Genomic DNA, 55,753 nt, shown 5'->3' with positions numbered 1-55,753 from the left:
TATTTTATGAAAGAAAGACTAAATTTCGAACTCTTTACTATTTTTCCCTACCATCTCTCACTAATGTTATATTTCTTTTTATTTTTAAAAATGTTACCATTTTAACCATACAGCATACATTTTAACCATTTTTCAGCATACAGTGGTATTAAGTACACTCACATTGTTGTGTAGCCATCACCACCAACCACCTCCAGAACTTTCTCATCTTCCCCAACTGAAACTTTGTACCCACTAAACATTAACTCCCCATTTCCCCTCCCTTCAACCCTGGTAACCATCATTCTACTTTCTATCTCTGTGAATTAGATTATTCCAAGTACTGCACATAAGTGGAATCATACAATATTCTTTTGTGTCTGGCCTATTTCACTTGGTGTGATGTCTGCAAGGTTCATCATGTTATAGTGTATGTCAGAATCTCTTTCCTTTTTAAGACTGAATGATATTCCATGGTATGCATATAGCACATTTTGTTCATCCATTCTTCTGTTGATGGACAATTTCGTTTGTAAGTATGAATTTGGAAGTCAGCAATGAATTGTAATGGTAAACATACCCTTCTGTCTTGTATCTACAGCATGATATTAGAGAGAGCTGGGAGGACAACTTCTAAACACTTGTTGGAGGAATCAATAAATGACATGAATTATTTTCTCCAGCCGAGTTTGCTTGAGCCATTTACACTCAGTTTGCTTTGATAGGGCAGTGATTCTCAGCGTGGGAATGGAAGAACATTCCCACTAGGAGATACATCAGGACTATCTGGAGTTAAATTATCCCCCCATCCTTGGTTGAAACATATTGGGATGGGAAAATATTTTTTGAGAATCAGTAGGCTAGTGTTAGTAAGGAATCTCATAAGCAGATGGCCCCAGCATTCATTCCCCCTTTCCCTAGGAACATTTGAAGATCCACTTTTTTTTTTCTCATTGTCCAACTACTTGTTTATGGTGGAGCTTTATCTTCAGCTCGACGTGAGGACAGCATGTGACCCAAACTTAGATCAAGGAGCAGATCATTTCCACCAGATTGTGGTGATTGTTTCTGGTGTGGACATATGGCTCAAGCCAGTCATGTCAGAGTAAATCTTAGGGCTACCAGAAAAGGCTCTGGCTTTTTACACTGAACTTGAACCTGGAAAAATGGAAAACGAGCTGTAGCAACAATATTGCCCATGAGAGTTCCTCCTGGAGCTGAAAAAGAACCACCGGAGGAGCTTGAGAATGAATGCAACCCGAGGAAGTCGGACCTCAGAGGGGGAAAGACCGCTCTCCATGATACTGCCTGAGAAATGAATTCAGCAGTGCTTGAAGCCAGACTAAGTCTTAATCATTTTAGTATGTGATCAGGAAGTAATCTAGCTGAAAGAGTTTTCATTAATAGGCTCAGAGACTGAGATACGCTAACTGGCATTTAAGCTGGTTGCCCAGGAACCTCTAGGTCAGATCCTGGGGTGCTGTACTCAAAGCTTTCTCAGCTTGGTGCTGCCCTGGGAGTGAACCCAGGTGTAGTTGCTTGATTGCTGTTACTTGGTGGGATAAATCACTGGGATAGTCCTGGGGCCAAAAATCACATAGGTGCCAATGTGACTTCCACATTACACTGCAGTCTTTCCCCTGATTTACCTACCACTCCCTTATGAGTGAATATGGTACACAAAAGCATATGTGCAGCATAACAGATTGTATGTATTCTTTGCAGTGTATGCAAATATACACATGCATATATATGTAAATATATGCAAGTTTATTTTTATATGCATAGGGTGGTTTTGAATGGAAACACCAAAACTAGCAACAAGACTTCCTTAAGGGAGGGAAATCGAGCATCTAGGAGATGAGGTAGGAGGGAGATGGTTCACTCTATGCCTTCGTATGTTTTGATTATTCTATCATTTAAACAGTAACTTAAATCATTAAAAAACTGTTTAAAAACGGAAGAAAGACTTTCCCTAGATCTTTTCCATCCTCTCCCAGCCAGCACCTATCTTGCTTTATCATTACACCTATTTGCTTTTGTCATTTTGCTTCTTTAAAGTGCAACATGACAGCCGAGGATCCTGGAAAGACCCGCAGGCACAGATCACCCACAGCACAGTGGGGCCCGCGGCAAAAGAGCTCAGACACCGCTAAGCCGCCTAGAGCCATTCTCTGAAATGACTGAGCAGTCTCTCCGGGAGGCCGGAGATTTCACAGCCGGCTGTGACACTGAAAGGCCCCCTTCCGGCCGGCTCGGGGCTGGGAGTCCTGAGCTGATGGCTGCGCCGGAGGAGCCCCTGGGCGAGCCCGCGCAGGCGCACACCCAGCACGCGCAGGCTGCCGCCGCCCGCATTTGGACGGAACAGAGAGCCGCAGGTGACAGGGAGCACCAGGAAGGCAGAGGTCTAAGTGAGCTGCTGGAAAAACAGACCCTAAAGAAGCAGAAGGCGAAGGAAAAACATCCAAATAGCATCTCCAGCAGGAGGAAGGGAGCTGGAGCATGGTGCAACCATCAGCTGTAAGGACGTGCTGTGCAGAGAGGCAATTAGAAGACGCAGGTTAAACTTAAGAGGTTAAAATGTGAGAGCCAGACGTGAGCAGGAGCAGGAAGAGGGACTTTAGCCAAATGTTTGCTTATGTTCTACACATCCTGTGTAAGCTGTTTTCTCGGGATGTGGGAGTGAGGGTACAGATAACAGACCGGCCAAAACCGGCTGGTTCCAACACGGAAGAGACGTTGACCCAAACTTTAGCCCAAAATGCATTGTACACTCATTATCGGAGTAAAATCACACTGTCCAGTGCCATGACAGTTCGGATGACAGCCAAATACAGCCCAAAACTCCCCGACCCCATGTGCGGGTGGAGCAAGCCCAGCCCCCAAAAGCCCCCACCTGTTCCCCTTTGAGACCTGATTTCACTAGTGGATATTCCCTTCCCTTTGCATAAGAAGGCTCTTGTTTCCTCAGCAAGACTCCGCCTGGGTCTGCCTGGGCCCGGCTCTCAGTACCGGTAGGTACTCTTGTCTTTAAACTCTTACTCTCCAAAAAACCTCAATGCTCAACGGCTTTTTGGGTCCATTCTTGAATTCTTTTTCATGATGAGACCAAGAACCCGTCTCCGGTGACACCACCAGGTCACTTACAAAGACAAGGAAGCAGGTGGGCACCAGACCCAAAGTCAGTTGCAGGACAAACGGAGCGAGGTCTTCAGAATTTTGAGAGGAAACAAGTTAGGGCTGGGATTCTAAAATACAGCAATCCAGTGAATGAGTAAAGAGGCAGAAAAAAGTTTGTTTTTTTTACACTGTCTCTTCAGAAACTTTGTGGAAGGTGGATGGCGAGTGGAAGGGAGGGCGGGGTGAAGACAGCCTCATTTTCATGTGAGAAACTAGAAACAATCACTCCTATTGGTGGAACACAAAGACAGGGATGCACTGATAAAGAGGGCAGCCCTGGGTGCAAAAAAGTAAAAATTACAAAAAGAAAACTAGAAATAACTTAGGTATGGGACATATTTACTTAAATGCTGCATAAGGAAGTCCTAAAACCACATCATGCTAGTGTGCACCGCCTTTATCAATACATGAATGGTAACCTTCGATTTTGCTTCATGACAACTTTCTAAAACATTGGCTGTTTCTGCTGCTTAGCCTCCACTCCTGCTGTTTCTGGGGGCCAGGCCCCCGACTCCCCTTTGGGAACACTCCTCTCTCAGTCCCTGCGCTTTAAGTGAGTCTAGCTTTACTTTCTCTCATGCTAGCCCTGCACCTCCACTACCCCCCACTCCCGACTGGGGGTGAACATGTGATCCAGGTCAATCCCTGCATTCAGTCCCCATGGCCACAGGGATGGGTTTAGGGTCCAAGGTTGTCCAACAAGACTCAGTCCTGGGATTTTTGTTGGAATGGCTGGAAAAAGCTCCTTTTCTTCCTGGATTGCTGGTTGTGAAAGCAATGTGAGCAGGCCCTCTGCAGCCGGTCCTGGAGAGGGTCTCTCCAAGAGTGAAGCTAACAAAGAAACAGTTTTGAGAGGTGGGGGGAGCGGGGAGAGAAGAGGAGGCAGAGGAGGAGAAAGGGAGAGGCTGGGCAGAGGGAGGGAGGGGAGAGGGCAGGAGGGAGAATCCACATAGCAGGCTAGAGATGTCTCTGCGCTTTTTGTTATGTGAGATGATACATTTTTTGCTTAAGCAGCTGTGAGCTGACCTTGTGTTACTCGGAACAGAAGGGGCCCTGAAGGACAGGCACAGTAACCAGAGACAAATTCTAAAAGTAACAACAATGTTGTCAAGCAGGCAGAATAGGCTAAGCTGACTGTAACTGCTGAATGGGTACCAAAAGTTAAAAAGCACACAGAAAGTTGCAAAAGCCTCTCAGGTTTCAGAAAGTTCTCCAAAGACATCTCTTCCTGATTCTGGACCTGGCCGTCATTGCTTAATAGTGGGTAAGAGTTTAAAAAACAGCAGCCGTCATGCACAAACTGTAAAAACATGGGAAACCAATAACTGGGGTTAGTCATTTTCAACATTTTTCCAAATTTTTTATTGTGGACATTTTCTTTTTAGCTCAGTATTTCTTCTCTTCCCCTTTCTAACTCCTCTGCCAATCTCCTGCCAGCCTCCCTCCACACTGACCTCCCCATCCCAAGTGACTCACCAGCTCATGCACGTGTGTGCTTTTTCTTTGTACGCATTTATCTTTATCCTGGTGAAATTGATATACAATGAACTGCACATATTTAAAGGGTACAACCTGATAGGTTTCTAAGAAACTACCACCACAATCAAGAGAGTGACTATATCCATCACCTCCCCAAAGTGTCCTCATGTCCCTTGGTAATCTCTCCCTCCTGGCCCTCCTCACCCCCCCATCTCCAGACAACCACTGATATGCTTTTTGTCACTGTAGATTCACGTGCATTTTCCAGAGTTTTAGGTAAGTGGAATCATACAAGCTGTCCTCATTTTTTTTGTTTGCTTGATGGCTTTCACTCAGCATGATGATCTTGAGACCCATCAGTGTAGCCGTGTGTATCAGTAGTTCATTTCTTCAGACTATTGCGTAATAGTCCATCGTGTGGGTATTGCCACAGTTTGTTTATCCATTCATCTGTTGATGGACATTTGGGTTGTTCCCAATTTTTGGCTATTACAGATAAAGTTTCTATGAAGAGTCAGGCACAAGTCTTTTATGGGCAGATGATTTCTTTCCTCTTGGGAAATGCCTAAGAGTAGAATGGCTGAAGCTTATTGTGGGTGTATGTTTATTTTAAGAAAGTGACCAACTGTTTTTTAAGATGATAGCACCATTTTATATCCCAACCAGCTCCTCCACATCCTCCTCAACACTTGGTGTGTTCAGTCCATTTAATTTTAGCCATTCTAACCGTCCTTTTTGATGGCTGCACAGTATTGCCACCATATCCCTGCTGATGAGCTTCTCTCTCACTTCCTGTATTTTTGCCTCTAGAAACAATACTGCACTGCCTGGAGCTCTTCTGCTCTAAGATGGAGTCTTTGGGTCAGGAATGCTCATTGAAGGGCATAAATATTTTAAAATGCAATAAGTAGCATTGGAGAGCTTCCCAGAAAGGCTGTATGTTACATTTCACCAGCAGTGCGTTAGAAGCTTCCTACGTCCTTCTCCCTAACCTCACCCCTAATTTTTGCCAATAGTAGATGTTATAACTTTTTGTTTTTGCAAGTTGCTATTTTAATTTTCACCTCCTTGACTATTTATGATATCAAGTATCTTTTCATATGGGTATTGGGTATTTATTGTTCATCTCTGAAACATCTACACGTAAGTTGCACATTTTCTTTGATTTTTTGAGCTCTTTTTATAACATAAATTTTAAAATTTCATCTTTTTCAAATTTATTTTTTTTGTCTTTAACTTTATTTATGGCATCTTTGCCATAATAAAATATTTAAAGCTATCTGTTCTTTGATAAATTCTGACTTCATGTCCTTGGTTAAGGAAGTATGCCCAACTCCTGGCTTTTACATACTGTTTCCTTTATTTTAAGATTTCTTTTTTTGTTTTGTTTTTACAAATAATAATCCTCTTTGGATTTTTATATTATGTCAGGTAAGACCTCAGCTTTACTGTCTTCTAGTTGGAAAACCATGTGGGTCAGCACTACTTACTAAATAAACTGTTATTTCCCTGCCTTTGCCATTTATTGAATCCCATTGTTAACTGAGATTCACTAGGAACTGTGTATATTGTTCTATTGATTCATTTGTTCTTATATCAACACTAGACTGATTTGATTATGCTCAGGCATATTTCATTCCATGGGAGCCTTGAGAAAGTATTATCTATTTCTACACACAAAAAGTTGGGGTTTCAATTGGAATGAAATTAAATATATATAAATTTTGGAAGAATTTATATCTTTATAGTAGTCTTTTCATACAATAACATAGTATGTTTTTCTGTTCAGATCCTGTTTCATATTTTTCAACATGATTGCATTTTGTACAGTTAAATATATCATATGTGTACGGTGTAAAGAAGCCCAATAAAGCAAATACCCAGGTCAAGAATAACAGCATTGCTCTTCAAAGCCTCCCCTCCTCCCCCCTAAGAGTCTTCCTGTCACCTCACTTTTCTTCCTTTCTCCCCAGGTGCTGTCACTATTCCTGTCTTGTTACAATCATCCATCTGCTTTTCTTTATACTTCTATATACACATGTCTGGTGCTCTAAATAATACATATTTTTAGTTTTGTCCACTATTAACCTTGACAGAAATGGAATTAGATGTATTCTGGGAATTGCTTCTTTTGCTCAACATAATGTATGTGAGATTTATCCTTGATTTTGCAGATAACTATTTTTTGTTCATTTTTACTGCTATGTATTACTCCACAGTATGGGTCTTCTATAATTTGTTTATCTAATCCACTGTTGATGGATATTTGGTTGTTTCTAGCTTTTTACTGTTATAAGCTTTCCTATAAAAATATTCGCAGTCATTCATGTGAGAGACTCTCTGTGGCAGTGGTCTTCAGACTGCTTGGCTCATGTATTCACTGAAAGAATTTTTAAAACTTGGTGCCCTCTTGAGCATTTTAAACTGAACTTTCAAATTTTTTTATCACAAATGTTTGCAAAAAATGCAATTGCTAGTACATTGAAGATATTAACATTTTGAGATGCAATTGCTAATTCTTTAAAAATACCTAACAGAAATTAGATACTAGCCTTAAGCTATTTTAAATATGCATGAACAAGCTCTTTTCTAATAGTCAGTAATTTTACAGTGTTCCTTTTTCTTCTTGACTGTCCATTTACCTCTCCCACAGAAGTGAATCTTATTACAATGGATTTTTGTGCTGGAAAATCTCGATCACCCTAGCATATATTTCTGCCACAAAAATATATATCGAAAACTATTCTATGACCCTAAAGCTTTAAGCGTCTTTTCCATATTTAATTATTATTCAGGTTGTTATTAGTACATAATTGAGCAAAGGAACACAAACATATCACAGCATTTGAAAAAAAATTATTTAACATGATTTTTAAATTTTGGAAATGCATGTCTTAATGGATTAGAACTTTTCACTTATTTCATATATGAGTGCATGACTATTCTTTGTTAAAATGAGACAATGTTCAGGTCAATTTTATTCCTATTATTTTGTTTTAATCAGAGCAGGCACTAAGAAAACCTTGTTCACATAAATAAATAAATAGGAGTGGAACCAATTTTGTTATAGCAGTGCCACTCAGTTCTTTGAACTCCTTCCAAGCAAAATGTCGAAACCACATAGTGATCTGTCATTAACTTTTAATTATTTATTAATGATACATTTGCTTTCCCTTTTGTTGAAAACAAAATAATGTAAACTATTTGATTTGCTAAAAGATATTTTTAGCCAGTCATTAGAGATATTAGGTTTCACAATATCTGGGAAGTATACCAAACAGGCTTTACCAAGACCTATCAAATGAATATGCTATATCTCTTACCCTTTCACTTACAGACTGGAAGTTATCCCATTTAATCCAATATATCTAAGTGAAGTGTTGTGAACTTTGATAAACTTTTGTCAATATATTTTGAAAACTTAAGTTTCAAACAGAAGTTGAAAAAATAGTGTACCTACCTCAATGTATCAATCATTATGTGTCAGTTATTATTATTATATGTGACGATCTTGTTTCCTCTAAACCTCTATCCTTCCCTCTCCTGATTATTTGAAAGACAATCCTAGATATCATCATTTCATCTGTAAACATCCCAGCGTATAACTCTAAAGCAGTAGGACTCTCCCTTTCATTAATATCATATCTAAAAAATTAATATGTAATATTAAATAACTAGTGTTCACAGTTTCCCAGTTGTCATGCTTTTTAATATTTTATTTGAATATGGATCCACATAGGGTCCATACATTGCAACTTACAAGTGGTGTGCACTCTTCCTTCAAGGAGGCATATGATGTCTAGTTGTATCTCTTTTAGTGATATCTAGTAATCATTGATGAGCATTGGATTCATTAATTTATTAAGGGTTGCAAAATTATGATACTTTAATTTTTATCTTTCCTTCTGTGTGTATTAGCTAGAATATTTCTATAAAAAGAAACCATCAGCCATTGGGAGCTCTGTCAGGTTGTCTTATGTCCTTCTGATATGCCCTCCCCTTGTTTTGTTTCTTTGTTTGTTTTGTTTTGCTTTTTACACTTCCTTACGTTTTGTTACTATAAGATGCTCCAAATTCATCCTGTGTTTTTCTTCTCCCAGCCCTGGAATCAGCCACTTCTCTAAAGAGTCCTGGTTACTTTTTATTGGAGAATGGCATTTAGAAATCAAGATCTGTGTACTGGGTGTTCTCACTGCATTGGGGTACCACTACTTGGAGTCCTTCTCAGCAGACAGCTAGGAAATCCATGTATGTATTACTGAACTCCCCCCACATATATATTTGTTTCTCTATGAAAAAATAACAACCATGGATTCATATTAATATTTCTGACTAGAGCCTAGAACCAGGGTTTATTCCAACATTCTCCCTTTATTTGTATTGCTTTCTCAAGCAGTGAGAAATTTGGTTTTCATTAGCTACAATATATTTGCTGATGGTTGAACCTCAGTATACCATAGTTTCAAAATTGCTGTTTCCCACCTTAATGTGAAATTATTCAGGGTTTCACCATTTTATAAACATTTTTATAAAAATTGTTTGGTTGATATCTTTTATCAGATTGTAGAAGTTCCTTTCTATTCTTAGTTTCAGAGAGTTTTATAAAGTTCTTGAATTTTCAAATGGTTTTCTTTCTCTATTGAGATGCATACATGGTTTTCCTTCATTGGTCTTTAGGCATGGTGGAATATATTGATGAATTTTTTTTATTATTAAGTTATCATACACTCTTATGAAGTTTTCACATGAGCAACATTGTGGTTACATTCACCCATATTATCAAGTCCCCCCTACACCCCATTGCAGTCATTGTCCATCAGTGTAGTAAGATGCTATAGAGTCACTACTTGTCTTCTCTGTGAGGCACCGTCTTCCCCATGACCCCACACACACCACGTGTGCCAATCATAATGCCCCTCAATCCGTCCCCACCTGTCTTCCATCATTCCACCCCTTTGGTAACCACTAGTCTCTTCTTGGAGTCTGTGAGTCTGCTGCTATTTTGTTCCTTCAGTTTTGCTTTGTTGTTATACTCCACAGATGAGTGAAATCATTTGGTACTTGTCTTTCTCCACCTGGCTTATTTCACTGAGCATAATACCCTTTAGCTCCATGCATGTTGTTGCAAATGGTGAGATATGTTTTCTTCTTATGACTGAATAATATTCCATTGTGTATATGTACCACCTCTTCTTAATCCATTCATCTACTGATGGACACTTAGGTTGTTTCCATATCTTGGCTATTGTAAATAGTGCTGTGATAAACATAGGGGTGCATATGTCTTTTTGAATTTGGGATTTGTTTTCTTTGGGTAAATTCCTAGGAGTGGGATTCCTGGGTCAAATGGTATTTCTATTTTCAGTTTTTTGAGGAATCTCCATACTGCTTTCCACAATGGTTGAACTAATTTACATTCCCAACAGCAGTGTAGGAGGGTTCCCCTTTCTCCACATCCTTGCCAGCATTTGTTGTTCCTAGTCTTTTCGATGCTGGCCATATCATAACTGCTCTGAGGTGATATCTCATTGTGGTTTTAATTTGCATTTCCCTGATGATTAGTGATGTGGAGCATCTTTTCATGTACCTGTTGGCCATCTGAATTTCTTCTTTGGAGAATTGTCTGTTCATAGCCTCTGCCCATTTTTTAATAGGGTTATTTGCTTTTTGGGTGTTGAGGCATGTGAGTTCTTTATATATTTTGGGTGTTAACCCCTTGTCAGATATGTCATTTACAAATATATTCTCCCATACTGTAGGATGCCTTTTTGTTCCGCTGATGGTGTCCTTTGCTGTACAGAAGCTTTTTAGCATGATGTAGTCCAATTTGTTCATTTTTTATTTTGTTTTCCTTGCCTGAGGAGATGCGTTCAGGAAAAAGCTGCTCATGTTTATATTCAAGAGATTTTTGCCTATGTTTTTTTCTAAGAGTTTTATGGTTTCATGACTTACATTCAGGTATTTGATATATTTTGAGTTTACTTTTCTGTATGGAGTTAGACAATAATCCAGTTTCATTCTCTTGCATGTAGCTGTCCAGTTTTGCCAACACCAGTTGTTGAAGAGGCTGTCATTTCCCCATTGTATGTCCATGGGTCCTTTATTGTATATTAATTGACCATATATGCTTGGGTTTATATCTGGGCTCTCTATTCTGTTCCATTGATCTATGGGTCTGCTCTTGTGCCAGTAGTAAATTGTCTTGATTACTGTGGCTTTGTAGTAGAGCTTGAAGTCAGGGAGCGTAATCACCCCAGCTTTGTTCTTCCGTCTCAGGATTGCTTTGGGTATTTGGGGTCTTTTGTGGTTCATTCTGAATTTTAGAACTATTTGCTCTAGTTCATTGAAGAATGCTTTTGGTATTTTGATAGGGATTGCATTGAATCTGTAGATTGCTTTAGGCAGGATGGCCATTTTGACAACATTAATTCTTCCTATCCATGAGCATGGGATATATTTCCATTTATTGCTACCTTCTTTAGTTTTTGTCAAGAGTGTCATGTAGTTTTCAGGGTATAGGTTTTTCATTTCCTTGGTTAGGTTTATTCCTAGGTATTTTATTCTTTATGATGCAATTGTGAATGGAATTGTTTTCCTGATTTCTCTTTCTGCTAGTTCATTGTTAGTATATAGGAATGCAACATATTTCTGTGTATTAATTGTGTATCCTGACACTTTGCTGAATTTAGTTATAAGTTCTAGTAGTTTTGGGGTGGATTCTTTAAGTTTTTTTATGTACAGTATCCTGTCATCTGCAAACAGTAACAGTTTAACCTCTTCCTTACCAATCTGGGTGCCTTTTATTTTTTTTGTGTTGTCTGATTGCTGTGGCTCAACCTCCAGTACTTGTTGAATAAAAGTGGGGAGTGGGCATCCTTATCTTCTTTCCTATCTTAAAGGAAAAGCTTTCAGCTTTTCACTGTTAAGTATGATGTTGGCTGTGGGTTTGTCATATATAGCCTTTATTATGTTGAGATACTTGCCCTCTATACCCATTTTGTTGAGTTTTTATCATGAATGGATGTTGAATTTTGTCAAATGCCTTTTCAGCATCTATGGAGATGATCATGTGATTTTTGTCCTTTTTATTGATGTAGTGGATGATGTTGATGGATTTTCAAATGTTGTACCATCCTTATATCCCTGGATAAATCCTACTTGATCATAATGGATGATCTTTTTAACATATTTTAAAATTCATTTTGCTAATATTTTGTTGAGCATTTTTTGCATCTATGTTCGTCAGGGATATTGGTCTGTAATTTTCTTTTTTTGTGGTGTCTTTTCCTGGTTTTGGTATTAGAGTGATAATGGCCTCATAGAATGAGTTTGGAAGTATTCCCTCCTCTTCTACTCTTTGGAAAACTTTAAGGAGGATGGGTATTAGGTCTTCACTAAATGTTTGATAAAATTCAGTGGTGAAGTCATCTTGTCCAGGGGTTTTATTCTTAGGTAGTTTTTTGATTACCAATTCAATTTTATTGCTGATAATTGGTCTTCAGATTTTCTGTTTCTTTCTGGCTCAGCCTTGGATGGTTGTATTTTTCTAGAAAGTTATCCATTTCTTCTAAGTTATCCAATTTGTTAGCATATAATTTTTCATAGTATTATCTAATAATTCTTTGTATATTTCTATGATCTCCACAGTGATTTTACCTTTCTCATTTCTGATTCTGTTTATGTGGGTAGACTCTCTTTTTTTTCTTGATAAGTCTGGCTAGGGGTTTATCTATTTTGTTTATTTTCTTGAAGAACCAGCTCTTGCTTTCATTGATTCCTTCTACTGTTTTTTTCTTCTCAATTTTATTTGTTTCTGCTCTAATCTTTATTATGTCCCTCCTTCTACTGACTTTGGGCCTCATTTGTTCTTCTATTCTAGTTTCATTAATTGTGAATTCAGACTGTTCTTTTAGGATTGTACTTCTTTCCTGAGGTAAGCCTGTATAGGAATATACTTCCCTCTTAGCACAGCCTTCGCTGTGTCCCACAGATTTTGCAGTGTTGAGTTATTGTTTTCATTTGTCTCCATATGTTGATCTCTTGTTTTTATTTGGTCATTGATCCATTGATTATTTAGGAACATGTTGTTAAGTATATGCATTTAAGTTTCCCCCATGTCTTTTCATGGCTTGATAGCTCACTGCTTTTTAGCACTGAATAATATTCCATTATCTGGATGCACCACAGTTTGTCCATTGACCTATTGAAAGACATCTTGGTTGCTTCCAAATTTTGGCAATTATGAATAAAAATGCTAAATACTTGTATGCTGATTTTTATGTGGACATAGGTAATGTATCTTTAAGTAAAAGGATGAGAAAGGAGAGCTTTCTAAGAATGACAGAAGTCATAAAGAAAACATTTGTTAAAATGTTCAGATTGTGCTAAAAACTTACCATAACTAACTTAAGAAACAGACAGCAGGGGGTAGTATTTGTAAGACAGTTGACAGCAGTTGACAGTTCTATTTTACTTAGCATATTGTGAATTTAAATGCGACAAGATTCTCAAACTCTTTCATTATTTCATTTTGTTTTATTTTGTTTTATTATCTGCATGATTCTGGTAGAAGAGGGAAATATCAGCAATCTCCTTTGGATTTGTCCAAGAAATCTTACAAGTATTTAGGCCTCTAGGAATTGCTTAGTTTCAGTTTACATTTCACTGATAGGAGACACATTATAAAATAAGACAGCCATAATTCTATAGTCTTTTAGAGATGAAGGGTTATTTTCACAGGACAGAGCTACAATTTTTGAGCACTGGATGTCTCACAGACTCATTTGTAGGAATAATATTTGTTGTTTTACTCTGCAGCTGTAGGAGAAAAGGAACAATTTTCCTTTTTTAATTGTTATTTTAATTTTAATTTAATTAATTTATTCTTTTGCAAGCAATTAGAAGCACTGACGAGTCATCACCAGAATTCCTCATTTTAATGCAGAAAGAAAAAGAGGAGGCCTGATTAGCATAAAACTCTGGATGTGGAAAAGAAAGGTGCAGGTACTATACATTACCTATAATATAGAAAAGGCAATCTTTCACTTTCTTGAATCAACAAGAAAAATACATATAATTTAACAGGAAAAAACCAACAAAGTGTATGAACAGTTTCGAGGAAAAGGCATCCGGTTGTCCCAGTAGAAGGCTGTCCCGTCCCGTCTCTGCGTTGTAGCTGGGGAAGTGCCTGAAGACAGAACCAAGATTCTTTTTTCAATGACAAACTTGCATTTCTCTCTAATGCACAAAAAGTCACTGATCAAGATCAATCTTCTCTCCGGTGTGGGCACATAAGTGGCAGCCTGGGCAGCTTAGAGCAGGTAAAATTGCATGATTACTTCAACCATGAAAAATTCCCAAGGCACGTGTGGACTGGCTGCATTTGTGCAGTGTCCCTGGCGTGTCTATCAAGCATTTAAAAATATGTGCTGAGAGAGCTGAATGACTTGAGTGCGGGCATGAAAGCACGCATGACAGACCACTGTAGAGCTGATGAATGTCTACCAAAATACTTATCTCCATCTGAGAGGACTTTACCTTCTTTTTTTTTTCTGGCAAAAATGAGATATAGAATGCATTTCTCACTAGTAAAAAAAAAAAACTAGAGTCTTCTATATGTTAAGAGAGCACCTTTCTGTCTCCTGTAGCAGGAGGGTGTGGGTCCACCACATTTAGTGTAATAGTTATCATTATTTGATAAGTTAAAACTGCAGTATTAATATGGGAGAATATTTTGTAAGTCAAGCATAGCTTTCATTGCAAAGTGTGTGTCTGTGTGTGTGTTATCTGCACTGAAATCAGCCCCCTCTCCAACCTGAGCAAAGGACCAAGAGTTGCCTGTATCTCACTTTCCTGAGTATAGTTGTTTTTCAAGAATTAATCTGAATTCAAAGGTGGAAGTAAGCCACAAACTCTGCCACATTCACCTGACACTGTCTCCCGAGAGGCACGTTAGTGTCCTGTGACGCAGGGGCCCTCGGCAGGGCCAGGGCACGGGGGAGAGTAGGAGCATCAGCCAGGGCGGTGTGAGGGGCCCAGGGCACCCCCACCAAGGGCTCGTCACTTTGCCCAAATCACACTGTGTCTGGGGCCAGATGTTTCTCTGGTTTCTGTGGAAATAAAAGTCCACCGGGGTGAAGGGACATACTGACCCTTGTTTCCACCTTAAGTCAGAGCATGGCTGACCTGAGAGCTGGGCTTCTGACAGAGAAACACGAAGGAGGCCAGAGCTCTAAGTCCTGTCAGACAAGACGCCTGCCTTGAGTTCCAGCCTCCACTGCCACCTAGAATTACTTATAGAGCCATCTCTATGCCGGAGAGGTAAACGGAGGAGCCAGTGCCCGGCGGCGAGTGGCTGGTGGGGATGCAGCTGTGCCCCACTGGTCACTGGCTCCTCTGGTCTCCATTCTCAGGGCAGAAGCCTTACGGGGATGTGGCGGGAGGGGGAAAGGGAGCTGTTATTAAGAACCAAACCAAACCAAACCAACTTCTTCTTCTGGTGGCTCTGAGGCTTTCTGGGTCACCCTCTGAGGCTGGCTTTGCGAGAAAACACACACATTGTTCTTTTCCTGTTCCTGGGGACACAGTCCCTCTCTCTCACCTCCCTCTCTCCCGGCAGATAGAATTTGTGGCCTGCTTTTCATCTGTCACCTCTCTAATGTTTTCTGAAGAGACTACAAGCCAATGAGAGAGGCTGCCTAGGAGAGGAGGGAGGATTGTTCTGAGACTGGCTGGAGAGCTTGCAAGATATTCCGGGACCTTCCAGGTAACAAGGCTTGATCTCTCTCTCTCCCTCTCCTCTCAGGACCTCAGGTCTTTCAGAACCAATCATATCACTCTGGACAATTGGTCTTTCTAAGCCTCAGTTTCTTTAATTTTAAATAATTAAGGTCAAGAATTACCTACTTCAAGACCCCAAATAAGTGCAAGCTGAAAATGTTATTGATTCTATACTGAACGTAAAGTTTTGAATAGAAGAGGCTCAGACCCTTTGGTGACACTAACGAGCTTATTTTTCGTGTCTGTGCAGAAGGGCTTTCACATATGCAAGAAGTGGCTGCCGCACCCAAATCTGGGTGCACATTTGGGGTTCCCTCCATGAGCTGGGCAAGGGAAGATGGCCTGAACTGTCTTCCCTCCACCTGCCCCCCAAACCCATGGGTGCCCTTTGAAGAACAGGCTGCAAACTCGCCTTTTGACTCTAATCTTTAATTTCCGATGCTTCTCTGGTCGAGTACAGCACTCAACCTGATGGAGACAGTTTCCATTTTAAAGAGAGGAGAAAGATTTCAGGAGTGGGACTCAAGTTGATCTGCTCAGGTAAAATATTTGCTTTTTTTCCCTAATAATGAAATATGATTTGCTGTTTAAAAACAATTGAACCTCCCTCATTAGAGCAAGAATGGAGTTCTGAGCAACAGAGTGTGCTTCCTGGGAGACAGCCCTGCCTCACACCCCTTAATAGATAAACAGATAAACAACTACACTTTGTTTATCTTCCCTAAGGCTCCCAATAAGTGTCAGCTGCCATTCTCAGCCTGCTGTCCATCTTCGACACACTCCAGCGGGGCCTCTGGCGGGGTATCATTATTATTTCTTGTGGCAAATGAGGGTGAGGTGAGAGGACCTGCCCAAGCCCCAGCCCGTTTCGGTTTCCTTTCCTACCTTTGGTCCTCCTGGTGGAGGTGTTGCCGTGGTGACGGTTGTGGCTTCCTGAGGGCCGCGGAGGGAGCCTCCTTTCTGCTGGCAGAGCTGAGATGCTCGCCAGGCCTGCAGGACTCTCATGAGTAGGGAGAGAAGTGTCTGGCAATAGAAGTTTTTAATCACATTTTAAATGGCATTAATGGAAAGATTGATGGTTGTAAAATGAGGGAGGTGGGTTGATGGCCAGCCCTGGACACGCTGTTGTGCAGGGGAAGCATGATGCTGGTAATATCTAGAGGGGACTGATGTGGCAACAGGACACAGTGACCCGCTGGGGGCAGCACCAGGGTGGGAGCAGCTGGGACACCAAGGCAGCCATTTGGCCCCAGGCGTGCCAGTTTGGGCTAGAGAGGTGGTCCTGTGACTGGACAGGGAAAAATCCGCAAAAAGCAATTGAGAAAGATGAGAAAAACTGAGCTGGTGCCTGGGAAAGAGCCCCTTCCCGCTTCTCTTCCTGCGCAGGTGGATCCTGAGAGAGCAGCAAGCTAAGCTTCTCATCTCGGAAGAAGTGGCCGTCCACCAGTCGGCCGGCCAGACCCGTCATGTGAGTAGCGCTGCTGGAGCAAACCCAAGGGACTGAGGAACAGCACAGAAGGCTGGTCCCTCCGCCGCCCCCTTCAGCACCCCCGCCGCCGCCCCTCAGTATTCAGTACTCACGTCACCCACCTGGTACCCGCCCGCTGCCCTCAGATGCTCAGGAGCCCCTCTTCTCTGGCCCCTCTCTGGGGCCACCCTTCAAGGTGATCCCAGGGTGGTGCGTGGCAGAACAGAGTGTCTTGGTTTCAAAGTCATCAGCATCAAAACAATCTGATATCTAAAAAGCTTCAGTTTCCCCATTTGCCACCCCCTGTGCACTTATATCTTTAATAAAAAAAGAAATCCTCCCTGTACAATCCACCAGTGAAAAGAACTAGCCAAAGACGAGATTATGCTCAGGTAGCTCCTTCTCTAAGCTTCAGTACAGAAGGAATGAGCCGGATCGATGTGTTAATTTTCTCCAGAAAAATAGAGCCAATAGGATGTATGTATGATGAAATTTATTTTAAGAAATTGGCCATGTGATTATGGGGGCTGGTAGGTCCAAAATCTGCAGGGCAGGCGCAGCAGGTTGGAAACTCAGGCAGGAGTTGATATTGAAGCCTTGAGGCAGAATGTGTTCTTCTCTGGGAAACCTCTTCAAGGCCTTCAGCTGACTGGACGAGGCCCACCACACCACGGCAGGCCACCTTTACTTAACCACATCTATAAAATACCTTTTTTGATTTAGTTAACTCACTGGTTACTATGGCCTAGCCAAGCTGACGCCTAAAACTAAGCATCACACTTGATCTGAAAGGCCCCCTCCTTCATGGATGGCAGGATGAGAGAGATGCGAAAGGCCAGTTCCCATCTGACAGACCCATGCTTGCTTGGATGACCAGCACTGTGATTCCTCAGCCTCCATAACTCTTATTTGGATTATACATATGATGGGACCGACTTTACAAACCAGGTTAGACTAGTTTCTGTGAGATCTGGTCAAAAATAGAGAGACTAAGGGTTGGTAAGCTGCTGCCTTTTCTCTCTTTTGGCTCTAAAATGCCATTAGAACGACTTACAAGGTATTTCTGGGAAAGTGTCTAATAAAAGCTGGGTTTTGACATTCAAATTAAAATGATTCTCATGTTATTTATTTATTTAACTATTTTCCCTGCCGATGCGACCACTGCGGTCGGTTTCGCGTGAGGACAAGCTCGATGACGTCCTCTAGGGAATGATCCCAGGGAGCCCTGAGAAAATACACTTACCCCCAAAAGCTATTTTCTTTAAGTTCTCCTGGCCTAGATCCCGAAATTCCTCAACTGGAGATTCATTCTCCTGCATTAACTCCGTGAACCTGTTCCATGGAAGCTCTGAGACTTCGCACACAGCGAGGTCCTGCCGCAGCTCTGGAAAGGGTTGTGGAGGTTCCTCTCAGCACTGAAGCTTGAGAAGCCATGCTTGGGTGGGGCCGGGGCCAGTCCCTTCCCTGGGCGCAGGAAGTAGAGGGTAGGGAAAAAGAGAAGGATCAAGAGAGAGACATACAGGGGACAGCGAGAGAAGGTGAGCGGCCAGGAGACAGATGAGATAGCTACTGGCCCGAGACTATTTGAGCCCAGAACATGGAAGCATGGATCTTAGGTGGCAAAATGGTTGGTCTGAGCCTAACAAAGCAGGCCTTCCCTTCATTTCGTGGGCCTCTAGTCCACCCCACTGCCCACCTGGACTCATGACACCTCCTTCTGCTGGCATGACCAACTTGTCCTGGTTTGCCTGGGACTCTCCCAGTTTCAACACTGAAGTTCCTTTGATCAGGGGATCCTCTCAGTCCTGGGAAAACTGGAATGACTGGTCACCCTCCTTACCACCCTCACCGCATAGACTTAGGGAAGAATTTCTCTTGTTGTGTTTACCAAAGGGGGATACTTTGCCAGACAGCTTGAGTTTGGGCACCAGGACTGAGACCCTAAAAGCAGACAAGGGCTCCAGAGAGACTGGATGCTCAGTAGGAAATGACCACCTTCTTTGTTTAGTCTTTTGGGTGGGCAGCGCATTTTGAGGGCCTCCAATCAACTAAACGCAGGTTGCAGGAGCTCATGCACGCGTGCTCCCCTGTCGGGGGGCTGTCTATATGCTCTTCAGGAGGAGGCTCAGTCTAGTGCTGAGAAGGGCTGAGGGTCAGCAGACCTGGAGGGGCTCAATTTCCTCATCTATAAAGTGTGGTGTTTGTGTTGGATACCACATCTACCTCCAGCATGAACAATTCCGGTGTGTTTTCCCCTCCAGAACAAGATGGAAGGGTTCCTGAAGGATGGACAAGGTGCCAGTGCCACAGGTAAGATCTAGTGGAGTTCTTGATGACACTCGGGGGGCATGAACTCAGCATTGGGGCAGTAAACTCCCACCTTCAGTGAAAGGGACAAGACTACAGTCACCCCAAGACAAAGAACATGCATTTTCCCCAGGAAATATATTAGCTGTTTGATGTCATTCTCTACTTAATTAGGGTATGTTTTTCTGGATAAAACCTTATCATCTTGTAAAACACAGTCCAGGCAGGGATGGAAAGAGTAGAAAGTATGGGTTAAATGGCTCAATGGTTGTGGGAAGCTCTGAACATCGAATAGCCTTCAGAGTGGGAACTGAATGGAGAGAAGATTCTGGAAAGAGTGGCAAAATTTGGCAGTCACAAAAAGAAAGACCCCCAAGGACTCTGGCGAGCTGGGGTAACTTACCCCACCAATCCCGAGGGAATTCCCTTCACTCTGTACATACGGTGTAAGGCATTTACTCGGAGCCCAGCCCTGCGATGGAACAGGGGGGCGCCTGACAGCCTGGTTGCCCGAGGATGCTCTTTCTTCTGGCTCTTTCCCTTTTGGTCTTGTTCCACCTCCTCAAAAGGTATTTATTACTCTCTTAGTTCAGGCTGCTAAACCCAAACACCTGAGGCTGGGTGGTAAACAAATACCGATTTCGCGCTGTCCTGGAGGTGGGAGGCCCAATGAAGGTGCTGGCCGATTCGGTGTCTGGTGGGAGACGGCGTCCAGGTCGCTGTGTCCCCCTCTCACTGCAGAGAGAGCTCTTGTCTCTTCCTCGTCTTACGAGGGCATTAATTCTGTCACGGGGGCTTCACTCTCATAACATCATCTCAAGCAAATCACCCCCAAAAGCCGCACCTCCGGGTGCTGTCATGTGGGGGGCAGGCTTTCAGCATATGAATTTTGGGGTAACAGCGTCCCATCCACAGCGATCATGCATTACCTTTCCGTGTGCTCCTACAGGTGGAGGAGAGCAGAGCGTCACCCCAGGGTCGTCCTCACTGAGGATGGTCCTGGTGGGCAGGACAGGCAGCGGGAAGAGCGCCACAGGGAACAGCATCCTCTGCCAGCCCGCGTTCGAGTCCAAGCTGGGGACCCAGTCCGTGACCAGCACGTGCCAGGGGGCAGCGGGCACGTGGAACGGGAGGGACATCCTGCTGGTGGACACACCCTCCATCTTTGAGGCGAAGGCCCAGCACCAAGAGATGTACAGGGACATCGGTCACTGCTACCTGCTCTTGGCCCCAGGGCCCCACGTGCTCCTGCTGGTGACCCAGCTGGGGCGCTTCACCGCCCAGGACACAGTGGCCGTGAGGAGGGTGAAGGAGGTCTTTGGGGCAGGGGCCATGAGACACACGATCGTCCTCTTCACCCACAAGGAGGACTTGGGGGCCGAGTCCCTGGACGACTACGTGGCCAACACGGACAACCTCAGCCTGAGGAGCCTGGTGCAGGAGTGCGGGCGGAGGTACTGCGCCTTCAACAACCGGGCCCGCGGGGAGGAGCAGCGGCAGCAGGTGGCCGAGCTGATGGCCGTGGTGGAGAGTCTGCAGAGGGAGCTGGAGGGCGCCTGCCTGGGCAACGAGCTCTTCTTTGATGCGCAGATGCTCCAGCGAGGAGGCGGGGCCGGCGCGTGTGAGGAAGACCTCAGGCCCTACCTGGCCAAGGTGCGGCGGCAGGTGGAGAAGCAGAAGCGAGACCTGAGGGAGGCCCGGAGGGGCTGGGTGGCCAGGGTGCCGTGCAGGGTCAGGAACTGGATGGCTCTGCACTATGACCTCTGTGTTTGTCTTGTCTGGTGCAGCTTCCTTTTCCTTCTTATCTTAGTGATCATCTGGTATCACCTTTAATCCTGTATGTTCTCCGTGTCACAGTGTTTTCTACAGCATCAGCTCATGGGTTCACTGTCCCATGTCCCACTTGTCACCACAAGACACCGATTCGCAAATCGGCATGGTCTGTAGAGGACAGGCTTTGTTGCCTCTGCGGCCCCTGGTCCCCTTCTCCCTTGTAGCTTCTGGTTTGGGCTCAGCCTCCACCTGTGCTGACGGAGCCCTGTGGCTCAGAGGAAGGGGACACGGGCTCAGCTCCAGGGGCGCCTGGCTGGTCTGCAGACGATCCCATCTCTTCTGGAGACTGGTTCTGGACTGGACCTGAGACCCAGTGCAGGCCGATGAGAAGTGAATGAAGTCTGCGTAGGTGCGCCAGAAGGTCTCTCCTTTCCCAGGAGAGAGCCACAGAGAGAGACGGGCTCTCTTCTTCCTCTGGGCACTGCTGGGTCTTGGGGCTCCAGCTGCCGTCTTGCTTCCAGCCTGAGGTTGAAGGCAGCGCTGCAGGCAGAGCAGAGACGGGACAAACGCGAGCCCCTGAATCAAGCAGACCGGAAGCCTGCCTCGCCCCTGGATTCCCAGGATGCCAGCCAATAAATCCCCTTATTATTTAAGCTGTTTGAGTTTGGCATCTTTTACCTGCATTTGAAAACCTTCAAACTAATGAAACGTTCCACTATATTCCTTTGTAAAAAATCCTTAAATCCCTCAGAATGTCCCTGTTCTCAAGCTTCCTGAGGAAGTGGCCTCAAGAATAAATGAACTGATCTCTCCTTTATTGTTCCTGGAATTAGGAAGCACCTCCCTCCACTATTAAAGCACCTGCTCCCTAACAGACATTCACTGACTCCTGGGCAGCATGAAAAATCCCTTTAGTTGGATTATTTTAAAGAGGGACAATGGGTGAGGGTGGAGGAAATATGGTGCCTGTAGGCAGACCTCCTCTGTGCTTCTGGGGCAGAAACAGGGCTCACATTCGAACACTTCCCAAGAAATACTTCGGTGGACATTCATGTGAGTAAACAAAACCCTTTCTCCTTCTCTACTGTAAAATATCCACATGCCGACTCTCCAGCTTTCTTCCCCCGGAAGTCAGTGAAGGTGGAGTGTCCCCTGGGCACCGGGCGGCTCTGCCTGTGGTGAAAGGGACCCCTGTGGGTGCGCTGCCTCCCCGCAGGGCGGCCAGGCGGGGATCTCTGTGCCCCAGAGGGAGCCTGTCCCCTGCAGCCCTGCTCTCGGGGCCTGGCTTGCCCCTAGGGTCTGCCTGGCCTGGGTGCCTTCCTTGGACCGAGCTTAAAGCCACCCACTGTCTACTGGGTGACCGGAGCAGTGTCCCAGGGGACGGCAAGGTGAGCACATCCCGCCCAAGGTCTTCGCCTTCCTCTGCTCAGCCCACTCTTCCTCCGAAGGCCTAGGACAGGGAAGGGAGCTGCACGTCCCAGGGTGGCTCAGGACAGAAAGCGGGCCCCTTGTTCTCTCTGACAGCCTTTGACCCCAGAGGGTGACGCGCAGGCCCCTCCCCCTCTCTCCCTGTGCCCCTCCCCCCGTGGGCTGGTTCTCGCAGGCTCCTTGACGGGGCCTCCCCCACAGTCCTGAAGCGACCTCCGGGAGAGGCCAGCCCGCGCCTGCCGGCTCTCCTCTTGGCTCACATCCTCCTTCCACAAAAGCTCTCTCACGCCTAATCTGCGTCCAACCTTCACGCCTCTACCAACCATGGCTTTTGCAGGGCAGGAACCTGGTATCATTTATTGATGCTCCGTACGTTATCTTACATTCCTATGTTGCCCAGAATAGAGCCTGACACTCGGTACCCACATGATGAAGGTCTGCGGAGCTGGACTCGTTTACGTCACAGCAGGGCGGTTGGACAACCCGGGGACACTGCTTTGAGGAGGTGGCCTTCGTCTGAAAACTCAAGAGTTTTCTAGGATTTCAAGGGTTTGAGAAGCTTATGTGTCACACCCCTCGCACCTGTTTGGAATGGTTCTGTGATTCAGTTGTAGAGATCAGCATGGCAGGTTTATTGCCAGTGAAGGCTTAGAGATGAACACTTGGGTGTCCAGGTTGAATTCCTAAGACTCATCCAGAATTAATCATTTACCCATGTGGTCACAGGCTGCCTGGGAGGACTGCAGGTTTCCTTTACAGGCCTCAGAGGAGTAGAGGAGGTGGGCAGCTACCCAAAAGAAGGAGTGCGTCAGGGAGGGCCACCCAGGGAACTCCCCACCTGATTTCCTGTTTCCACTAAGTCCATGAGCCACCCCCCAATGCCTGCCCCATTCTCTTTATTGCTATTGAAATGTGGAACACACCCTTTCTCCAAGTTCCCTGTAGATATTTCCCAGGATGATGAGGAACTGAGTTTGGGGTAAAGAGGTCGCATTACAATGCAGCGCAACTAACAACCATGGGAAATATACTCTAAGACCAGGGTCCACAAACTACAGCCCAGGGATCAAATCCAGTTTGCTGGTTGTTTGGTACAGACTGTGAACTAAGAAGGACATTCACATTTTTAAATGGTTGGAGAAATCAAAAGAATATTTCATTGCAACATATGAAAGTTACATGAAATGCAAATGTCAGTGCTCCTAACAGTGTGATGGGAATGGCAGCTTCGCACATCACTTACGTTGTCCTCAGCAGCTTTTGTGCTACAAGGTCACAGCTGAAAAGCTGCCGCCTAGACCAGATAATCTGCCAAGCCTTAATATCTGGCTTTGCAAAAACCTCAATCTAAGAAATGCCAGTTCCTTTACTTCCCAGCCTTGGGAATTTCTCACTGACTCTGCCCTAAGGCTCAGGCCTCCATTGTGCTGTGCGATCCCTTTTCTTTCCTTCCCCTCGAGTCCAGGCCCCTCCTGCACCTCTTCCTGGGCCTCTTCACACCCCCAGAATTTCCCCCAGGACATCCTCATTCCCTCCACTGGAGGCAGGAAGGGCACGGGTATCATCTTTTACAACCAACTCTGATGAAATCAGACCATGTTTCCGAAGGCAATAAGGATTCTTGCTGCTGGCTTTTAATACATGAGTGTCCCTGCAACAGGCAGGTGAACAAAGCGGGGCCCAGAGGTGGGACGGCCCCGCAGCGTCACAGACCGACCCTTTCCTTTCTGCAAGCCTCCAAATATGCCAGCACAGTGTCTGGTTAGTTTATTATCCACCCTCACAATTTATAACAAAACAGAAAGGAGAAATGTTTTTTCCTTTGGAGTTTATTTATCTAAAGAATTGAAAAAGAATGTCTTTAACCTGAAGATGGGTCTGACACAAGGAAGAGAAATTAAAATACCTTAAACACGGAGAGGGTGACTGAAAACAAAAGCTGATGGTGAAAATCATCTGAAAATGCTCATTGTTTGTGAGTAAAACTCAAGTTAATTAAAACAGCAAGTATAATCAAAATGCATACAGCAAGAGCAGCAGATATTCCAATATGAGAAGCCATCCAGTTCCTGACCCTGCACAGCACCCTGGCCACCCAGCCCCTCCGGGCCTCCCTCAGGTCTCGCTTCTGCTTCTCCACCTGCCGCCGCACCTTGGCCAGGTAGGGCCTGAGGTCTTCCTCACACGCGCCGGCCCCGCCTCCTCGCTGGAGCATCTGCGCATCAAAGAAGAGCTCGTTGCCCAGGCAGGCGCCCTCCAGCTCCCTCTGCAGACTCTCCACCACGGCCATCAGCTCGGCCACCTGCTGCCGCTGCTCCTCCCCGCGGGCCCGGTTGTTGAAGGCGCAGTACCTCCGCCCGCACTCCTGCACCAGGCTCCTCAGGCTGAGGTTGTCCGTGTTGGCCACGTAGTCGTCCAGGGACTCGGCCCCCAAGTCCTCCTTGTGGGTGAAGAGGACGATCGTGTGTCTCATGGCCCCTGCCCCAAAGACCTCCTTCACCCTCCTCACGGCCACTGTGTCCTGGGCGGTGAAGCGCCCCAGCTGGGTCACCAGCAGGAGCACGTGGGGCCCTGGGGCCAAGAGCAGGTAGCAGTGACCGATGTCCCTGTACATCTCTTGGTGCTGGGCCTTCGCCTCAAAGATGGAGGGTGTGTCCACCAGCAGGATGTCCCTCCCGTTCCACGTGCCCGCTGCCCCCTGGCACGTGCTGGTCACGGACTGGGTCCCCAGCTTGGACTCGAACGCGGGCTGGCAGAGGATGCTGTTCCCTGTGGCGCTCTTCCCGCTGCCTGTCCTGCCCACCAGGACCATCCTCAATGAGGATGATGCGGCAAACCAGTAATCTTCTACACTGCCTATAAAAAAGGAAATTTTTGTGTCTTAAGTTAGTGAATCCTAGGATTTTTAAGTCACGGACCCCCCTGATATCTCATGAAAGCAGTTGTTCATCCCTCCCAGAGAAACAGTCATGTCTAAATTCATGCAAAAGTTTGCCTACAACTCTAACATGTCCTTGGATCCCAGGAAGCCCACGCTGGGTGCCCACGCAGGCACCCAGAGGGAGAAGACCCAGAAGGAAGAAACAGTAAGGAGGCCGCCGCGAGCACTTTGTCTGGGGCACGGAAACACGACTTCCGAAAGCAAAATGGGCCTGTGCTTTTCCATGGTGCTTAGCCAGTTTCATGCAAAATAAATGTGAGGTCAGGAGGAGGCAGAGGATAAGAAGTCACAGGTGAGAAAATAGTATCCTCTTTTCACCCACAAATTCCCAGGCACACTTGTTCAGATGTGCTGGACACTCTCAGATGTCAGAGCTACCGGGGCTTCCTGCCAAAGACCAGCTGAATGTCCCTGGGTCTCTGCTGTTTGGGTGGGGAGCTGGACGCTTGAAATGGAGACGACAGAAGGTTGTGCTTAATGTCATGGGCCACATGTGGGAGAAGACCCTGAATGGGGGGCTGAAGGAGAGTGGGAGGCAAGACAGTGAGACCTACCAGGGTTGGAAACACCACCCATTCGGCTGATTGAACTGCAGACAACAGGAAGGAAAGTGGTGCTGGAGCGGGTGGCACTGAGCCCAGAGCTAAAGTCTGCGCGGGAGGATGAAGGTGGGGAGCCAAGGGTTTCTGGAGTTCTCCTGAGCCCGGATGGATTAAATTCATTTCAGGGTCCTGAACTCTATTATTTTATTCCTTCTATTCTGTGTTGGGTCTCCCTTTCCCTGAGTAGTCTGGGATGTTTTTACAGCAAGTGGGTTTACTAAATCTCTCCAGGGAATTTCTTCCTTCTTTGGGCTGAGGGCAGACAAGGGAAGAGAAGTCCTTTTCACAGCTCAGTTCCAAACCCTCCAACCTCCGACTTGAAGTTTCATTTCTACATTGCCCCCCATCATGTGCGGGGAGAGTGTCATATATGGGGGTTTTGGGGGTGAAGACAGAAGAAGGTAAGGAACAAATGGGAGCTGCCTTTTTCTTCTTCAGTTTAAAATAGCCAGCGTCTGTCACTGCGTTGAGGTGAGGGGGGTGGAGAGAGAGGAGGCAACCCCCCCAGGCCCGGAGCCCTTGAGCCCTCCGAGGCTTTCTTACCTTCAGCCATAGTTCCGTATCTGCTCTTCTGAAGCCCTTCCATTCTTTTCTGAAATACAAACAGGAAAGGAATATGAGCAAGTGTCCCTATGGGAGTTGGTGAGGCCTGAGAACATCTCCAATTCAGACACCTAAGAATAATTACCTTTAGAGGAGCCATTCCCATTGCTAATTTTCTAACTTGTTTTTACTTTCAAACATCAGTCAATAACTTTAAGCAAACCAGGCGAAGCTGGCTTGTTAATGCAAAGGCACGGTTACTTTTTTGCTCAGCTTACAGGTAAGAAGGCAATGTTTTAAAACAAATCAATTGATTCTCTCCCTCCATCTTGAAAAGACATGAAATAAAGAAAGGATTCTTCTATAGAACAAGGAGTGGAACGTTATTATTGTTGTTGTTATTATTACTTTGGAATCAAAGCAGGCAAACTTGCTAGAATAGAAAAAATTGCCTTGCTACGAAGGACACTAGCTTGTTTGAAGAACTGGAATCTCCAGTCCCCGAAACTCTTTGTGTCAGATGCTCTTCATGTGGCACAGTGGCCCTTCCGATGGGAGGGTGGCACTGGGGACGAGGGCTGCAAGGACTGCCATGGAGGAAGCAGTGGGAGAGGGGGGGCTGAGCACGGCCGCCCTCCTCCCACCCCACAAGCAGCTGGCGGCAAGAAGGTGGTGCCATGACCCACGGGGAATCGACACCCAGGACAAGTTCAGGATAGACTCACGTCCTGCTCAGCTTTAATCACACATTTTTCCTGGTGGGCCCTGAGGTCCTAGCCTTCCAACAATCGCCATTTCTGCATCCCAGTAGATTTAACCAGAAATTGGCACAAACGCTGGCAGAAGCGTTTCACTCAAATGAGGCAGAATAATGTGTCTTGCTTCTTGGCCTTAGAAAAGGCAAGCATGTGACAGGCAACTGTGATTAAGATGAACTCTGAGACTGTATTTTATTTATTCAGTTTTAAAGATTCTGCAGTCTGAAACAAGTTTTCTTTCTTTCTTTTTATTATTTTTTATTTTGGTATCATTAATGTACAATTACATGAGCAACATTATGGTTACTAGACTCCCCCTATTATCAAGTCCCCCCCACATACCCCATTACAGTCACTGTCCATTAGCATAGTAAGATGCTATAGAGTCACTACTTATCTTCTCTGTGCTGTACTGCCTTCCCTGTGCACCCCCCCCACATTATGTGTGCTAATTGTAATGCCCCCTTTTCCCCCTTATCCCTCCCTTCCCACCCCTCCTCCCCAGTCCCTTTCCCTTTGGTAACTGTTAGTCCATTCTTGGGTTCTGTGATTCTGCTGCTGTTTTGTTCCTTCAGTTTTTTCTTTGTTTTTATACTCCACACATGAGTGAAATCATGAAACAAGCTTTCTATGTGGAGAAGTACACGAAGTCATAAAACAACCACCATCTGCAATGAACCAACCCGAGTACTTTGGCCTGTGTATTGCTGCTCCTCTGTTTGACTGGGAAAGTCAGAACATTACACACAGAATTCCATTTCTTTCTTCAACTCCCCAGTCTCATTCTTCTACCCTCTGCCCTTGAGAGGCAAACCATATTCTCCGGTTTTTATGTGACATTCTCATTTGTGTGTTTACACTTCTACACACACATGTATTTACAGGTAGTGTATAGTACTATTTTTGTATTTGAACTTTTGTATAAGTGATGCTATTTACGCATTTTATTTAATGACAAACATTTAAGTTGTTTCAAAATATAAGCTTGCTACTACAAACAACAGTGCAAAGTAATCACCATGTATATCTCCTTGCGCTTGAGTGCAGCAAATTTCCTGGGATGCAGCTATCATCTGACTAGATACGGCCCAATTTGAAAGCAAGAGAGTTGTGCTAACTCACACTGGCACTGGCCTTATATGAGAATTCCAGGATCTTCACTTGTACCTGGAGATATTAGACTTTGTTTGTCACCCCTGTGAGCATAAATAATGATGCCTTAATTGGTTTAAACTTGCATTTCACTGATTACCATTGAATTCAAACACTTTTCATAGTCTACTTGCTATTCAGGTTGGTTCTGTTATATAGGAAGAACCTTTGCACACTTTCCTATTCATGCAGTGGATATTTTTGGCCATCCTGAAGGAAAACCATCCATTTTCGCATTATCAAGACATATTATAACAACCTCCTTGTTACCTTCCTGTTCCTTCCTCTATGCTTTTCCTTAAGTGCAGGGGAGTGTTTTCCCCACCACCATCTCCTATATGCTGTCTTTGCCTCTCTCTTTTGCCTAAACTGCTCAAATTTTCTGACATCTTTTCCACTTCAGATGACATTTTCTGAGGCTCAGAGACCTCAGAAAATATGTTGGAATCCATCTACTGATGGGTAAAGACGGTGACAATGAGGTCATCATCATCATAACCTTCTCTGCAGCCATTTGTAACTTTCAAAGTTCTTTCATGGCCATCGTTTTGTTTTCCTAAATTCCCTGTGATGTGATCAATACAGGTATTGAAATTTTTATTAAAGTATTAGGAAACTGACCATCAAATGATCTATTCAGTGTCCCACAACTGTCATGGAACTAAGACCAAAAAATGGCTCCTTTTGCCTGTGTATTCTCCCTCCTCATTCCAAAAGAGGAAAAGATTGTTCCAAATTAAGTCCACAAGCCTCCAGGAATACCACATACAATGTTGCCATTCCCATGCTCTGGACATAAGGGGATGTTGACAGGCTGGAAGCCTGCCCTAAAATCACATAGAGGAATGTACTGCAAAATCTCAAGTGCATGTCTAAAAAATAAGATTATTCAAAGATAAAATTGAGGGGGCAGGAGTTGCTCTGAATTGAGGTATTTCAGTTTAAAACAATCTGGTGGTTTTACTTGACTCTATTATCAGTGACCCAAACCGGGCAGTGCACCTGTCACAAAAAGCCAACAAACTAGTTACATTAGCGGAGATGCAGCGCAGCAGTTCTCCTGAACCATCTTCTGAGTGGGTCAGGCTGCAGGGGAGACATGTGTCTCCCCTAAGAAAAGGCTTTTAGGCAGATATCAAGAAATAACAAAGTATCTGGAGGCAAGTCAGACAGGGTATTGATGGAGATGCTAAAATGGGTCACAGACAAAATATTAACAGGACCAAGTAAATCCTAGAAAAAGACTGGGGAAGCACTGTAGACCTGAAGGGCTGTGGTGCATGCCAACCATGGGGCAGGTGAAAGTGAGCATTAGGAACAGAGGCAGATTTCTTCTCCAAAAGGAAAATTCTACTAGGCTGCTCCAAAACGGGACCAGGCATCATGAGAGAGTGGCAGGCAGAGTGCAAGCAGAGATGATAACAGCATCTGACAGAGATAGTAGGAGGATCTAGATTAGAAAAAGAGTTGAAGCAAACGAACATAATATACATTCCGGTTTTAAAATTATATGAGCCTGATTTTACCTTATTTTATCAAACCAGAGAAAGCAGGCTCTCTAATACTGTTTTAGGAAAGATAAAAACGTCACTGTCAGCCTTTTTGTAAGTGTCTCCTTCACTCATCTGCCCCAGTCCCTGTATTTCCCGTATCAGAGTCACTTGATTTGTAGTTTAGTCATTGCTATTTTGTGACCCCATTCTCACATGAGGTTTAGCAGACACAGAGACTGTCCCCATACACCCTGAACGGGAGTCTGTTTGCCACAGGGGAGAGTCCAACACTGTGTCATGGGAAAGGTGTGGGGTATTTGGGGGAGTATGGGGTGGTTTCCAGAAGATGAAGCTCATGAGACCCTCTCCACTGAGGGGTCTGGTGTGGAACACGTGGCTCACTGTGGGTGAGAAAGTAATGATTCCACATTAGACGGATGGAATCTAAAGAAGCATCTCCTACTGGCAGACCTTTCTGCGAAGAGGCACACGTCAGGGCCTGAGGGGCTGGGGTATGAGAAGTGAGGAGGGTAATGCCCTCTCACTCCCCTTCCTGGGCGAGGGCGCCTCTGGAGTTTCAGTTTTCTCATCTGTGATATGGGATGAGACAGTCCGGCTTTAAGAAACCTTTTGAAGCTCATTAGGGGCGGGCAATTAGACGGGACCCAGTGCAGCTCTGGGATGTGGCGCGCGTGAACGCAGCGCGAGTCGCCCCCAAGCCTGTTTCCCACCCGCGGAGACCTGCTGGCGCCCGTAGGGCTCACCAGCCCCGCCGTCCTCCCCGACGGGCGAGCCCGGGAGCGCGGGACGCTGGGTGCGAGCACAGCCGCCGGCAGCAGCCGGGGCCGGGTCGCTGGCTCTCAGACCCCCGAAGGCGCTGGGACCCGCGCGGGCCCCCCTTACCGGTGACGGAGGAGCCGCGGCTGAGGCCGGAGCTTCCAGAGCCGGCGTCAGGGAAGAATGCAAAGGGGATCGCGGACCGCGGGCGCTGCTCCCTCGGGTGGGCGGCCCGGCGGCTGCGGCGGCCGCCCCGAGACCCGTGAGCGCGCGCAGCTGCTGCCGCAGGGGACGTTTCCTCTTGGAGCCCGCCGGGCGCCCAGGCCCCCGCCCAGTTCCTTTTTTGACTTAACTAAAAGAGACGATGTTTGGAGGAAGAGGTTCCGAAGGCGGTGACGGGCCCCTGTCGAGAAATGCCGTCTGGGCACAGTGAGGCTCCTGGGGGGCGCCAGCCCCCTCCCGCAGCTCACGTGGCAGGAGCACCTGCTCACCCCCGACTCCCCAGACCCCTCCTCAGAGCCCTCCTTCTAGGATGCGCCTGCTTACCAGGGGCAGAGGGCACTGCTGGTCCATGCGGGCCTGGCAGAACAACTCCACGGAAGTGCCTGTGAAGGGCTCCCCAGACCGCGTGTGCTGGCTGCCCCTTCTCTGCGATCCGATGGACCCGCCCTGTGGGAACTCTCGGGGACTAGGTGTCCACTGATTGCACACTGAAGGCTTGAGTACTGAACCGAAAGCAATCAAGCTGCAAAGTGAGATGAACACAATATAGGCTTAGGCATGGGCCAGCCTTGTCCCAGAGAATCCCCCATATTCCTTTCAGTTGACATTTGAAGTTAGGCTTGGAGTCACATAATAATTATTGTGTGAGATTTGTTGGGAAAAATAATTTAAAACAATCTCATGCCAATCCAGAAAACCCCTCCACCAAAACAGGAGAGAAGGAAAACAGTTTTATCATTGAGCAGGCATGAAACTGGAAGGTGCACATCATAGGCAACCTTAATAACTATTGTTAACACATAGCTCATCCTAAACTAGCCTGGTAACTGGGTGACCACCTGTGTTAGCTAACTGCCTTTATCCAAAGGAAAAGTAGACTTCTCACACCTGTTCTTCAGAAAATGGGAAGCACAGCCCTGGGCAACGATAAAAGGTGAATGCAAAACTGGCTCTTCTGCAATAAGGGAGAAGGAGTTGATTTGTATAAGAGGTGCTGGAAACAGTTCAGTGATAACATAAGAAGTCATAAGAAGCCACAACTTTCTATGGCTTTTCTAGGACACCCACATTCTCTGCTCCCATTAGCCTCAGGGGAAGACTATCATTTGAAAGTTTAAACCAGTATTGTGGAAGCAGAGGGCAAGAAGGACACAGTAAGAGCTAGAAGGATTTCAGAGTTCATCTAGGATGGTTCTTTTTCTTCTTTCTCCCCTCATTTTACAGATAAGGAGACAGAGGCCCAGAGTGGAGAAATGGTATTCAGAAAATCAGTTAATTTTAGTATATGATGTAGCCTACGCATCAAGATTTTTTTTCCCAAATAGATGTCTATTTTCTATCATCATGGCTTTAAAAGAATATCCTATCTGTACTGAATTATTTTGTAAATTTTCCAAGAATTTATTGATATTTGCATAGGTCTATTTCTGGACTCCTTATTCTGTTCCATCACCTTTCTTATTCAGAAGAGTTGCAGTTCTGATGACTATACAGTAAATCATGCAATCAGGGAGGGTGGATCTTCCAACTTTTTCTTATTCAAAATAGTTTTGGTTCTGTGTTCTCATATAACTTTTAGAAGCAGCTTGTAAACATCTACAGGAAATCCCTTTCACATTCTGATTGAGATTGCATTGCTTTATAGATTAAATTGGGGAGAATTGACATCTTAATAATATTGAATTTTCTTATCCATGAATATAGTTTACCTCTCCATTTATTTAAGTCTTCTTTTTTTTTCTTATTAATGTTTGTACTTTTCAGCATAAAGATCTTAGATTTATCCCAAAGTAGTTCATGTTTTTTTAATGCTATTATAATGGTACTGATTATTTAATTCCAATTTCAAATTGTTTATTTCTAGTATACAGAAATATAATCCACCTTTGCATGTTGACCATGTATTCTCTTACCTTGGTAAGCTAAATTATTAGTCCTAGAATATTTTTTTGTCTCAACTCTTTTGTATTTTCTGCATAGATACTCATATCATTTTTGAATAAAGATAGGTTTATTACTTCCCTCCCCATTTATATGACTTCTTTTCCTCCCCTCATTTCACGGGCTGGACGTCCATTCTGATGGTGAATTGGTATCGCCTTGCCCGTAGGGTGAGCACCCTAATGCTGTAAGGCTTTACTCACCAGTCTTGTTCCTTCACCTTCAGCTTCCAGTCATTTCTGCACAACTCTGCCTCACAGAGTCTCTCCAGGCCAGACCCTTCCTCACAGCAGACTACTGTTATTAATTAATCATTACTTGTGAGGCCCGTGGCGGGGGCAGGGCAGTATCCTCTGTTGTTCTTGTCCAGCTTCAGTATTAGTCATGTCTTGAGCTCCTAGGCCTTAGGAGTTGGACTTTCTGTGTGTCCGACTCTATACATATATAGATTGTATGTTTATACTTGTGCTTTGTAAATGTCTTTGACAACAAATTATATCCTACCCTATATTACAAATCTATACACTAACTCCCAAGTCTACACATACAATAATATGGAGCATTTATTATTATAAAAAATACATGTGGAGTATTTATGAATGTGAAATTTATCTATTTATGAGTATGAATTCATTGTACTAGTAAATAAACGAATGTATCAGAAGTAAACATCAACACACATGTGACCCTGATAACTCTTCACTGATAATAAAAAACTTACAACCTACAAGGATGACAAAGAGAGATACCTATGCATGCTTAGGAACTAGAAACATATTAAGGCGGGTCAGTGTCTGCTATGGTCTGAACGTTTGTGTCTTCCCACAATATTCCTATGTTGAAGGCCCAAAAGAATGGCATTATAAGGTGGGGCCTTCGGAGGTGATGAGGTCATGAGGGCAGAGGCCCAATAAAGGAGAATGTGCCCTTGTAGAGAGGCCCAGGGGGCTCGTTCATCCCTTCCACCCAGCGAGCACACAGGGACATGTTCACAGCGACAGCCCCAAAGGGGGCCTCACCACAACCTGACCAGGCTGGCATCCCAGTCTTGGACTTCCAACCTCCGGATCAGTTGGGAAATTGTTTTTTGTTGCTTACAAGCCACTCAGTCCGATTTTTAAAAAAATAGCAACCCTAACAGATTAAGCGTCTACTTTTTTTAAGCACTTAAAATAAAAATGGCTGTTTTCTCTTTGCCATGAATCCATTTTCTACTAAAAACTACTAATCATTATTATATTTCCAGAGGAAAGAGATAGACAAGACTACAAAAATGTTTTAAGGATGTTTTTAAACAAATTTATTTAAGAACTATGTACATACAAAGATGAAACTTAAAAACTAAAGAGGACAGGTTAAGCTTTGGCAAAATTGATACAGTGTCCGATGCTTTCTGTCATTAAAACTGTCTGAAACCACAGGATCCCTTTGGAATACGTTTTAGTCCCCTTTCAGCGCCAAATGCTCAATTTTTCTTGCCAGGTTCCCAGCATTCTGAAGACCCACACTCCCCGCGGGGCCCTGGGGCGGCGGCCTGGGGAACAGCAGCCAGAGCAGCACGGCGCCCCCCAGCAGCGCGGCCGCCGCCAGCCTCCAAGCGCCCCCCAGCGCGCGCCGCCACCCGCGCAGAGCCGCCCGCAGCCCGCGCCCCCGCCGGCCCCGCGCGCGTGCCGCGAGCCGGGCCACCAGGCGGCCCAGCCGCTCCTCGGGGCCCGCGGCGCCCAGAGCGCGCGCCAGGCCGTACACGTCGTTCGTGTAGGGGGCGCCCCCGTGCGCGCGCACCAGGCGCTCCACCAGCGCCAGCAGCTCGCAAGCCTGCGCCTCGCGCTCCTCGCCCGCCGGGCGGTTGTCCACGGCGCACACGCGGCCGTCGCACGCGGCCACCAGCTGGCGCAGCGCGCGGTTGTCCGTGTCGCGCAGGAAGTCCTGCAGCGAGCCGCCCGCCAGGTCCTCCCTGCGCGTGAAGACGAGCACGGTGCGCGCCAGCACCTGGTCGCCGAACAGCTCCCGCAGCGCGCGCACGGCCTGCTGGTCCTGGGCGGTGAAGCGGCCCAGCTGGGTCACCAGCAGCAGGGCGTGCGGCCCGGGCGCCGACAGCAGGTAGCAGCGGCCTCGCTCGGCGCACGCCGGGTCTGTCTGGTCCACCTCGGAGCTGAAAAGGTCCGGGGTGTCCACGACGTCCACGTGCCAGCCGTTCCACCGCCGGCTGGCCACCGCGCAGGTCCTGGTCACGGACCTGGACGCGAGCCTGGAGGGGAACCGCCGCTGGCCCAGGATGCTGTTGCCCGTGGCGCTCTTGCCCGCTCCGGTCTTCCCGGCCAGGATGAGCCTCAGCCTGGGTTCCTGCGGGGCGGGCCCGTAGTCGTCGAAACCTGCGAGGACCGATTGACCCGTGTCAGCCTCCGGACTCAGAGGCTCGCCTCCTGGCCCGCTGGGCCTCCTGGGCGCCCTCTGGGCGTGGGAAACAAGCGCCTTGGGCTTTGACTTTCGAGCCAGGCCTTTCCTGAGGGGACCTGGTCGCCGCGTCTGGAACTCCCGGGGGTCTCTCCCCGTCTATTTCTCTCATTTTGGCTTCCCCACATGGCCTGCAGATGCCCCACACCTGCCCGTGGACGTTTCTTTACAACTAGACTCCCCTCTGCAATACCAGGCCACTGCTTCATCCGCATGGCCCCTGCGCATTCCCCGCCAGGCCGGGCTGTTCCACGTTCGACAACTCCTGGGGGCTCTGCAACGCTTCTCCCAGAATCCAGTCCGGAAAAAAGTGGGGGAGCCTGGCTGGTGGTGAAGGGCTGTGGAGGCCCAGACACCCGGGTTTGAATCACAGCCCCACCATGTGCTGGCTGTGTAACCCTGGGGGAAGTTGCTTAACCTCAGCCTCAAACCTCTTCTGCAAAAATGCCAATAATACTTGCAGTTGCTTCTCATGAGCTGTTGAGAGCATTAGAGGAGATGACTTCTCTTCTTCCCTCCCTCCCTCTCCTCCCTGTCCTGTCCCTGCTGCCCATTAGGATACCTGTTCAACCCTCCATCCTTGTTCTCCAGCACATTCTACCTGGTAGAGCATGTTCCCTCTGGGCATGATATCTTCTACATCCTCTTCGGTGGAGATCAGAGGAGGTTTATTATCCTCATTTACTTTGGGAATGGACGCGCAGGCTAGTCAAAGAACTTAAATACCTCACAGCACCTCTGGGGCTCGTGTCTGCCCAGTCATGAGGCAGCCCATTTCGCTTGTCACCCAGGGCCCACACTGGGGCAAGGACATGATGTGAGATATGTTCTTACCATAAGGATTCTCTTCATCTCTTGCCATTTTCCTTCCTCCCATGCTTCCCTAGAAGAGTCCCAAACACAATTTGTTCATTCATTCATTCATTTGTCCATTCATTCATCAGGGGGCATGACCACCTGCAGCTGCAGTGTGTTGGGCACAGTCCAAAGAGCTGGTGACACCACCGTGAAAAAGCCATGGTTCCTGCCTTGCCTGAGCATAAGGATTTAGGGGGACATTGGAAGGACCTGGTCTGGGGCTGGACTGGCATCATGGTAATGTGTGGAGAGCCTGGTTTTCCTTTTCAGGACCTCCAAAAGCGAAACACAGAGGGGAGATTATTGCACCTCGCCATGCCAGTGAGTAAGCTTAGATGGGAATTTCCCAGGAGAGTCTATGCCAGTGACAGAAGCTGTTGATATCAGGTTTTCCCAGGAGATTCAGCAGCCAGGAGAGACTTTGGAAAATGGTGAGAACCACAAAATGTGCTCAGGACTTAGAGAACTGCCTTAGGGTGGTAGGCCTGGGAAACAAACAAGGGAGAAGCTGAATTTTGCTTTGGAAGTAGGGAAAAAAACATACCTCTCAAGCTGATCTGGAGAGCCTCTGGTCTGCCCTCGGAAACCAAATAATTTGGCTTGTCTACATATGTCTAAACATGACCAGTGTGCTGGAGAGACTGGGATGTGCCCTCCAACTCCTGATGTTCTTGCCCTGCAATCTGAGGCCTCTCAAAGCCAAGTGATCCTACCCAATTCAAACGCTGAATCCCATTCCACATTCTGTGATCACTTTTGCCTGGTCACATGAGAACCTGGCCACGGGGCGACCCTCTCCTCAGTCTACTTCCCAGCGCACTTCCAGGCGACCCCTCCTCAGTCAGCTGCAACACAGAGAGCAGATTTCGGGGTCTGTGCGCCCACCTTGTGCTTTTACTCCTGCGACTCATCCTCCCCACATTTCTGTCTGTCCTGTCTGTGCTCCCCCAGCCATTTCACATTCTCACCCAGGTCACTACAGGTGACTGTGTTCTCTCCCGTTGGCACCATGCAAGGAAGAGCAGAAGGAGAGGTTGGCAGAAGACCTTGTCTCCGGACAAAGGACTTAGATGACAGGTTTGCCTGGTACTCAGTCCAAAGTGGGTTCTGTTTCTGCAGTAACTGCCCTGCCACCTCCTAAAGCCTTCAGTAGTTCACCCCACGGGCCTTACCTGATTAGGTATTTTCTGTGGAGAAATCAGCAAACCCCATAACTGAGAGCATAGCGGAAGTGGAGAAAGAGCCACAAGGTTCAGCGCAAAGAGCAAGGGTTTAGCTAAACAAGAAGTTCTTGTCAAAGATGGAAATGAGTAAATGTGCTGCAGGGAATTCGCCCAACACCTGTGTAGGTCATTGGAATTTTCCATGTAGTTTGGAATGGGGTGCAAATGATTTAAAATAGTTAAGAGGGAAGTAAGCCCCAGTGAAATCTGGGATGACAAATGGCTCTTAGTTACTGAAGTATGTAAAACATGGACTCCTGTATTCTTAACACTCCGAGACTTCACAGTTCATGTCAGCACCTCCCAAATTTGCTGTTTTCAGAGTTGAGTGTTCTATACATTGTACCTTTTTGGGGTCCTCAGCAGAGATTCTGACTCATGTATCTGGTATTTCTGATGTAATCAGTCCACAAAGGAAACCAGTTAGTTATTCAAACTCCTGCATTGTACAGATGAGGAATTTGAGGTGCCCCAGCAGCTCGTGTGGATAAGCTTGAACGAGGGGTTGGGTATTTAAGGGGTCATACAGCGTGAGGGCTTGCAGACCACGGTCCTCGCTGCCGCTGTCCCGTGTGGGGGCTGGGTGGGTCCAGATTGCCGCAGTGGAACATGTTTTGAGGCTAGATTGCTTGGGTGTTCACAGAAATCTCTTTGCCTTTGCCGAATATGCACTTTGGGCAACAATTTAATTCCTTGAAAAATATATTTTGTTCCTGCAGGTGGTTCTAGCACACACTTCTCTTACTGTATTAAGGAGGCTGATTTTGCCCTTAAATAAGGAGGTGTGCCCTCCAGGCTGGGGAGATGTTCATAAGACTTCTGAACTTACTCTGTCTGAAACTCGGAACATCTTTGACAACATGGAGGCATGATGTGGGTTGCTCTGCCCTCACTCACCCTGGTGATGCCGCTGCAGTGCAGGTGCTCAGGCAGTACCCACGCTCAGAGCCAAGCTCCTTCTGGTTGGTCACGGCTCCTGCTCCCGGGCGACTCCCTTCCCCTGCTGGGCTCACCTTTCCTGCAGAATGGGTGACAGGCTCTGCCGTTGGCTTGGAGGAGCCCCTGACCTACTGCTTTCCCTTTGGTCGTGAGGGCAGAAGGCTGTTCCTCCCAGCACACAGAGGGCCTCTCAGACCTCAGAGCTCAGGAAACCCACGGAGGGAGGGCCCAGTGGTGACAACTTAAAGAGACAGACACGTTTGCCATTGAGCTGTTGGTTTGCAGTGTCTCCTAGAAAACCTCCTTCCTGCTGTGCCTAAGGTGGTGTGATTCTAGAAGGACCCTGATACCAATTATATTGCTGTGTCTGTCGAAGGGAAGGGTGTTCTGACTCTACTTCTAGATTGGTTACTGATCTATATTTCAGTTACTTCTTACCCTCTAGGAACTTTTTCCCTATAAAATAGTTCCAGAGAATCTTCTGTCCCTGAACCAAAAACATGATAGCTGTTCTTAACAACTGTTCATTGGTTGGACGGTCGGGTGGCCATGCGAGCTACTCTGGGGTCCACCTGTCCGAAGAATCTGGAAGCAGAGTCTCACCATTCTCTGGGAAAGAAAGGCTTCCCTGCTATGGAAGGACCTGAGACCTTCTGCTGTGTTGGGGATAAATGCGTTTACACAGTTCCTAGCTTCACCTTAGTCTAGTCAACTGTGTTGCTATCCCCAATTCTAGTTATTCTTTCTTCTCTCAAGAGGGTCGTGAGCATGAGGTCAGCCGGAGAGTCAGTCATTGCACGGCAACAGGCTGCAAAAGGGCTGGCCATGAACCCAGTCAGGGCAGGCCAGCTCTGTGACCTTGCCTCGCCCTCTCACACGTTGTGCAGCTGAGTGTCCCTACAGGAAGGGGAACCTCGCCCCACCCAGCCTAGTGGATGCCACCTGCTTTTTCATCTCTTTCTTGCCAGCCTGTTTTTTAAGAGAGGGAAGAGACTCAACTTCTACCACTACCATCCTTCCTGTTTGGGGGGGACAAAAATCTCTTGAATGACTGACACCCTCACTGTTGCTACTCAGTGTTACTGACACAGGGGTCCTCTCTTTCTCTCACTAGATCAGCATGACCAGGACTAGTGTGAGGCAAGTGTGGTGTCCAGGGAACAAAATTTAAGGAGGCACTTCCTCCCCAGGTCACCCAAGAGCTGTCCCTCAGGTGAACTACCCTGCGAGTGGGTGCTTCCTTAAGAGTAAGGGGCCTCCTCAAAGCCTCACCCTCCTGCGTGCTGTGTAGATCGGCCTTGAGTGAGTCCTTGATGACCTACACGTTTCTTCCAGGAGGATGCTTTCAGGGCCTCTTTAATAAGTCCTTGCTGTTCACTGTTCCCGTGCGCATGTGTGATGTCTCACTTCAACCCCTTGTAACTGTCTGAGGGTTCACCTGCTACGGGAATATGCTTGGCTGGGGCTGGCACAGTCTGAAGTCGTCAGAGAGCGGATGTCCCGAGGAGCAGACCTCATCAGGCACAGCCAGAAGTTAGTGGATAAATACCTCAGTTCCCTTGCTTATTAAATTGTCCAGTGCCCACCAAGTAAGATAACTCTGCACTTCAGCACTTTAAACACATTTCAGTGTTTTCTGGCTCACACTAAGAAAACATGGAGGCATGATCTGGGTTGCTCTGCTCTCACTGAAACTTGGAAATCTTTGAAAACATGGAATCCCGTTCCACATTCTGTGATCACGTTTACCTGGTCATGTGGTTAGTCTGCCATGTATTGCTGAGTAGCAGCAGGACCGTGACCCAGTTGTCCACAGCGGGAGCCTCCCCCTCCTCATCTGCAGAGGTAACATGCTTGTTACCGCAACTTGGGTCAGCCCCTTTCCCTTCTCTGTCTCATGCTCCCAGTCCCTGCTAGTGCTTTCTGGGATGCTTCCAGTCTGAAAATAACCGTCTCTCTCTCCATTTTCCTCTACAATCCAGGTAGCTTTTCATTGTTTCTGTCTCTGGACTTGGTCCCTTATTATTCACTGGCTTCCCATCAATTGTGGGAAACCATCTGAGGCCAAGGCCCTGAGACTCCTGAGTGTAGAATACCCAGGACTCCTTCTGCCCCATTTCTTCTCCTATACTTCCTTCTTTTTCAGTATTGGCATGTTCATATTTTCTTCTCTGTTCTTATAAATTCATTAAAAATGATATGGAAAACAATGAATTCATGAATTTTAAGGAAAACATCTTTCCCAAACAGACCTTCCGTAAGAAGTTTGAAACTTCTGGGATCCTTCTTCAGTCCTGATGTCTCCCTGACTTTTCTTGACTTGCAAGAGCTCAACTCTCAGAATCCCCGAGGCCACAAAAGGAATAAGAATGATTCAAATGCCATCTCAGGAGAGGGAGGGGTAAGGAAATGACTCCTTCAATGACCTATCAATTACCTGAAAGCCATTGGCTCCACTGTGCCCAGCGTTTGGAAGCACTATTTCAGTGTCGTGTAGATCTCACTTTCTTTTCTTGGGGGGGAAGGGAGCTGGTGGCAACTGAAGTTTACTTGTTAAAAGTAACAGCCAAGCAGGTGGCATCCAGGATTCAGTTTTATAGGACAAGAGCCGGGGCAAGCTTGCTAGATGGACAGCTTGCCATAAAGGAGATGGAAGTTTATAAGCCAAATTAGAAGTTTGATTTGATTTATTTCATGTACAGTGCATGTTCAAATCAGGGAAAGCAGATACTTCAGACTTCAGATTTATTGACTGGAATACAATGTAAATGTATATATCACACAAAGAATTGAGAAAATATGACTCACAATCAAAAGATTAAATGACTCATTCATTGGAATGATCAATAAGGACTTTAAAAATAGCTATTATAAATGTGTTAAAGAATGCATAGAAAAATAAATGGGTTAAAAGTTGAAGAATTTCAGGAGAGAAATATAAACTCCAGAAAGCACTGATGCTTGGACAGGAAAATAAAATGTCTAAAAATTTAAAAGGAACTTAATTGGATAGATTTAACAGCATATTGGAATTGGAGAAAAGATCTATGACTTGAAGATAGTTCATAGATCTATGAACTATGAATAAAAGAACAGGACACTAGTGATCAGTGGAATAGTATCAAGCAATCTAATGCAATTTGAATCCAAGAAGGAGAAAAGACTGAATTGGGTAGAAAAAACATTTGAGGATATAATGACCAAAAATTGAAAAAGTTGATGAAAAACTTCAACTCATAAGTCCAAAGATTTTAATCAGTCTTGAGTAGGAAATACAGAAAAAAACAAACCCAGGCACTTTGTAGTCAAATTACTGAAAACCAAAAAAAAAAGAAAAATTTTAAATCAACCAGAGGAGGGAAAAAGACCCATTACACATAGGAGAACCCCGTAGAATGACAGCTGATTTCTTAGTGTGAGCCAGAAAACACTGGAATATGTTTAAAGTGCTGAAGAAAAATAAAGTCAGCCTAGGTTTCTTTTTTCAGCAAACCTCCCCTTCAAAAATCAAGATTAAAAAAAAATACATTTGACGATGATAAAAACCAGAGAAAAATTGTCCCACTAGAATTGCATGACAAGAAATGTTAAAGAAATTCTTCAGGCTGAAAGAGAAGGATACCAGACAGAAAAGTGGATCACCAGGAAAGAAAAAGTTTTCTGGAAATTGTAAATACGTGGAAAATAAGAAAACTACTATTTTGATCATTGCTTAGTTTCTCAAAAATGAAACTGAGGTAAAATAATAACATGAATTTTTAATATGAAGAATTAAGAAGGTGATAGTATCATAAAGGAAGGGTATGGGTTAAATGGATATACACTTTTGTAAGGTTCTTATATTTTATTTGAAGGGATATGCTATTAATTCAAAGTAGAGAAAAATTAATTAAGGATAAGTATTTTAATCCCTAGAACAACCACTAAAAAAGTAAAAGCCAAAAGAGGATATAAAGTGGAATAACTTTTTAAAAATTTAGTGTAAAAGAGCCTAGCCAGGCTGATCAAATAAAAGAGGAACAAAGAAAAGGTGGAGCAAATAGAAAACAGGGGCACGATGGGAGGCTTAAACCAAACACAACTAGAGTTACATTACAAGCAGTTGATCTTTGACAAATAAACAAAGATAATACAATGGAGAAAGGACAGTCTTTTCAACAAATGATGCTGGCATGTGTTGCTGGACATCCTCCTGCAGAAAAATGAATCTGGACACAGACCTTATACCTTTCACAAAAAATTAAGTCAAAATGGATTACATACTTAAAACCCCAAGAAGGTAACATTGGTGAAAATCTAGGTGACCGTGGGTTTGGTGATGACTTTTTAGATACAGCACTTAAAGCATGATCTATGAAAGAAAAAATTGGTAATTTGCATTTCATTATAATTAACTGCTCTGCAAAAGACACTGTCAAGGACACCCAATAAAATAGAAAACAGGAAATATAACAGAAAATCAAAGTTAGGTTTTAGTAAAGTTTAATAATATTGATAAATCTCTATCTGGGCTGATCAAATAAAATAAAGTAATCATGAATTATCAATATCAGAATTCAAAGAGGGAAGATTACTATAGTTCCTGTACTGACTAAAGGCATAATAAAAAGACTTTATGAGTTTGTGTAAACAAATTCAACAACTTTAATAAAAAAATTCATTGGAAAGCTAACTTAGCAAAATGAGCATAAGAAGAAATAAAATGTCAGAACAGCCTTATATGTTTGGTTAAAAAATGACTTTGTAGTAGTTCCCTGGGGAGGTGCTAATGTGACATAGAAGCCTCATTATCAGCTCTTCAACTTTACTAACAACTCAAGGTTGAATTTCTTGATCCCAGGGTGTGTATCTGCATTTGTCTACTGGTCAATCCTGCCTTCCATGTTTGCATCCTCAGGACTCTCACCTCCAGGTTTAGCTCCACTTTCTTTTTATGTGTATTGTTTGCTTCACCCTTGGAGTTTTCCTCACTTTCTAGTGAGGTCATCAGTCGTAAAGATTCCGTTTAAGAGCCTCAGCTTCTATATGCATTTAACAGAATGATGCTTCCGAATATCCAGTCCACCGTCTTGCCTGAAGAGTAAGCCTCTATGTGTGCTTCTGCTATAGTCACAATACATGTAATTGATCTTTGACAAAAACACAAAGATAATACAATGGAGAACAGGTAGAAGGTCTGTGTCTAGATTCATTTTTCTTCATGAGGATGTCCAACACCACATTCCAGCAACATTTGTTGAAAAGACGATCCTTTCTCCGTTGTATTATCTTTGTTTTTTGTCAATAAATGTGACTGGGGCCAGAGGTAAAATCTGGCTGGGCCCCTTTCGGTGTTAAGCAGATTTGAGACACATAAAACTATGGATGTGTGTGTCTGTGGGTGGTTGTTGGGCATGAGTTGCTTCCATTAATAGAGTAAATGAGCCATGTGTCCACTTACCATCTTCTGAGGATAAAACTGTAGGACAGAATTAAGACATGATCTCAGGGACTTTATGGTTTACTTACTATTATTTTATTAGGCTGAGTAGAAACTTCATTGTTATTTTTATTATATTTAGTAGAAATTATATCATAAAGAAGAAAAGGAATTTCCAGAAACATAAAACTGGCTTTAGAGATTTGCAAATGAGAGGAATTTTATGTTAACAGCTTTCAGAAGGTTTTGGTATTATATCTCAAAACAGTAACTTAAAAAAATTTTTGGTTCATTAATAAATTGAGTGAGGTCAACATTTCACAGAATCTCAAACATTTACTGAGGTCAGGCACTGCATTTTATAGGAGAGGCACTGTGATTCACCCCCTACATGACAGTGAGTAAATAATTACCAGTCTATAACCTAGGAGTCTTGCGTTCCTGTCCAATGGTCTTTTTCAGAATTATCTTTAATTTTGGGGGTATACTGTACACACTACAGAGAAAGAAGCAAAACCAGCTGCACACTCTGTACAATATACAAAATAACAGAATTAGCAATTGAATGCACAGCCGAACACAAAATAAAATGCAGACCAGTGCTTTGAATAGGGCTCCTTTCAGGCAATGCGCTTTGGCTGTGGTTGTGTGACTTCTCTGAATGTCCATGTACTTTATAAGACTCTTTTTGAAATCCTTTAACCTTTCCTCTGACCGCACAGGTCCACATTCTAACCCTGTTACTAGGCCATAGAGCACGTTGGTATAATGGTCACCCCGTGTGTCTGTCACCAGGCCCTCAATCAACTCCATGAGCTCTTTCACTTGGTCATCTCGCTCACGCCCTTTAGCACAGTTATTAAAGGCACACACTCGGCCCCCACATGCTGCCACCAGCTCGTGTAGGGCTCTGTTATCGGAGTCATGGATGTACTCTGCCAAGGAGCCTCCCTCGAGGTCCTCCTTGTGGGTGAAGAGGACAATTGTGTGTCTCATGGCATCCTCTCCAAACACCTCCCTCAGCCTCTGGGTGGCCTGCTGATCCTGGGCCGTGAAGCGGCCCAGCCGAGCCACCAGGAGCAGCACGTGGGGCCCTGGGGCCGAGAGTAAGTAGCATCGCTGGGCCTCTCTGTACAAGGACTCAGAGCGGTCCTCCCCAGAAAACAAATCTGGCGTGTCAATAATGAGCATCTCTCTCTCTCTGCAGCTTCCTTGACATCCACTGCAGGTCTTCGTGATGGTCTGGGTGCTCAGCTGCGACTTAAAGGCTTGCTTGCCGAGGATGCTGTTCCCTGTGGCACTTTTGCCAGTTCCCGTTTTGCCCACGAGAAGGATCCTCAGCTCTGACCCTCCGGCACGTTGCTTCTCCATATACAGTCCTATGAAGAGCATGTTTACTGTGTTGCTATTATGCTGGCCATACCAACCGGGTATTTTTAGTGATAATTATCAAAGAGCTATTCCCACATTATGGGAAAAGATACTCGCGTAATGTATCACACTTATAAAATAAAAGCTGACTCCATTATCAAATAAATAAAATTATTTTAAAAATGTCTTGATTTCTCTAGGACTGCAGGGTATTGCCATGTTGGATCCTAGAAAACGTACTTGGGGGGTGAGATGGACTTAGAAACATATCTGGTCATGAGAGGCTTGCCTGAATCACCTGGTTCTGAACCTCAAAAAGGTAAATTTTCTGAAGATCAGAGAAGTGTAACCAAGACTGTGAATTCCATCTCAGGTGGGTTAAGTAACCTGACTGTCCCAAGACCAGAGATGCCCGTCTGACCTCGGCTGGGCAGCCCTGCGGCCATGACCCCCCATGAAGTGGCTGGGCCAGGCAAGTAATGGAATGAGCATCAGATTATTCTCCCTAATGAAGAAACAGGGGATAGCTTATGCTCTTCTTAGGACAGTGTAATTTTTATATAAAACAGGCAGAGAATATAGTCAAATAGGCACGTATGGGAAGTTTCGCTCTTACCAGAGTGACTGCATTCATTTTGGTCCATTGCTGTTCCTGAGGGACAAGAGAGACCAGGAACCAGTTAAAAAATGATCATGTTTTAGTTCTGAACCAGGGAAGACTCTTTCACAACCATGCCTGCCTTGTTTATACGTGGTTGACCAGGTGGGTGAAAAGAGAACCACTATCTCTACTTATAAAGAAATTTAGTGAAAAGGGGGTTTCCTTTGTAAGCCCCGCCTGCTTGTCTCCATGCCCCCCTCATTTCCTTCTTCCCTTCCTCCCTGGACCACCGCCCTCTTCACGCGCTTTCCTTGGCCCCACTCCCTCTCCTCCCACATTCCTCCCTTTGAGGTCTGCCTTCCCCACCTGGGAGGCTCCTCTCCCTGCTCCGCACAGCCCCTCCTGTCCCCTCCTCTCCACTCTCCCCAATCCCTCTCCTTGGTTTGGAGCCCCTGCTGAGACGGTCAATGACTTAGGAGCATGACTCTGGGAAAGGACACCATCCTGGAAGCCAGAAATACATCCACCAGTTCCTTGAATTTCCTCTTCCCTCAACACCCACCGTGAAGCAGCTCTGAGATCTATTCGCCTTTTCTGTACCGGTGAGAAGCACCGGTTCATTTTCATCAGAGAGCTTTTCTCTTAAATCTGGCAACATATACCAAAGCGACAAGGCACAGAACACTCACAACCACACGTTCATGGGCAAATTCTTCCCAGTTAGCACTTTTTATTGGCTTTATGCTGAGGAAACTCTCTTTGCCAGTAATGTATAAACTAGATTATGTGAAACTGACAGTCCTCTAAACTGGCTGTGCTTAAGCCAAAGGCTGTCACTCAAAATTGTTTCTTTCAAAATAGGGCAAACTTGTTACTCAAAAATAAAAACCTATTTTTCAATTGGGAAACCCACTAGCAATCTGCACTGCAGAGCTTTCCATGAATGTGGGCTTACCTACTTACTGTAAAAGAAACGGATGGCTCCCCGTCCGATCCTGTGGCTTGCAGCTCAGCTCGAAGAGAAAAAGAAACTACAACTCCCAGTCGGCCTCCTCTGTAGCTCCGCGGAGCTCCCCACTGCAAAGGAGCCTCCCAACGTGCCTGTGTCTGAAATTCTCATTTTCACCACATATACAAAACAAACAGTTAAAATGGAAAAATTTTAACCAGTATATACTTGCTGTTGTGTGGACTGTCTTTTCTTGTCAATAGTGAAAAACCAGTGTTTGAATGATCTCAACTGGACAGGAAAGAAAGGCAGGGACACTGGTGATGCTGGTAGATTGATGCCTGCCGCCTGGGCTGTGTCCTGACACTTCAGGTGTGCCTGAATGCAAAGGCCCCCGGGAAAGAGCTGAAGTTCATTCACTCTGGAGGCTTGCTCTACTGTCAAGTGCTATGGGGGAAGAGAAAGGGCACAGGTCTGGGGGCGCCTCTGGGAGGACACTGCCCAGGCAGAAGCCTGGGGTGCCCGAGTTGGACCATCAGTAACAGTCATAAACCATCAGAGCACTTTTAAATAAGCTGCTCACAGTGTCCTGGGCACAGACAGTGCAGTTCTGGGACACAAAACAATTGTGTTTGTTTTAGGAAAGGGGTGCACAAGTAAAAATATGATGCAAAAACGCAAAGTAAAAGGAACAAATGGGTTGAACACACAAAATACTAAAACCTGGGTGGGGAGGTCTTTACCAATGAGTTAAACATCGCAGTGTTCTGGTTTAAGCCTGTGTAGACCTCTGTCATGTGAAGTGATTTTCTTTTGGACTCGCTAAAGACTCAGAGGATGTTTAACCCCTATACATCCCTCACCATTCAAGCTTCCACAGGCTGATTATTTGCTGTGAACCACTTTACCCAAAATTCTTTATCTGAATTGAAAATCCACTCTAGCAAACCTGGCTGCATGACCAGTGAAAACATTCACATTGCAGGTGCCTCTGAGCGAAGGGTGGTGCCAGCTCTTTGGGTCCTCGGCAGGACTGCGCCTCATGCCCACGTTGTTCGGATGTGATTTTCACTGTTGGCACCATCTTCTCCACACTGCTAAGTGAAAATTTCTTCTACCAAAGGTTAAATGAACACAATGAATTCAAATTACACTCACAAATTAAAAGAAAACAAGTAACAGAGCTTAAAACCTGTTTGTGACTGACTAGAGTTGCCTAAAAGAGGTTTGGTGGAGAGAAGAGGGGGGTCAAAGAGCAGACACGAGGGCCACCCCGCTGGCACAGGTGTGGGCGACCTGGCACGGGACAGGGCACAGCGATCCACACCCGAGGTGTGCTGCTGACTTCCAAGGCGGCATGGAAGCCAAACAAAGCAAAAACACAGCACAACAAACTAACCCTAACAAACAAACAAACAAACAGAAAACCCAACCTGAATCCTTTGAAAGAGGCTGGATTTAGTAACTTGTCCATTGAAAAGTGTGAAGAACTGTTAGCTTTACATAGCCAAGAACTTGCTGCTAAAGAACTGGCTCAACTCGTAGTTTTAAGAAGGGTCCATTTCATGGAATAATAGTAAAGACTAATAGCTAAAATTTCAAATGAAAAGAGTTATAAAGAAGTTTTAAATCATACGAAAGACATCAATGGAAACACCCCACACCTTCACCGTGACTGCTTTACACCCTCTCCTCTCTCAGTGAGGAAAGCTGACCAGTAGCCCCTTCAAGTTCCTGACTTGAACCTGCTATGTGAACCAGGGAATCAAAGCCACCAGGACAAGGGCTCTGTCACCCTGGTGAAGGAGCGGGGTCACCGACTTAGACACCCAGCCCCATCAGAGGCAACATGAAGAACCTGGAGGTGCGCAGGCCTGCAGCCCTAGTCCAGCCCGTCCTACTGTCCACAGCCAGTCGAGCCTCTGCAGTGAGGCGCCAGCCTGCGTGGGGCACAGGCCAGTCTTACCCTCGGCGCTCTGCCTGAATTTGTGACTCATGAAAGTATGAGTGTAATAAAATTGTTTTGATGCCACTGAGTTTTCAAGTGATTTGTTATATAGTAATAGATCACCAGATCACCTGAATCGATTCCCAGAAGTAGAATTGCTAGACAATTGGTACATGTATTTGTCACTTTGATAGAGATTACTGAGTTGCCCACAATAAAAATTTTAACCAAATCAGATACAGCAGTATTTTATTAGCTTCCCCATATCCTTGCTCATGATTTTATTAGCCAATCTGGTGAAAAAAGTGTGATTTTCATGTGCATTACTCCATATTTCATAGATTAAAGAACTTTGTTTTTTTCTTTATGAATATCTGTCTTATGAATTTTTTGGTCAGGTTTAAATTCTGTTGTTAATCATTTTGATATTGATTTGTAGAAGTTCTTTATGGGACCAAAAATGATCATTTTACCTCCTCTTTTGAATAATGAATGCTTCCAAGTGATCATGCACTTTTAGTTTATTGAAGCTAGTATTTAGAAGCATGTTAAATAGTTACAGTGCTAGTAGGCCCCCTTATTTGTGGCAATACCTCAATGTTTCCTATTAAAAAAAATGAGGTTCAGATGGAAATTTTTATTACGTAAAGAAGTAACCAATTATTAGCTGTTGAATTTAACAAAATTGCCTTTCAACAGCAAAAGAGATGATCAGGTTATGTGGCTCCATAGCTTTATAATACACTAAATCATATGAAAGTATTTCCTGATATTGAACGTCCTTTGCATACTTAGAACAAACCTTTATAATTTAAGGTTTTGCTGGATTTTGTTAATAGCTAATTTAGGATCTTTGCCTTGCTTCATAAGGGCTCTTCTCCATTTCTAAAACAGAGGAATTCTCTCTGTGATCACCGTGGCTGTGGATACCCTGGTTACAGGCTCACATTTTCCTTCCAAATGTATCAACCATAGTGTTTTTTTCTGAACAGATTCTTTCACTCCAGAGGACTTGTGGTTCTATCTTTAAGAAAATAAGATTTTTGCCATCACCCCCTCTCCATCACTACCTCCTTTCTTAGGGAAGGCTGACATTGAACAAAAGCTTTAACACAGTGACTGTCAGCAGGGGGAACACTGGGAGTGCAGGAGACAGCTAACCTCGCCGGGTGGGTAGTGGGGAAAGAGTCCTTAGAAGTAACATTGTTTGAGCTGAAATTGAAGAGTGAGTAAAAGTTAGCGAAAGCGGTCAGAAGTGTTTCCAGAAAAAAATTCCCAGCGTATTTCGAGGCAAGGCACTGCATGGAGCTCTCAGGTATTCAACGGAAGCCGCTAGAACCTAGAGGTGGGCAGTCAGATTGGGCAGAAATGAGGCTGGAGGCTGAGGCAGATGATTTGTACAGGGAGTGGTCATCCAGTCTGGATCCTGAATGTTTTCTTAACAAAAAATAGAAAATCACTCCCGGATTGACTTGGGGTCATGTCCCAGATGCATGTAATTGTGGGCTATGTGAAGAATGGATTCGAAAGCCTTGTCCGCCATTGTGCTTTCTGTGCTCTGCGTTGGGGTGACCTTCTGGGGATCCTCTTCAGTGTCCTCGTTCACTGCCGCTGCCTCCCCACCTGCTTAGTGTGTGGAAACAAAACAGTGTGGTTAAAGTGAGCTGGAGAGGAACACGGGCTGTGGCCTTGGAGGTGAACCCACTAAAGCCGTCTGTTTCCTGCTACGTTCTGCTGTGCTCAGCGCCCTGTCCGCCCTCCGTTTCTTCTCCAAACCACTTCCTGCATAAGGCCTTTTCATGTTCACTTCTCGTTCTTTCTGAGTTCAGCTATGGTTTGAGAAGAACTTGGTTTCTGGGTGTTTTTGTCAAGAGTGAATAATAACTGTTCCTGGTTTGGTCTGTGAAAGGAAACCACAGACCCAGGGCTGCTACTGGGGGAGCTCTGTCCTCGAAGAGAGCAGAGAACTGCTTTAGTGGGTGGGATGTGAAGAGACTGGATTCCCCTCTGCCTAACGTGTACCTGTAGCTCGCAAGGAGCCACCATTCCTCTCTCAGGAGGAAAGGTTTTCCGCAGGGATAGTGGTTAGGCAAAGAAAACGACACTCAGAAGAGATGGAGAAGGTAAAGCAGCCAAATACTGACCAATGTGGTTCAAGCAAAGAGTCAAAAGATTCAAGTTCTCAAATGCCAGGTATTAGCTGGAGGTTCACTTGGTGCGTCTGTGACCCGTTGATCTCGGATGGGCAACATCTTATGAAGGAGACCGGCTCTGCAGGTCTAACTTGCTACCAGACCCTGGGTTTGCATGTCATCTATTGAAATTGTAGAGAATTATTTGTTTGCTTTATTTCTAACCTGCCCTCTGGTCCCTACTCCTAAACCCTCCTGTGCACACTTTAGTTACCCGGAGTCCCTCAGTGACCATCTAGGGCCCAAACCCATCCTCCAATGATCTATGACCTGCAGAAATGATGGCTTCTTGAGCAACAGATCCATGATAAATCTGAGTTGCATAATTTTGGTCTCTTAAGTGCAGATTAAATTAAAGAAGTGAAACTGAGCAAGAGGGAAGCTCTCTCTCTGCATCCACTCCCCTTCCTCTCCCTGCTCTCGCCCTTACTCTGTGCCTCTCCCACCTCATTTCCTTTCTCTCTCTCTTGCACGATGTCCTTGTAGCAGTCCTGGTCCCACCTCCGTACCCCACCCCATTAGGGAACCTGAACTCCCCTGCTCTGCCAGAGGACCCTTCCCCTCAGTCCTGGCTTGGAGTCCTGCACACTCCAGAAATAATGGGTCCTGACACTCACAAGGACGAGAGCAGAGGTGCTGGCTTTTCCGGAGCTACTTTAGGCTCTGCCCAGGCTGCTCTCAGAGGCTAAGCCAACCAAAGCACGAGTGCACATGTGCATGGCTACACACACACACCCACACATCCACACACATCCACACACACACACACACACACATCATGGGGATCAGCCCCCAGTCCTTTCCCAGCTTCTCTTACTTTTGGGTCTTATCCCTTATATGTGGGACTTTGTTTCAGAAGTTGATTTAATTTGGAGACAAAATGAGGATTTCCTTCTCTGAGGAATGGAAGAAATTTCAGGGTGCAGGGGGTTAAGCTATGGTGATCAGAGATGGTTGCAAGGCCCCCTTTCCCATAAGCATGATCCACTGGCTATGAGACATTCTGACATGATGACAGGAATTTGAATTTCTGCCCAGGGACTTGTACTGTTATTAATAAAAGGGAGTATATAGACCCCAAAAATCCTTGTTCCACTGGGGGGGTGGGGTGACAGGGAACTTTTTTCCCCTAGCCTTCCCTTAAACTCATCTCTGCCTTTTCCTGTTCCTTGACTGAGTGACACCCCAGTGCTCATTATGCCTGTATTTAATAATATCAGGACCCTTCCATTAGCCCAGAGGCGCTGGTTTCCCCTGTGAGCCCATCATCACTGGGCTTCCCCACAGTCAACCCTTGTGCCTCCCATTGACTCATAAGCAGAGCAGAAAGACCACCAGCCAAAAGGTCAAGGATGAAGGCTGAGGGCGTGAGGCTGCTGCCGTGCTTTCCAGCCAGGGGCCAGACGCACAGGGCCTCACTTGTTTTATGGTTGAAATGAGGGTTGTGGGAGATGATCTAAGCCTCTTTCCACTGTAGAATTAAAATTTCCCAATATTTAGGACTCTAAGAGCCCTGCTCACCCATGGGCACGAGCCCTGGCCTGCAAACCCAGTAAGGATGACTTGATGCTCAAAGAGCTGGTTGGAGCGCACTTGGAATTTTGCAGGGTCGGTTCAGAGGACTGATGGGAGACTGCAGCCAGTGACCAGACCAGAGAGGGACAGTGACGAATCCAGGAGGTTTGCAGTAAAGAACCCTCTCAGGGCAATATCAGTAAGGGCTGATGGTCCTGGGATTTTGATTTCTAGGTTCATCAGAGAAGTACTGAGTTGGAAACAATTTAGGGATAAATTAAATCAGCTTTATGCACCTCTTGGCACAAAGTAGCCAAGGAGGCAGGGTGTACGCAGCCCTTCCTGGCATCCAAGGCCGTTTCTACGCTCACCACAAACCAGACTGTGCTCTTTAATGGCTCCTGGACTCTTCCTTATTCCTCAGTGTCACTGGTGGGGGCAAAGTCCACCCAGGAGACAGGGCAGGAATAAAGGAGCCACGGGCTGGGGCTGGGCAAAGGCTCTGACAGCCTTGAGCTCCCCGCTTTGCCGTTTCACATCTTTTCTTTACGCACAATCTCCATCACTCACCAAAGTTTGTGCCCCTTTATTAGATATTGTCACAAGTTCAGGAGCAACAGAAGTAAAACCATAGAACCGCCGAAGTAGTCGTTAGTAAAAGTTTATTGTGTGCATACACACCGGGAGCGCCCTAACGGAAACGTGGAATGCGGCTCGCGGTATATGGTTAAAAGCAGCTTAAATGCTGTCAAGGCAGTGACTGTTCAGCAAGAAATGCCTCAGGTCAGGTTGGTCTAGCAAGATAAACTAAAGTATGCTTTGCTTGTGACTAATCTGGTTTCCTCTGCTCAGGGAATTTTCGAGCTGCTTATCTTTGTTTTTATTTTAGCCATCTGCTAGGGGTTTTTCTCCGTGTGCATCTCAAATATCCTCAGGAAGCCTGTGGTGCGCAACTGGTGTCAGACCATTTCCCAGAACCGGCTCACATTCCGAGGACGACTTTTATGAGGGCGTTTCCCGCATGCGCAGCCGCACGGCCTCTGCCTCGCCTCCTCCTAGTTCGCCTTCCGCGTCACGGCGCTGTGGCCCCCGCACAGGGTAAACTCCCAGCCTGGGCCGTGTCCCCGAGCCTGTACCGCGGAGGGTGCCCAGGGCCGGCGCGAGGAGACCGGGCTGCCCTGCGCTCTGGCTCCGCGAGGAGCCGCCGGTGGTGCCGGCCGAGGCCGAGGCAGGGGCACTGTCTTCGGAGTCGCCAAACCCGCACCAGGGTCTCTTCCAGAGCAGGCACAGCGTTGAGCAGTTTTGCCTGTCTTGTAAACAAGCAAAGTGACCTCCTCTTTGGACCAAGGTTTTCTGCCCTTGCTGTGCCTGAGGCCGAGCTGAGGGTGCGTGGCCTGCGGGCAGCACAACAACCCTGTGGGCCCCGTTTGGGAAACGCTCGCCATCCGCCGTGCGTGTTAAGAATTTGCGTGGAATCTGTCGGTCAAGTCTCTGGGAGATGGCTGCCTACCCACAGCTTGGGAAGTGACTGTTTCTTTGGCATGGGTTTGTTTTTATTCCTGTTCTGTCCAGCCATTTAAAAACGTTTTTCGCCCTTTTCATTTCCTATTTGATCCTCATGAAATGCACAGCGCACAGTGGGTGACCACCACGGGAAGGCGGCAAAACGGACTCTTAACTGACCTTGCGGGGCTACCCGCACACTTTCCCCCTCTCCACATCTCACTGCTCGACCCTCAGCCCAACGTAGCAGGGCTGACTGGGAGATGGGCGGCCCGCCCCGGGTGGGCTCCTCAGGGCCGTGTGCGAGGCAGGCTCTCCGTCTCAGAGCCAAGCTCCTCCCACCCCCGGGCGCTCTGCCCCCCTACAACCACGTCTGTGCCAGAACAGCGTGTTTATGGGGCCATAATTAATAAATCCTAAAAGAGTGACTCCTAAGAGAAATGTAAGCCCTGGGGCAGATTCATAGGGAGATAGTTTTGTGAGTGAAGGGGCAGATTAGAAAATTTGGCTCTGGAACCCCGCATAATTGCCATGTCGCCTTGGTACTAAAGATGACTTATTGTCTGGCTGACATTGAAATTAAAAACCAGTAAAATGGAAAGTATATCAGCACCATTTATGATTACTCTGTGCACAAGCTCTAACCTCTTTTTACACACGGTTAAAACCTTCAGGCTTTGTAGCGTCTCTGTTACAAAATACTAATTTTCTCTCACTGATGGTATCTTCTGGCATTTTTGAACACCTTATTTAGGTTTTTCCTTTATAGTGAAGAAATCCTGAAATATGTGCTCATTTGTTTGTTTTCTGCTTTGCAGATCAACAGACAGCAAATTTCTTCACATCTGCCTAATCACCAAGTATCTTCTTGAAGCTTTTATTCAGCTCCTTTACTACTTTCTGTAGAATTACTTTACACACTTCTTTAATAATCTTTGCTACGCACCCCTGAACACTCCAAATTGTCAATACCATCCAAAATCTAGTCTCTAGAATTGTCAGTACGGCTCTACATGTCATCTGGTCAATGCATTCAGAGGTGAAAGTATTATTTCCTGTCAGACCCCCAACCTCTGTTAATAAAGCCTGAGTTACAGGGGCTTTCTGTGTGTGTGTGTGTGTGTGTGTGTGTGTGTGTGACAGCTATTTTGACCCATTGGTCTGTACTTTAGCTCAGCTCTAAGTTTCAGATAATATTCTACTGAAGTTATCTGACTAGAACACTTCCAGTCTATTCTTCTAAAATATATATTTGGAAGAACTATCATTTAAGAATTCTCAAAATAATTATGCAGCTAGCTTTAGTGCAGGGTTCTGGCTTGTTAATGTTATTTTGTTCCCTGGCCTTAGGTTCAATTGCAAAATTTATTTAGAATATTGCAAAAATTATTTAGAATAACAGGGTTTTTTTCTTTCTGGAGAATTGAGAACATGAAAAAATAGAAGCTTGGCTATAACTAACTGTGTGACCTTAATACATCATTTGAACCTCAGGTTCCTAATATCTTGAAAGAAATTTTAATATCTATTTGGACCATATCACAGGGATTTTGGAAGAACAATTAAAACAATGGAGATAATATAATTTTCAAAAAACGTGAGTTGCTTCATCGAGAAGTAGGAAGAGGATGAAGGTGATGGTAACATGGCTGCTGTTCGTTACCATTGTCGCCATCTTGTGCAGCACAGCAATGTGTGGATTCTGAACCCCAGGGAAGGCAATCCAAATTAGAAGGGATTTTACATAATTACACATTTTTAGGAAGTAGATGCATTGATGATGGAACAGGACATCATAGAATGTGTCCTGTGGCTTTGGGATGGAAACTCCCCACTCTTTGCCTGTGACCAGAACAGCCCTTGGGCAACTCTCAAGCATGTCTGGTTTCTCTGTCCTGACGACTGTGCTGCAGCTCCCGCACTCCGTCCTCTAAGGCCCAGAGCTCACAAGCTCTTGGT

General features: G+C 45.6%; 3 protein-coding genes across 4 annotated transcripts; 1 reads left to right on the top strand and 2 right to left on the bottom strand.

Moving 5' to 3' along the window:
- Positions 1–15,740: 15,740 nt before the first annotated feature.
- LOC118919587 (GTPase IMAP family member 5-like) lies at positions 15,741–21,618 on the top strand. Its single transcript, XM_036899661.2, has 4 exons — positions 15,741–15,957; positions 16,804–16,885; positions 19,147–19,195; positions 20,142–21,618. The coding sequence occupies exons 3-4, from the start codon at positions 19,153–19,155 to the stop codon at positions 21,023–21,025; spliced, it is 927 nt and encodes a 308-aa protein (XP_036755556.2). The 5' UTR covers positions 15,741–15,957; positions 16,804–16,885; positions 19,147–19,152; the 3' UTR covers positions 21,026–21,618.
- Positions 21,619–24,209: 2,591 nt separating this feature from the next.
- Positions 24,210–38,481, bottom strand: LOC118919533 (uncharacterized). Its single transcript, XM_057504987.1, has 6 exons — positions 38,255–38,481; positions 36,111–36,159; positions 34,268–35,194; positions 30,786–31,006; positions 26,480–26,528; positions 24,210–25,249 (listed from the first exon to the last, which is right to left on the bottom strand). The coding sequence occupies exons 2-6, from the start codon at positions 36,151–36,153 to the stop codon at positions 24,360–24,362; spliced, it is 2,130 nt and encodes a 709-aa protein (XP_057360970.1). The 5' UTR covers positions 36,154–36,159; positions 38,255–38,481; the 3' UTR covers positions 24,210–24,359.
- A 5,314-nt stretch (positions 38,482–43,795) lies between these two features.
- Positions 43,796–47,051, bottom strand: GIMAP2 (GTPase, IMAP family member 2). Of its 2 annotated transcripts, none has more exons than XM_036899659.2 (3): positions 46,643–47,051; positions 45,703–45,738; positions 43,796–45,094 (listed from the first exon to the last, which is right to left on the bottom strand). In XM_036899659.2, exons 2-3 carry the CDS (start codon positions 45,728–45,730, stop codon positions 44,133–44,135), a joined length of 990 nt encoding a protein of 329 aa, XP_036755554.2. In that variant the 5' UTR covers positions 45,731–45,738; positions 46,643–47,051; the 3' UTR covers positions 43,796–44,132. The 2 variants fall into 2 exon arrangements, with proteins under 2 accessions (XP_036755554.2, XP_036755553.2); XM_036899658.2 differs by having other exon boundaries at positions 46,651–47,050.
- Between the last annotated feature and the right edge of the window lie 8,702 nt (positions 47,052–55,753).

Source organism: Manis pentadactyla, chromosome 7, assembly GCF_030020395.1.
Source record: "Manis pentadactyla isolate mManPen7 chromosome 7, mManPen7.hap1, whole genome shotgun sequence".
Classification (NCBI taxonomy): Eukaryota; Metazoa; Chordata; class Mammalia; order Pholidota; family Manidae; genus Manis; species Manis pentadactyla.
This window is presented reverse-complemented; position numbering and strand designations above follow the sequence as displayed.

What these genes read in the sequence shown, in the direction of transcription:
- GIMAP2 (XM_036899659.2), bottom strand. Translation starts at nt 45,730, where the DNA reads ATGGACCAAAATGAATGCAGTCACTCTG. An exon ending in AAATGAATGCAGTCACTCTG is followed by an intron (nt 45,095 to 45,702) that starts GTAAGAGCGAAA and finishes TGCTCTTCATAG; the next exon opens with GACTGTATATGGAGAAGCAA.
- LOC118919533 (XM_057504987.1), bottom strand. Translation starts at nt 36,153, where the DNA reads ATGGGAGGAAGGAAAATGGCAAGAGATGAAGAGAATCCTTATG. An exon ending in GCATTTGGCGCTGAAAGGGG is followed by an intron (nt 31,007 to 34,267) that starts ACTAAAACGTAT and finishes CTTTTAGTTAAG; the next exon opens with TCAAAAAAGGAACTGGGCGG. An exon ending in CCGCGGCTCCTCCGTCACCG is followed by an intron (nt 26,529 to 30,785) that starts GTAAGGGGGGCC and finishes TTTGTATTTCAG; the next exon opens with AAAAGAATGGAAGGGCTTCA.
- LOC118919587 (XM_036899661.2), top strand. Translation starts at nt 19,153, where the DNA reads ATGGAAGGGTTCCTGAAGGATGGACAAGGTGCCAGTGCCACAG. An exon ending in ACAAGGTGCCAGTGCCACAG is followed by an intron (nt 19,196 to 20,141) that starts GTAAGATCTAGT and finishes GTGCTCCTACAG; the next exon opens with GTGGAGGAGAGCAGAGCGTC.